At 39.3% G+C, this 72,089-nt stretch overlaps 2 protein-coding genes and 2 pseudogenes across 2 annotated transcripts; 1 reads left to right on the top strand and 3 right to left on the bottom strand.

Annotated features, from left to right (window-relative positions):
• Positions 1-6,499: 6,499 nt before the first annotated feature.
• LOC124930331 lies at positions 6,500-7,895 on the bottom strand. Its single transcript, XM_047470708.1, has 4 exons — positions 7,573-7,895; positions 7,097-7,501; positions 6,593-7,019; positions 6,500-6,508 (listed from the first exon to the last, which is right to left on the bottom strand). The coding sequence occupies exons 1-4, from the start codon at positions 7,893-7,895 to the stop codon at positions 6,500-6,502; spliced, it is 1,164 nt and encodes a 387-aa protein (XP_047326664.1).
• Positions 7,896-17,904: 10,009 nt separating this feature from the next.
• On the bottom strand, positions 17,905-18,451 carry LOC124930245. Its single transcript, XM_047470630.1, has 2 exons — positions 18,133-18,451; positions 17,905-18,014 (listed from the first exon to the last, which is right to left on the bottom strand). The coding sequence occupies exons 1-2, from the start codon at positions 18,449-18,451 to the stop codon at positions 17,905-17,907; spliced, it is 429 nt and encodes a 142-aa protein (XP_047326586.1).
• A 740-nt stretch (positions 18,452-19,191) lies between these two features.
• LOC124930162 lies at positions 19,192-66,865 on the top strand (annotated as a pseudogene).
• Positions 66,866-70,180: 3,315 nt separating this feature from the next.
• On the bottom strand, positions 70,181-70,782 carry LOC124930092 (annotated as a pseudogene).
• Between the last annotated feature and the right edge of the window lie 1,307 nt (positions 70,783-72,089).

The raw sequence follows: 72,089 nt of genomic DNA, 5'->3' as shown, positions 1-72,089 counted from the left end.
GCCTTCGTCATATTCTTCTTCATTCTCACAAATTCACTTTCTCTCTCTACACTTCTAAAATCCTTCGAAGCCGATTTCTTTCATTTTCAGAATCCTCAAAACATGGTTCGTCGTGATGCGGCATTGTTCAAATTATATTCTCAAGTAGATTTTGAGGAGATTCGGCAATATGGAACGACCGAGGCAAAAGAAGTAGCTAACCGGCTGATTGAGACCGGTTTGGAACATCTACTTAACGGTCCTCACATAATATACAAGGAAGCGGTAGAAGAGTTCTTCAAAACCGCAACCATCTCCTACGACAGGATCCTCGCAACGGTGTGCGGTTCTCAAATAGAGATTACCGAGGCAGTAGTGGCCGAGAGTTTGCGTCTCCCAACTACCGGCATGGATGCTATGGCAGAAATGGACGAGGATACATATAGAACAGCCTGCCAACTTCTATCGGCAACCAACGAACCGCTTACTACATCCGGCAAGAAACAAATGCTGAGACCGGAGCTCATTCCGGCATGTGACGTCTTTGCCAGGGCGATCCTGGCAAGGGGAGGAAACTTCAGTAATCTAACCAGGGACAAAATAAAGATGATTTTTCGTCTGATGGATGGAACAGAGACTAACTGGGCAAGGGCGGTGTTCAGCAATCTTATGGCAATGGTGAGACCGGGCTCGGACAGATCTTGGGGATATGCAGTTCAACTCGGCAAAATCTTCTTACATCTGAAGATCAAAGTCGGTCCCGGTGTTGGAATACGAAAAAGCAGCATCATTCGATCAAAGCAATTTCTCCCTCGAAAGCCGTCGGCTTCAAGCTCCACAGATGGCCAAAAGAAGAAAGCCGCAAAGAAAAAGACCCCGGCGAAAGAAAACACCGGAGGAAAGAGGAAGGAAAAGGTAGTTTTCGAAGAACCTCCTCAACAAACAGAGGATGAGGAGTGGGCTGATGAGGAAGCCGAAACAGAAGGAACCGAGTATAGAACGGATCAGGAGGACGATCTCTCGGCTCGGACTCCGACCGATGCCGAACAAAGTTTCAACCCTCAGACCACCGAGGATGGGGAAGGGAATCATGAGGGAGCCGATCAAGAAGGCCTCAGCAGGGAAGAAGCCGATGAGGCCGAAGCCGAAAGACTAGCCCAGAATATCTTTCAGGGCATTATCAAAAGAAACGTGGACGTTATCAGTTTGTACTTGGAATGGCACGATTACCGGTTCAACTCTAAATATAAAGATATCCTACAGGATTTCGATTCGGTAAAATGCATCAACAGATTGGAGGAAGTGGAGGACCATATCTTAAGCCTCACAAAATCCAATACCATTCATGAGGTACAATGCCGAACTGGCCTGCTGATACCGAGAAGTCAGCTTCGACAGATAAGAAAGCGTATCAGAAAGATTAAGGAAGAATATGCCGAAGAGGGATCGGTGTCTACCGTAGCACCGCTAGTAGTAGAAAAGCTCGAAAAAGGCAAATTGGAGTTACACCAAGAGATAGCGCGGTTAGAAGCAATCTGCGTTCAGAAACAAGTTCCGGTGTATACCCCTCCGGTCGTCGAAGATTTTCAAATGGACTGGGCATCCACTTCGAGAGAAGACACCGCGACACCGAGGGACATCGAGACTCCGATGCCAGAAGATGATGAGGTACCGACTCCAAGAACTGTTGATATATCAACTCCGGGAACAATCGAGGTACCGACTCCGGGAACCGTTGAGGCACAAACTTTAGAGGATGTCGAGGTACCAATCCTGGAAAATGCGGCACTGAACTTAGAGGATGCGGTCACATCAGAAGCACCTACTGAGGTTGTTGAAATACTGGACTCCGATGTTGAGAGAGCCGACCCTAATCAGACCGAGCAGTCCGCTCCCACTCCTCCACCGGCAGCCACCGTCTTCGTTCCTCCTAAGGAATGGATTGATGACCTATTTCAAAAATTTGAAGTGGTTGTTTCAAAGCGGATTGAGGACCGACTCCGGCAATTTGAAGCATCAATATCAGAGAAGATTGATGACCGAATAACTGAACACAACGTCTCCAAGCTTCAACCGCTCAAGGATAGATGTGAGACCGCTTTCGATTCGGCCATGCAGTTCGTCGATGTGACAAAGAAAGTTGTGGATCATCATCAAACGCGCCTGGAGCAACTTACCACCGGACTATGGGAAGAGGCCGGTGAGCGAGCAAACTGTGCTCAGCATATTTTAGCTCTGGAGGGTCTCACTTCGGAATTAAAGAAGGATTTCGAACGGGTCGACCCAACAATTGAACGAGTCTCGGCACTGGAAAAGAAGAACGAAGATCTCGAGGCCGAGGTAAAGGCACTCACTGCACAAATGGCCGAGATCCTGAAAGCTAAGGAAGCCGCGGATGCCGCTGCTATAGAGGCCGATGCTCTGGTTGCTAAGAGAGTCCAGGAAAGGCTGGACGCCGAGGTTAGCAGAGACAAAGAGGCGCCACGGGCGACTCAGCTGACCGAAGACGAAATAGAGGCCGAGAGAATACGAAGGGCTGAGATCATGTATCCAGGATATGCTGAGAAATTGGCAAGACAGGTTGCGGCGGATGCCGAACGATTAGAAACGGAGCAACAAAGGCTGACGGGCTTTGCAAAGGAAAATGAGAAAAAGAAGAAGGCAGCCGCTTCCGCTTCAGCGCCAGCAACTTCCGTTTCAGCACCGGCAGCCTCAGCTTCGGCATCAAAGAAAAGAAAGAGGCCGGCTAGTAAGAAAGTTCGAATCCTCGAGACGCTCAACACGATCTCTAAACCAGCTGAAACAGGCCCCCCACAGCAAGAAGACCTAATCGAGGAAGAAGTCGTAGAACAGTTGCGGTCTCGATCAAAAAGGCCACAATCTTCCCAGCCGCAACCGCCACCACCACCAAAGAGAAAGAAGAGCGCCTACGAATTCACGGACTCAGAATAGGGACTCTCCTTCCTTTCTTATTCGTCTTAAGTTTTTAGGCTTTGTCTTTTTCGGTTCGCTATAAATATATATAAAGTTATTTTTGAATACCGGCCTTATTTTGCATTCTTACATAATTTTGATAATTTTAAATAAAATAATCAAAAAGGGAGAAATTGTTAGATAAATTATAGAGATTCTTCCAAAAGCAGAGATTCTTTTAAACCCCTCCCTTAAAATTTTTCGAAAAATTCTCTAAGTCTTTTTCAAAAATCGGCCAAACAAAACAACCGGCCTACGGTTGCACTCTTACATAATTTTGATAATTTTAAATAAAATGATCAAAAAGGGAGAAATTGTTAGATAAATTCATACCGGTTCAAATAAACCTAACTTAAACAAACTTCCTACGCAGGAACAAGGAACCGGACCGGATGAACAAAAGAAAACCAACTGAAGAAACCGAACCGGTCAAGCTACCAAACCGATCAAGAGTATTCGGTACATGACCGAACAGAGGAAGGATCGGCCAAAGCCTAAAAGCCAGATCCATCAAATAGCCGATCAATCCACAAGACCGGAGGAAGCCCGGTCACTTCACCATCAAAAGATATTCGGCCAAGTCAAATGGTCAACCTAGGCCAAGTCAAGAGGCCGACCTGCACAAGAAGACACTTTGGGTATCTGTTGAGAATGATACCAAAGGAACAGACTGAATACTTCAATATCCATGCAAGTCTGAGGAAAGCCTGCAAGCTGCAGGAAACAGTACTACCGGATCCTTCTACTTCGGGATAAGCCAGAAAGGAAATCTTCAAAGTACAGACAACTGTCCAAGCAGACAGTGCCTACATTGAGTAAAAGACAAACCCGGCAGGTTTGCTTTAACAGACCGGCAGGTCTGAAACAGGATGCCAGGTCTGAGATTGACTGTCAGGTCTGAGGAGAAGACCGCAGGTCTGAGACACTGAATCACTGCACCGCTGACCAGCCAATCAGATTCAAGGCTTTGAAATATGACCGTTGGCATATTTCACCTATAAAAGGAGGCAGTTGCAGAAGAGTAAATGCGGGAATTTTGAGCAGTTACCAGAGTTACAAAGTGAGAAAAACATTAAGTGCATTTACTACAAGTGATAACAGTGTGGCATTCTAAGAAAGCCTAAGTGCTAAATTCTGAGTGTGTGTTACAATTTCGGTGTAAATTGTACGGGTGTTATCGAGCAGAAAATAAGTCTCGATCGGATTGTATTTGTATTCCTTAGTGAATATCCTTCTCGCGGTTTCGAGAGGAAGGGGTGACGTAGGAGTTTTATCTCCGAACATCCATAAAATCTGTTGTGTCATTTACTTTCTGTTGGCTTCCTTACATAACCGACTAATCTAACAACATCATTCAGAACCGAATCTACATTAACCACACCAAGCATCCAGATTGCCGAAGCCGACCCACCATCCTTCAAATCTCCATCATCCGAAACCGACTCCGCCTATCATACACGTGTACCGCTTCAACTTGAAAGCAAACCTCTTCCGCGCTTGAACCTAGTTCAAGGGTTTGTGACAGGTTGTGTAGTATTGAAACCCCGGTGTTAATCTCTAACAGGATTAATCACCACCCTACGAGTGAGAACCGCTAACCGGTCCAACCCCCGGTCCACCAGCGGCGACCTAGATCCTAACAGTTTGTAGTAGAGATCATTCATTTCGGTGGGAACTTGAGACATAATATTGATGACTTTTCTCATGTGTAACTAAACACCGGACCAAATCGAAATTTCTAAGTCGTGTTTGACTAAAAAAAAAATTTTTTTCCTACCTAATTTCTCGATGAGTAAATTAAGTAACAACTTTAAAAGAGTCAAAGCTAGTATAATTTTGTTTAAGTCCTATTTGTGCTTTATCATCACACACTTAGGCAAATTCGAGAGAGTCATTTCCTCGTCTCGTTTTACGAGATTCAATATAAATGTAGGCCACAAGACTTAGCAAAACATTGACAAATTAAAATTTAATTATAGTCGCACTCACTATTTTGGTTCTTATCTCATTCGAGATTCGAGAGAAAAGTGAGTTCTAGGGCGTAAATTATCGAGTCTGAACGTTTCGAAAAATGTCGATAAAAAGACATTAGAGTACCAAAGGCTAATGTGCTAATATAAGAACTGGAAATAGTTCGGGACAATGTGCTCTAATTTTTTCCCATTAATCGAATACTTTTGAGAGAAACCAAATAAGGCCAGATGAATCACTAGCAGTGAAAATCTTAAAAAATTATTGTTAAAAAGAGTAGGGTATTAATAACATTTTTTTAACTTTTTTCTCATTAACAAAGTGAAATTTTAAAAAACTTACAAATTAATTTAGAATGTTCAATCAATCATTATATGTACTCATTTTAAACTATCACAATAGATTATCCTTCCGTGAGGGGAAATGAAATTTGAGGAAATGACCTCACTAATAGGGTGAATAGCGGATAGTGTGAGTGCATAATTTAAATAGCGTTGTTGACCCTCTTTTTTTAATGACAATTATACCCTTGCGTAACGCAACTCCAGTTGCGTGACGCAACCGAATTTTTTTTTATTTTTTTTCTATTTTTTTTCGTCTCGCGATTGCGTGACGCAACTGGGGTATTTTCGTTCAAAAAAATTCATAATTAAATTTTTTTGAAAAATAAAAAATAAAATAACTGAGGTTGCGTGACGCAACGGGGGCATTTTCGTCTAAAAACAGTAAAAGGGGTCACTAGCGCTTTTTTTTAACTCTGCACTTTCCGCATTTAAGACATTATTGAGGGTCATCTCCTCAAATTCCCTCCTTGAGGAGAGATTTATGTTTTATTTCGATTTATTTTTTTAATCATTTGTTTATTTTATTTTATTTTATTACAAAATATAAATTTTGATTAGAAAAATGCATTAGCTTCTTTTGAATATGCTACTTTTTATATATTTTTATTATCCTAATTATTTGTTTTATAATATTATGTTAAACATTATGAATCTATGATTAATTATAAAAGTTCATAAAAAAACATTAATCTATCCAAAATAAAAAAAAAGATTTGATTTTCAATATTAACCGTTAATTTATAGTTTAGTTGTTACATACACAATTATATCTCTTTACACACTTAAAGTATTCTCTTGAATATGATTATTAAAACAAAGCTATATATAATGTGCTCTATATAAGAGAACACAATTAATATGGTTTGAATCAAGAAATTCAAGAATAAAGACATTCACACCTCAGAAAGAGGATTTCTCTTATTTATTAGTTTTACTGCCAAGAAATTTCATTTAGCTGGAGCGGAGAAACAACAAACAAGACTATATATTAGTTGTAAGTGAAGATCAAATCTCATTGAAAGATAAAGACAAACATACATCAATTATAAAATATAAATTCATTCATATTTGTATTTTCTATCCCAAATCAAGTCAACCACAGGGAAAAGGAAATTAACCCACTGTTCAACTTTAATTTGACATGTAGAATAATTCTCACATGTCAAAATCAAAAACATCATCAACAACAATGAAACAACCTATAATAGTTTTGGCCATCCATCTGTAATCACTCAAGTACACTGTCAGGAACAAACAATCATAAGAAACAACAAACAGTTCATAATCTTTTCAACTGGGGGATGGAATGTAAGTTAAGATATCACTTTATGTTTCCCAGCTTCAGCTTCTTCTTGTTCTTGCTGCTGTTGAAGGATAAGGCCATCTTGGGTGGCGGCAAGGTCCAGATCCAAACAGCATTCTGGCAGATCATCAGTCCTTTCTCCACCTCTAATTCGCCAACAAGTAACACGATGTGAGAATCTCAACATTTTCTTCTTCAAAACCCAACTAATGGAACCCTTATCTGGGTTCCTCCCATACACAGTCCTGTAACCATCTACTTTCACCAGTGGACTCATGCAAACCCCATCTTCTTCATCATAATCCATCATAACTTCCACCATCTCATATTGATGCCTAACTTCAAAGGGGGTCTCCCTGTTCCATTCCGATGACCAGTTCTTGTATATGGCCCATATATCCCCGCCCCTAGGATAAATTCTAAGGCATCCTCCCCGTTTTATTTTTTCTCTGCTCAATACATGAGAAAAGATGTTCTAAATTTTCCACAATATTTCGTAAAGTCAGATTTTATCCAATTCACTGACCCGAACACCGCGTCAGTTTTGGAGTTCATGTAACTAATTGCAGTTTTAAACGGTGAGACTGAAATCAGACAGTACAGACGTGGCATAGCATCTTTTTCATCATAGAGCGCCCATATCTGCTTCGCCTTGAAGAATTGCTCAGCCCTATCATTGTCAAAATTGTGAAAATCAGAGATAGGAACCTTCATGCGCATTGATGCCCTCCTCCTCACCACTGATTGAAGTCCAACTGTGCCAGAAATTGCGGCAGTACTAGGCTTGTTAGACACCACCACCTCTCCTACTGATTTTCCTGCTGCTGCTGCTTCTTTCTGAGGTAAATTTGCTAGGTTTTTCTTCAGTGCAGCTACTTCAGCATCAGCTTTCCTTATCTCTGGCAACTTCTTTCTTAATTCAGACAATGCCCTATTAATTAATAACTTTTTTGAGTCAAAAATTGACATTGATGGTCCCATATCTGATAGATTATTTAAGACGTTTCTACGCATGTGTCATCAAGACTCTTTCTCCTTGAGGGCTTGCCCAGTTTGGAAGGCTCGTGAAGAGATCTCGTGTTTTTATTGCCATTTCCTATAGGGTGTGCCTCGAGAGGGATGGTTATATTTGTATCAACAACCTCCACTGAAGATCCAGAATACGATTTCCGCTTAGATTTAGATACAGCGACTCCATTTGTGATTGGGATATTTGTAATAGTCCCAAGTTGATTTGCATAGCAGTTTTCAGGAGCAGAAAAATGTTGACAATCAAGAAAAGGATACGAGCCATCTGGAGGTCCTATCCCTTCGTTAATTGCCATGAAAACACCACGACAATTCTTGCAGGATAGTTTTTTTTTTTCACGTACTTCAGGAGATACTTATACCGAACGTTACAAGTAGTGCATTTTGTCCAAAAGGAATCACCCCTTTCATAGATAAAAAGAATTGTCATCAACAAAGCAAATATTTAGAATAATTTCATTAAAAGAAAGAAATGATTTAGAATAAGGCCTTGTATGTTTATGGGTTATTTGGATAACCAATTGACAGGGCCACTCGGGGTACCCTAGGCCGACCTTGTTTGGGAGTATCGTAAGAAAATATATGATAAATGAAAGACAACAAAAACAAGATAGACCAAAATAGGGGCAAAACCCTTTGACCTTGTATTTCTCCAGATATCGTACAAGGTTCGTTCACTTAGGTCGGACAATATATTCCATGCTTCCGAGAGAAGGTTAAATGCCCCCATCTCCCCCAACAGTTTTGTTGCAATAAGGGTTAAGCAGACGATAAATCTCCGTAAACTGTCTGATGAGCCTAGCCATAACGACATATGGTTTTAGACCAAAAATTGCATAGAAATCAGTTTCCCCTTTGAATTTTCTCTCTGATGCAGCATAGACATCAAATGTAGCTTTCATTTCTTTTATACCCTCCAAGCTTGGACAAAGAATTTGAGCTCTCAAAGCATAGCTACTTGCACCATTGTAGTCTTTCTCAACAAATCTTTTCTCAGCCTCCTCCCTTTCTGTCCTGCGAACCGACACAATTTTCCTACACCGGAGTGAGTGTCAGCTTCTTTTTTCCTTCATTTGTTTCTCAATTCATGTCAAAATGCAATTCATGAACCAATTTCGAGCTTCAGCTACAGATAGGCCATTGATTTGATTTAGATTGAAATTCATATAACTTTAATATAGGAAGACGTGATACTTATATATCTAATTAGTTTTCATCGAACTACTGTAGGTTTATTAGCTTAGTTTTGCGTATCTGCTGTGGCCACAGTGTGCAATTCGGATGTTTCATTTTATTTCAAAAGTTTTAATCTGAGTATTGGATTTACAATTTTGTGGATGCTAATCTGAGTATTGGATTTACAATTTTGTGGTTCTTGTTTGATCTATGGAAATTAACGAAGAGGTGGCTCCCAGGGCGAAAGAGAAGGAGGTTCACATGACAGAAGGGGAGGCGGCTAGACTAGGGCGGAAAAGGAGGAGGCTCCTATGGCTGTAGAGGAGGCTTTTATGGCGGAAGAGGAGGCTGCTAGGGAGGTAGAGGTGGCACCTATGGCGGAAGAGGAGGCTGCTAGGGAGGAAAAGGAGGAGGCTCCTATGGTTGTAGAGGAGGCTGCTAGGGAGGTAGAGGTGGCTCCTATGGCGGAAGAGGAGGCTGCTAGGGAGGTAGAGGTAGCACCTATGGCAGAAGAGGAGTCTCCTACAGAAATTAAAGAAATTAAGGAAGAGGTGGTACCAGGGTGATAGAGGAAAAGGCTACAATGGAAGTAGAGGAGGAGGTTTGCAGGGCAGAAAGGGAGGAGGCTCCTATGGCGGTAAAGGAGGTTCGCAGGACAGAAAGGGAGGAGGTTGAGAAAAGATTTGTTGAGAAAGACTACAATGGCACAAGTAGCTATGATTTGAGAGCTCAAATACTTTGTCAAAGTTTGGAGGGTATAAAAGAAATGAAAGCTACATTTGATGTCTATGTTGCATCTGAGACAACATTCAAAGGGGAAACTGAATTCGCAATTTTTGGTCTAAAACTATTTACTGTTAAGGCTAGGCTCATCAAACAGTATACGAAGATGTGTTGTCTATTTAACCCTTATTGCAACAAAACTGTTGGGACAGATGGGGGCATTTAAGCCTCTATCGGAAGCATGGAATATATTGTCTGATCTCAGTGAACGAACCGAGAAGGAGGAGAAGGAGAGGTGGTGGTTTCTAACCAGCCTAGCACTGCCACAATTTCTGGCACAATGAAGCTTCAATCAGTGGTGAGGAGGAGGACATCAATGCGACATGACGGTTCCTGACTCTGATTTTCACAACTTTGACAATGAAAGGTCTGAGAAATGCTTCAAGGCAAAGCAGATATGGGCAATCTACGACGAAGAAGATGGTATGCCACGTCTGTACTGTCTGATTCGTCAAGTGATTTCAGTCTCACCTTTTAAAATTGCAATCAATTACATGAACTCTAAAACTGTTTCGGAGTTTGGGTCGGTGAATTGCATAGAATCTGGCTTCACGAAATCTTGTGGAAATTTTAGGACATCAAACATTGATGTGGTTGAAGAAGTGAACATCTTTTCTCATGTACTGAGCAGAGAAAAAACAACACAGGGAGGATGCCTTAGAATTTATCCTAGGAGCGGAGATAAGGGTTCCATTTGTAGGGTTTTGAAGAAGGAAATGTTGTGATTCTCACATTGTGTTCCTTGTTGGCGAATTAGAGGTGCAGAGAAGACTGATGATCTGCCAGAATGATGTTGGGATCTTGACCCAGCTGCAACCCAAGATGGCCTTATTCTTCAAAAGCAGCAAGAAGAATAAGAAGTAAACTGTTTGTTTTTTCTTATGATTGTTCCTGAGTGTACTTGAGAGATTTACAGATGGATAACCAAAACTATTATAGGTTGGTTGTTTCTTTATTTGAAAACTGTTGATTATTTGTTGTTTTGAGATCAAAGTTTGAAATTAAGCTGCTCTTGAATTATCAATAACCATACCCGGTCCAGGATCTGACTTTCTTCTTGCTGGATTGATTGTCTTATTTTGTTATAAAATAAATAAATAAAATATTTAAATTATAATTTATTAATAATTTTTGGGATAAAGAAATTTGAGTAGATGGTGATTTTAGAAAATAGATACACACTCAGTGTTTAAAACATACTAAAAAAATATGTGTTTAATGTCGACCAATTTTTCGGTGACCGATAATAACGGAATATTATTACATCACAATATGATGGGCAACTCTAAGTCAAATATTAGATCTCTCAATTGTGGTTGTCTTAGTACAAGATTACACTAAAAAAAATAAGATTTAAAAAAATGCTCTTTTCAACTTTAAAAAGTATTAAAATAAGTGTTTATGAACTAACATAGTATTACACAAATAAAATATTTTATTCTTAAGTTGCAAATTTTATAATTTATGTTGTCACTCTTTTATAGATATATTTATAAATAGAAGTATTTTGTTTCAACTTTCAATATATATTATTGAAAAATATTATTAATATTATAATACATATTAAACATTATTTGTATTGCAGATTTTATTTATGATATTGTATTTTATAATTTATTTTATAATAATCATTATAAATATGCTTAATTTTTAAAGTGTCCGGATTGTCGAGTCAAGAACTGTGGTTAATTTGAATATTTATTTGAGAGTAAATGGATACTTGAGTCGGATTGTGGGTGGACTCGCACATAAACTTAAAATGGTTAAAATAAAATTAAAAATGTTATTTGTATGTTTTGAACTTGCAACCTAACCAAATAAGTACAAACTTTTAACCAACTAGGCTAACAACACTTTATATGTAAGATTCAACACCAGATTTGATGAACACGAGACATTTTAACAATAAAAGTTCAAATTTTTAACTAACTAATCTATATATATAATGATGCTTAATTTTTAAAGTGTCTAGATTGCTGGGTCGAGAGCTATGGTTAATTTGGATGATTATTTGAGATTAAATGGATACTTAGGTCGGATTGTCGGTTGACCCGCCCATAAACTTAAAATGGTTAAAAATAGAATTAAAAATGTTATTTGTATGTTTCGAACTTGTAACCTAACAAAACAAATACAACATTTTAACCAACTAAGCTAACAATACTTTATATTTAAAATTTAACACCAAATTTGATGAACGCGAGAGATTTTAACAATAAAAGTTCAAATTTTAACTAACTAATATATAAATATATATATATAATGATGCTTAATTTTTAAAGTGTCCGGATTGCCAGGTCGAGAGCTGTGGTTAATTTGGATATTAATGTAAGAGTAAATTGATATTTGGGTCGGATTGTGGGTTGACCCGTCCAAAAAACTTGAAACGGTTAAAAATAAAATTAAAAATTCTATAGTTATGGTTCGAACTTGCAACCTAACAAAACAAGTACAATTTTTTAATCAAATAGGCTAATAAAACTTTATATTTTAAATTCAACACCAAATTTGATGAACGCGGTAGTTCATCAATAGTTTTTAATTGGTCATAATTCTCTTTTGACACTGCGCTACAGATTTAAATATTATTAGTGAGCAATAATGGAAGAGTTTCATCATATTTATAGAGATAAGGGACATAATTCATATGGATATTGTAAGTCTCGTTTGGGGTATTTTAATGATAGTCTTTACATTTTTTCTTTCACTCGTAGTATGGGTAAGAATTGGACTCTAGAGGTGAAACTAAATGAGTTGAAGAATCAAACTGTATCAATTGTTTTAGAGATCGTTCTGCAATGTGAGAGTAAATGGATACTTGAGTCGAATTGTGGGTTAACCCGCCCTTAAATTTAAAACGGTTAAAAATAAAATGAAAAATGCTATCACATTTTTACCGTAATAACTTTTTCACGGGTTTATTATATTATTACTCGTGCAAATGCACAGAATAAATGTTAGTTTGCTTAATAATGACTTATTTATTAATGACTTGTTTAATATTAATTAATTTATTTTTTCTAACAAAAATTGTATTAACATTTATGTTGATAAAAATATTTTTTAAAAATATTTAAAATTATTATTTCAACATAATTTCATTAATTTATAAATTAAATTTTCTTTTTATATTTTACTGATTTAATTAGCCATATATTCTATAACATTTTTACAATAGTTTCATATATCTTAATAATAAATATAGTAATTTCAAATGTACATATTTTATAATACATAACAATTATATATTTTAAATATTCACAATTAATTTACAAATTTATCTTGCAAGACCACTTGCAATTAATAGGTATTTTTTAAAAATAATTTATACATTTAATTTACTTGCTATATATTTTTTCATATATATAAAATTATATCTTAAATTTATATATAAAATAACATGATTTGAAATAACTTTACAATGTATATTTAAGTTTTTTTTTCAATTAGTTTATTAATAGTATTTGGTAAGTAATAGAAAATATGTATTTTTTAAATTTAGATTAATGGATGATTTCTCGGGACATAATCAGGTCCTGATGGCGCCTGAAAACAAGGAGAAAACTACTTTCATCACAGAGGTCGGTATCTTTTGAAATCGAGTGATGCCCTTTGGACTGAAGAATAATGGAGCTACGTATCAGAAAGCAACCATAAGTCACAACTATTCTCCACGACATAATCCACAAGAAAGTCAAGGTCTACGTTCATGATATCATCGTCAAATCAAATAATCGAGCTGAACATATCACGAACATGGAGAAATTCCTTTACAGGATTTGGAAATACCATCTCTGTTTAAATCAAATGAAGTGCACCTTCGGTGTCACTACTAGTAAGATGATAATATTTCTGATTACTCAAAAAGGAATAGAAGTCAACTTTAGCAAGATTGCGGCCTTCACAGCCATGACATCACCCCGAAATGAGCGAGAGGTTCGAAGATTTTTGGATAAAATTCAAAATATTAGTCGCTACATTAGTAAACTCACTTACACTTGCGATCATCTCTTCAAGCATCTTAAGAAGGGTCAAAAGTTGTCTGGAGTGATACTCATTAACATGTCCTCGAGAAGGTGAAGGCATATTTGCAATCCCTTTTTATCCTCATGTCTTTGAGGCCAGGAGTTTCTTTAATTCTTCACTTCACTATCACTAAGTTATTTCCATAAAACCTACCTGGCTAGAATGATAATAATATGAAAAAAAATATACACAGTTTACGGTCGTTAGGTCCCTCCATCAACCGAATAACTCAATAGCGGTGGTATTTCTCCCCGTCGTTATTGACATTCGCATGCAAACTATTTTGAGTTACTCGGGGCTGTACATAGACCCTCCCTTGAAGGTGTCGATGCCTCTATTAATATAAGTAACATTCGTCATAATGACTATAACATAAGTTTATTAAATATCAAATACGAGTCATATACCTTGTTTGAAAGTACGAGTTATAACCACTCTCATAGTAATAACTTCAATCCAATTTAAATAGTTCTTAGTGAAAATCAAATGTTTAAAATAAAACTCTTTTTATTGGAGCTATACTAATAAATCATTTTAATAGTTTGTTATTAACATTTGATAAAACAATATACTTAAAAGTATCAAATTCTTGAAAATATTATTGAATTATCCTATTCTTTAAATAAAAGAAGAAGAAAAACCATTAGCCTCAATAATGACAAAAAAGTGTGTTGTCCCACATTGTTAGATGAAGTGAAAACAGGGATTCAATATTATTATAAGAGGGGAGTTGGTGATTAAAGGAAATTACTAAGTCAAGCATTGAACACAAAGAAGCAGACGATACATCTCCGTAAACTTTCTGACAAGCCTAGCCGCAGATTGGTTTTATACCAAAAAGGGAAACTGATTTCTATGCAATTTTTGGTCTAAAACCATCTTCCGGTATGGCTAGGCTCATCAGAAAGGTTATGGAGATGTATCGTCTGATCAACCCTTATTGCAACAAAACTGTTGGGGGCAGATGGGGCATTTATTCTCTCGTAAGCATGGAATACATTGTCCAACCTAAGTGATCGAACCTCATACGATAATCAGGAGAAATACTAGGTATGTGCATTTGCATTCTCAGTTTTGCCAAGCAAATCTTTGTTTTGATAATGACAATTATTCTAAGTCTTATTATAATTCTTTGTTTGGTTAATCACAATGAGACCTTTTGTGATACAAGGTCAAAGGATTTTACCCTATTTTGGTCTATCTTTTTTTTGTTGTCTTTCATTTATCATATATTTTCTTACCGATACTCCCAAATAAGGTCGGCCTAGGGTACCCCGAGTGACCATGTCAATTGGTTAACCAAATAACCCATAAACATACAAGGCCTTATTCTAAATAATTTCTTTATTTTAATGAAATTATTCTAAATATTTGCTTTGTTGATGACAATTCTTTTTTATCTATGAAAGGGGTGATTCCTTTTGGACAAAATGCACCGCTTGTAACGTTCAGTATGAGTATCTCCTATCTCCTGAAGTACGTGAACAAAAAACTATCCTGCAAGAATTGTCGTGGTGTTTTCATGGCAATTAACGAAGGGATAGGACCTCCAGATGGCTCGTATCCTTTTCGTGATTGTCAACATTTTCCTGCTCCTGAAAACGGTTATGCAGATCAACTTGGGACTATTACAAATATCCCAACCATGCACAAATGGAGTCGTTGTATCTAAATCTAAGCAGAAATCGTATTCTGAATCTTCAGTGGAGGTTGTTGATACAAATATAACCATCCCTCCCGAGGCACACCCTTTAGGGAATGGAAATAAAAGCACGAGATCTCTTCACGAGCCTTCCAAACTGGGCAAGCCCTCAAGGAGAAAGAGTCTGGATGACACAGGCGTAGAAACGCCTTCAAATAATCTATCAGATATGGGACCATCAGTGTCAATTTTTGACTCAGAAAAGTTATTAATTAATAGGGCATTGTCTGAATTAAGAAAGAAGTTGCCAGAGATAAGGAAAGCTGACGCTGAAGTACCTGCACTGAAGAAAACCTAGCAAATTTACCTCAGAAAGCAGCAGCAGCAGAATCATCAGGAGGAGAGGTGGTGGTGTCTAACAAACCTAGTACACAAGACGATTCCTAACTCTGATTTTCACAATTTCAGCACAGTTGGGCTTCAATCAGTGGTGAGGAGGAGGGCATCAGTGCACAAGACGATTCCTAACTCTGATTTTCACAATTTTGACAATGATAGGTCTGAGCAATGTTTTAAGGAGAAGCAGATATGGGCGATCTACGAAGAAGAAGAAGAAAGCTGAAGCTGGAAAAAAGTGATATCATAACTTACACCCCACCCCCCAATAGTAGATTATAAACTGTTTTTTTTTTTCTTATGATTGTTCCTTATTGTGTACTTGAGAGATTTATAGATGGATGGCCAAAACTTTTATAGGTTGGTTGTTTCTTTGTCTAAAAACTGTTGTTTCTTTATTGTTGCTGGTGTTTTTAATTTTGGCATGTGAGAATTATTTTACATGTCAAATTAAATTTGACTGGATAGATAGAAAATGAAAATATGAATGAATTTATATTTTATAATTGAAGTATATTTCTTTAGTTTTCAAATGAGATCTCATTTGATCTTCAGCTTTCTAATATAGTGTTGGGATTCTTTGAAACAAGAAACGAATGAGATCAAGGCTTGACACTAGCTTGATTGGGTGAGCTTGTATATAATGGTGCAACCTCTTCTCTACCCAGGCTAGTGCCCAACAAACCTTCTCCACAAAAGAGTAATTTAACTCATAATCGGTGGTCATCATTTTGCTGATGAATGGCGCAACCTCTTCATTACCTAGGCTAGTGCCCAATAGACCTTCTCCACAGAAGAGTCATTTAACTCATAATCGGTCATCATTTTGCTGATGTAGTAGATTGCCACGTCTTCTTTGATTTCATTCTCCTAGACTAGAATGCTCCCCATGGATGACTTAGTGATAGTGAAGTGAAGAATCAAAGAAATTCCTGGCCTTAAAGACATGAGGATAGGAAGGGATTACAAATACGCCTTCACTTTCTCGAGGACATGTTAATGAGTATCACTCCAAACAACTTTTGACCCTTCTTAAGATGCTTTAAGAGATGATCGCAAGTGTAAGTGAGATTACTAATGTAGCGACTAATATATTGAATTTTGTCCAAAAATCTTCGAACCTCTCGCTCATTTTGGGGTGATGTCATGGCTGTGAAGGCCGCAATTTTGCTAGAGTCGACTTCTATTCCTCTTTGAGTAATCAGAAATATTATCATCTTACCAGTAGTGACACCGAAGGTGCACTTCATTTGATTTAAACAGAGATGGTATTTCCAAATCCTCTAAAGGAATTTCTCCAAGTTCGTGATATGTTTAGCTCGATTCTTGGATTTGACAATGATATCATCAATATAGACCTTGACTTTCTTGTGGATTATGTCGTGGAGAATAGTTGTGAATTATGGTTGCTTTCTGATACGTAGCTCCATTGTTCTTCAGTCCAAAGGGCATCACTTGATTGCAAAAGACACCAACCTCTATGATGAAATTAGTTTTCTCCTTGTTTTCAGGCGCCATCAGGACCTGATTATATCCCGAGAAACCATCCATTAATCTAAATTTAAAAAATACATATTTTCTATTACTAACAAATACTATTAATAAACTAATTGAAAAAAAAAACTTAAATATACATTGTAAAGTTATTGCAAATCATGTTATTAAATGGCTAAAATTATTGTTAAAATTTAAGATATAAATTATATATATATGACAAAATATATAGCAAGTAAATTAAATGTATAAATTATTTAAAAAAATACCTATTAATTGCAAATGGTCTTGCAAGATAAGTTTGTAAATTAATTGTGAATATTTAAAATATATAATTGTTATGTATTATAAAATATGTTCATTTGAAATTACTATATTTATTATTAAGATATATGAAACTATTGTAAAAATGTTGTAGAATATATGGTTAATTAAATCAGTAAAATATAAAAAGAAAAATTAATTTATAAATTAATGAAATCATGTTGAAATAATAATTTTAAATATTTTTAAGAAATATTTTTACCAACATAAATGTTAATACAATTTTTGTTAGAAAAAATAAATTAATTAATATTAAACAAAAAATTAACCCACTGTTCAACTTTAATTTGACATGTAGAATAATTCTCACATGTCAAAATCAAAAACATCATCAACAACAATGAAACAACCTATAATAGTTTTGGCCATCCATTTGTAATCAATCAAGTACACAGTCAGGAACAAACAATCATAAGAAACAATAAACAGTTCATAATCTTTTCAATTGGGGGATGGAATGTAAGTTAAGATATCACTTTATGTTTCCCAGCTTCAGCTTCTTCTTGTTCTTGCTGCTGTTGAAGGATCCAGATCCCAACAGCATTCTGGCAGATCATCAGTCCTTTCTCCACCTCTAATTCGCCAACAAGGAACACGATGTGAGAATCTCAACATTTCCTTCTTCAAAACCCAACAAATGGAACCCTATCTAGGTTCCTCCCATACACAGTCCTGTAACCATCTACTTTCACCTGTGGACTCATGCACTCCATCTTCTTCATCATAATCCATCATAACTTCCACCATCTCATATTGATGCCTAACTTCAGAGGGGGTCTCTCTGTTCCATTCCGATGACCAGTTCTTATATATGGCCCATATATCTCCGCCCCTAGGATATATTCTAAGGCATCCTCCCCGTTTTATTTTTTCTCTGCACAATACATGACAAAAGATGTCCACTTCTTCAACCACATCAATGTTTGTTGTCCTAAAATTTCCACAAGATTTCGTAAAGCCAGATTCTATCCAATTCACTGATCCGAACTCCGCATCAGTTTTGGAGTTCATATAACTGATTGCAACTTTAAACGGTGAGACTGAAATCACTTGGAGGTAGAGGTGGCACCTATGGAGGAAGAGGAGGTTGCTAGGGAGGTAGAGGTGGCACCTATGGCGGAAGAGAGACTCCTACAGAAATTAAGGAAATTAAGGAAGAGGTGGCTACCAGGGCGATAGAGGAAGAGGCTACAATGGCAGTAGAGGAGGAGGTTTGCAGGGCAGAAAGGGAGGAGGCTTCTATGGCGGTAAGGAGGTTCGCAGGACAGAAAGGGAGGAGGCTGAGAAAAGATTTGTTGAGAAAGACTACAATGGCGCAAGTAGTTATGCTTTGAGAGCTCAAATTCTTTGTCCAAGCTTGGAGGCTATAAAAGAAATGAAAACTACATTTGATGTGTATGTTGCATCTAAGACAAAATTCAAAGGGGAAATTGATTTCTATGCAATTTTTGGTCTTCAACTATCTGCCGTTAAGGCTAGGCTCATCAAACAGTATAAGGAGATGTGTTGTGTACTTAACTCTTATTGCAACAAAACTGTTGGGGCAGATAGGGCATTTAAGCTTCTATCGGAAGCATGGAATATATTGTCTGACCTCAGTGAACGAACCGAGAAGGAGAAGAAGGAGGAGAAGGAGGAGAAGGAGAGGTGGTGGTTTCTAACTAGCCTAGTACTGCCACAATTTCTGGCACAGTGGAGCTTCAATCAGTGGTGAGGAGGAGGATATTAATGCGACATGACAGTTCCTGACTCTGATTTTCACAACTTTGACAATGAAAGGTCTGAAGAATGCTTCAAGGAAAAGCAGATATGGGCAATTTACGACGAAGAAGATGGTATGCCACGACTGTACTGTCTGATTCGTCAAGTGAATTCAGTCTCACCTTTTAAAATTGCAATCAGTTACATGAACTCTAAAACTGTTTTAGAGTTTGGGTCGGTGAATTGGATAGAATCTGGCTTTACGAAATCTTGTGAAAATTTTAGGACATCAAACATTGATGTGGTTGAAGAAGTGAACATCTTTTATCATGTACTGAGCAGAGAAAAAACAACACGGGGAGGATGCCTTAGAATTTATCTTAGGAGCGAAGTTGAGAACGGTAATTGTAATATTCCTTCCATAAGCTTCTAAGGCCTACCTACCTTCTGATACTTCCTATGATCAGGACCCGCCCGGACATTGTGTTTTAAATTAAGTCTCAAACTCAGAAACAAATATTCCTCACATTCTCTATTCTATTTTCCAAATAAGGGTTGAAAAATAGATGATTCATTCTCCTGCAAAATTCAACCAGAACTGTTGTAAAGAATCATCCTTTACTCTTTTTCAATGCTAGGACAAAAGGATATTACATAATTCTGGGCCATGTTTGATGAAAGGTTATTTGGAAATAATACAAATATTTCCCACCATGAATTAATTCATTCAAATAATCAACCAAATACTTTATTTTTATAATATTTTAAACATTTAACCCAAATGACATAAGTTAAGAAGGTTTGAAAGACATCCTTATAATCACCTCCGGAAATAGGGTCTTCCCCATTCGAATCTTCATTCTCAAAACCCCATGTTGCAAAATCTTCAATTCCAGTATCATCCAACTCAGCATTATCATTAATGTTGTAAGTTTCATGAAATTCTTCATTTACACTATCAACTGAAGTAAACATAATGGGTGACCTTTGACTACTTACATCAAATAGATTCACTATGTGCTTGAGTGAGGGAGAAATCTCCTCCGACATGCCTATGGAATTCACCATCCTGTCAATGCAATCTATATGGATCATAACAAGAAAATTTTCACAAAGAGATGTAGGAGTAAAGGATAACAACACACTGTAATTGTTAGCATACCAATATCCAGTCAAGTTTGTCCTTTATACTAAACAACTTATATTTATTTTATATTTCATTTCAGGTCCTATAAAATGAGAATAGATCTCTAGGTTATAGGAAAGAAATGAATAGTGTGGATACTCTCCTCCCTACAAAGTTCCCTTTTATGTTTCTTATTGAAACAAAGTCATAATCACCATGAAATCAAAACCAACATACCTTTGGCGAAAGAATGATCAATACTATCAAATTTCTTTACATTGAGGGACTCAAATGACAATTCAAGTGTTGATGAAGGCGATACCTGCAAATGCATTCACCCTTAGTTTTGAAATCATCATTTTATAAAACAATTATTATTACTGAATACTAACCTTCTAGTCTGACTCTTTCTTAGAATTATTGGAGAATAAGATTAGGAGAAGTTATTGGAGAAAACCTACAGCCACATGGATAAATGATTGTATCGTTAACTAATGTGGGCATTTTAAAACTATTCGTTCAAAATATAATCCTTCTGTTAAACAATCTACCTTGATATAAACCCTGATAACATTATATGGAAAAACATAATCTACTAATGGTGCGACAACAACTGTCCATCTAATCCAACAGACACAAGTTACATTTTAAAACTATTCGTTCAAAATATAATCCTTCTGTTAAACAATCTACCTTGATATAAACCCTGATAACATTATATGGAAAAACATAATCTACTAATGGTGCGACAACAACTGTCCATCTAATCCAACAGACACAAGTTATATTTATCCATTGGTTAAAAACTAACTTTTTTAACAATACTATGTAACCCAGTTATGTTATAGGAATTTCCATTAATAAAATATAAGCATAATGACAAAACATAATCTACTAATGGTGCGACAACAACTGTCCATCTGATCCAATAGACACAAGTTATATTTATCCATTGGTTAAAAACTAACTTTTTTAACAATACTATGTAACCCCAGTTATGTTATAGGCCTTTCCATTGATATAATATAAGCACCAGTGGTAGAATAGTTTCCAAACATTCCATTCACTTTAGTGACTAATACTCATTTTCTGTACCCTGTATAAAACTGATTTTATAAGTTTATACATATCAAACAAAAAAATACTCAATAAAGACAAGAAAGTACATTGACATGTGATAGAAAATTAAAGGAATCCAATTAGGAACAACCAAAGAAGCCTTGATCGGGCATAACGATTGGGGAATTCATAACACCCTTCCTAATAAAACCTATATTAAATGTCACCATAAACAGGTAAAATTACAAGGAATTCATCCACCTCTTCCTTTCTTGAGATGATTCTCAATACCACTATACCAGCAAATACCAAATTCATATATATCCAAATTCGTCAAACATGTGCATACAACAAAAAATAAATCATTTCTTGTAGAGACGAACAATGTTAGGAGATCCTCGAAAAAAATATGTATTCTTAGACGCTAATCTAATACCATACTTCTTTTGTTTGCTGTCTGATTATAAACAACCTCTGTCTCAGTTTAATTGAAAGACAGATATACTATTTTGTATGATTTATAAGGCAAATGCAGAATCCAAACACACGATAATGGACATTGCTTCAGCCCTAATTTGTTGGGATTCAAATTAGTTCAAGTTGTATTCATGTAGCTAAATCAGAATTATGTGACCACTTTCATCATCACACTTTTATGCAGGCACGAATATTATTACACAAACAAAAAAATCAAGGGAAAACATATTATGACTTGGGAAATTAAAGGTTGCGAGCTAATCATCTGGATTTTATACAAATTATATACATGTGAGTGCGCTTGTAAGTTGGTATTAGATTAGCGTCTAAGAATACATATTTTTTTCGTATTAGACTGAGGTTGTAAATTATATACATGTGAGTGCGCTTATAAATTATATACATGTGAGTGCGCTTATATATTCATCTTTCAATTAAACTGAGACAGAGGTTGTTTATAATCAGACAACAAACAATAGTCCTGGTATTAGATTAGCGTCTAAGAATACATATCTTTTTCGAGGATCTCTTAACATTGTTCGTCTCTACAAGAAATGATTTATTCTTTGTTGTATGCACATGTTTGACGAATTTGGATATATATGAATTTGGTATTTGCTGGTACAGTGGTATTGAGAATCATCACAATCACAAGAAAGGAAGAGGTGGATGAATTCCTTGTAATTTTACTTGTTTATGGTGACATTTAATATAGGTTTTATTAGGAAGGGTGTTATGAATTCCCCAATCGTTATGCCCGATCAAGGATTCTTTGGTTGTTCCTAATTGGATTCCTTTAATTTTCTATCACTTGTCAATGTACTTTCTTGTCTTTATTGAGTATTTTTTTTGTTTGATATGTATAAATTTATAAAATCAGTTTTATACAGGGTACAGAAAACGAGTACTAGTCACCAAAGTGAATGGAATGTTTGGAAACTATTCTATCACTGGTGCTTATATTATATCAATGGAAAGGCCTATAACATAACTGGGGTTACATAGTATTGTTAAAAAAGTTAGTTTTTAACCAATGGATAAATATAACTTGTGTCTGTTGGATCAGATGGACAGTTGTTGTCGCACTATTAGTAGATTATGTTTTTCCATTATGCTTATATTATATCAATGGAAAGGCCTATAACATAACTGGGGTTACATAGTATTGTTAAAAAAGTTAGTTTTTAACCAATGGATAAATATAACTTGTGTCTGTTGGATCAGATGGACAGTTGTTGTAGCACCATTAGTAGATTATGTTTTGTCATATAATGTTATCAGGGTATCAAGGTAGATTGTTTAACAGAAGGATTATATTTTGAACGAATAGTTTTAAAATGCCCACATTATTTAACGATACAATCATTTACCCATGTGGGTGTAGGTTTTCTAAAATAACTTCTCCTAATCTTATTCTCCAATAATTCTAAGAAAGAGTCAGACTAGAAGGTTAGTATTCAGTAATAATAATTGTTTCACAAAATGATGATTTCAAAACTAAGGGTGAATGCATTTACAGGTATCGCCTTCATCAACACTTTAATAGTCATTTGAGTCCCTCAATGTGAAGAAATTTGATAGTATTGATCTTTCTTTTGCCAAAGGTATGTTGGTTTTGATTTCATGGTGATTATGACTTTGTTTCAATGGGAAATATAAAAGGGAAATTTGTAGGGAGGAGAATATAGATTTCCACACTATTCATTTCTTGTTTATAACCTAGGGATCTATTCTCATTTTATAGGACCTGAAATGAAATATAAAATAAATATAAGTTTTTTAGTATAAAGGACAAACTTGATTGGATATTGGTATGCTAACAATTACAATGTGTTTTTATCCTTTACTCTTACATCTCTTTGTGAAATTTTTCTTGTTATGATCCATATAGATTGCATTGACAGGATGGTGAATTCCATAGGCATGTCGGAGGAGATTTCTCCCTCACTCAAGCACATAGTGAATCTATTTGATGAAAGTAGTCAAAGGTCACCCATTATGTTTACTTCAGTTGATAGTGTAAATGAAGAATTTCATGAAACTTACAACATTAATGATAATGCTGAGTTGGATGATACTGGAATTGAAGATTTTGCAACATGGGGTTTCGAGAATGAAGATCCGAATGGGGAAGACCCTATTTCCGGAGGTGATTATGAGGTTGTCTTTCAAACCTTCTTAACTTATGTCATTTGGGTTAAATGTTTAAAATATTATAAAAATAAAGTATTTGGTTGATTATTTGAATGAATTTATTCATGGTGGGAAATATATGTATTATTTCAGAAAATACATATCATGAGTACAACATTGTTTTTTTTATTTATATTTAAGCACGTATTCTATGGCATTGTTTTTGGATCCCTAGTTTTCATATTATGGGCATTTTTGCAAATGCATTTAAAAAAAACATTTCAACGTGATTGCAAAGGTCAAGTTTCTAAAAACAAGGGATTTAAGTGTTCACTCTGTTCGAGAAAATCTTTGACAATCATGGCATAACGTGAAATGAAGAATTTTTTTAGAAAGAAAATAAAAATAAATCAAACACACGACATTTTCTCCATTTCAAACATAATATTTCTTGAGCGTATCAAGATTAAAAGGGGATGAGCATTCATCGCCATCGAGATAAGTGAAACGCACAACTCCTCTTGAAAAGATATGTTTGATGACAAAAGGTCCCTCCCATGGCTGTTGGAACTTCCCTCTAGGATCCTACAACTTTCAGGTCTTCTTGAAAACAAGATCTCCGACAACAAGATGTCTAGGCTTGACCTTCTTGTTGAACTCCCTCGCCATGCGTCTCAGAAGAGTCATTTAACTCATAATCGATCATCCTTTTTATGATGTAGTAGATTGGCACATCTTCTTTGATTTTATTCTCCTGGGCTAGAATGCTCTCTATGGATGACTCAGTGATAGTGAAGTGAAGAATCAAAGAACTCTTGGCCTCAGAGACATGAGGATAGGAAGGGATTGCAAATACGCCTTCACCTTCTCGAGGACATGTTAATGAGTATCACTCCAGACAACTTTTGACCCTTCTTCAAAAGCTTGAAGAGAGAATCACAATTGGAAGTGAGCTTACTAATGTAGCGACTAATATATTGAATTTTGTCCAAAAATTCCCGAACCTCCCGCTCATTTCAGGGTGCTGGCATGGCTTTGATGGCCGCAATCTTGCTAGAGTCGAGTAGGAACTCAAATTTTTCAAGTACATATTGTGGCACCGTTTAGGGTATTTCTGGGTGAACAGTTCCGGTAGGATGATCACCATTTTCGAGAAAATAAAGAATGGTCTATAAATATGATGGAATTATTCTATCATTGCTCACTAATAATAGTGAAATTAATAGCGCAAAATCAAAAGAGAATTGTAACCAATTAAACATACTTTGGAGCAATACTTTTATGCGGTGATAATGATTTAATAACTATCTTTGTAGTTCCAGAATATTTCAGTTTATGCTCGAAGTGTCTATCTAAGCGAATATAGATAAAAAATAGTTCAAGGAATGTATAACTAAATAAATGGACTTATTCATCTTTTGACATAGACTTGCGACATTTGTTATGTCAATGACACTACTTCGTTTTGTTTTGTCTAGTCACTTCTGTTAGATAAAATTAGACCGGTTAAATAGAACTTAACAAAAACAAACTTCCTGTGCAGGAACGGTTAAATAATCAGGATCGGTCAAGTAATCCAACCGATCAAGCAACCCAACTGGCCAAGAATCTAACCAATCAGGAAAACAAGACAGGTTAGAAGATAAGGCAAAAGATGTAACCAAAACCGAACAAACCTGAAGCTATGAAAAACCTAAAGTCATCCGGTTAACTCAAACAACCGGTAGACATTCTAAACCGAAATACATCAATCCAGAAAACTAATGAAGAAGCTACTTAGAGAAAGAAGCCAAGAACAACAAACTAAGTACAATCTACAAATCGGTGCAAACAAACACTTTGAGTATCTGCGGAAGATGATACCAAAGAGACAGACTGTAACATTTCCCTATCCATACAAGTCTGAGGATACTCTACAGGATGCAGAAAACCGCCTGAAGAAGATCTTTCCATTCTGGGATAAGTCAGAGGCACAACATTCCAGGTGCCGACAACTGTCCAACCGATAATGCTACATTAAGTAAAAGACAAACCTAGCCGGTTTGACCTACGCACTAGAAGCCTAAACCGCCAGGTCTAAATCACTGAACCTCTTCTTAACCAATCAGATTCAAGGAAAAGAAATGTGACCGTTGGCACATTTCACCTATAAAAGAAGGAGCTGAAGAGGAGTAAATGCAGTTACAAGTTACAAGAGAAAACATTTAAGAGCTACACCAACCCATGTTATAAGTGGTCTTTATCTCTCTAAATTAAAAGAACTTAAGTGTGCATTTGAAGTGAGATTACAATTTCGGTGAGAATTGTACGAGTGTTATCGAGCAGCAAATAAGTCTCGATCGGATTGTGCGTATGTATTCCTTAGTGAATATCCTTCTCGCGGTTTCGAGAAGAAGGGGTAACGTAGGAGTTTTATCTCCGAACATCCATAAAAACCTGTCTTGCTCTTTACTTTCTGCCGGATTTACATTCTAACCGATCCATACTAACTAACCCATACCACCCTAACCGATTTACATCACTTTTATCAATTTACTAAGCCTCAAACCGACCTCCTAATCTCCAAACCGACTTTATTCAAATCTGGTCCTACTCATCCCGTGTGCGTGTTACTTCAGTCTGAAACAAACCACTTCCGCACTTGAACTCGGTTCAAGGGTTTGTGACAGCCTGTGTAGTATTGAAACTCGATGTTAATCTTTAACCGGATTAAACGCCAACCTTTGAGTGCAAACCTGCCAGACCCCAGTCCGCCATCCGCGACCTAAATCCTAACAATTGGTATCAGAGCAGTTAGTTTCAATACTCAAGAAAGCATGACTCTCGATAAGCCTTCAATGCTAGAAGGTGATGATTTCGTCAACTGGAAGGCACGCATGCACCTGCACTTAATCACCATGGATGACGAGATGCAGTTCATCTTGACTGAAGGACCGATAAATATTGATAAAGATAGGGAGGAATGGATAAAAGAAGATAGGAGAAGAAATAATCTGGACAACCATGCTAGAAACCACATCATCAACGATTTGGACAGGAATACCTTCTATAAGCATATGAGTTTGAAATGAGATCTAGGATTGAAGATGAAGTCTCAGCTTCAACCTCTACAAAGGCCTTATTCACATCCATGGAACCGGTTGCTCCAGCACCGATCAGAACCGCTGAACAGTTCACCGAGGATGTTATTGCAATGCTTGCACAGAAGTTTTGCAGATTCATGAAGAGAAGCCAACCGACAAACAATAACTACGGTGATAAATCTAATGTTAGATGCTATAATTGCAATTGTTTGGGATATTTCAGGTGGGAATGCAGAAAACCAAGACGGGATGACCGGAAACCGGATGATCAAAACCACCGAAATAACTACCAACAAACCGGTGAAGGAAAAGAAATTCAAAAAGAACTGATAGCCGATGATGGAGGAACTTTATGGGCTCACAGTGATAGTGATAATGAACTCACATGTCTCATGGCAAATGAGGAATAGGTATTTGACTCTCCCTGTGAAGAATTTACTAAAGACGAGGAACACGTATTTGACTCTCCCTGTGAATTTACTAAAGAAATCACTAATTAACCGCATCGGGACCAATGACTGAAAACCGACCGGTTTGAATATAATATATTTTGGATTATTTGGTCTCCTAACAAAAGCAGAACAACTGTCTGTGTTTAGATGTATCTGTTTTGAAAAGATACTTTTTCTAAGCAAAATAGTCATACCTTAAAAGACGTTAAGATATGATATCTCTCACCGTCAAGGCCTATGACTCACACCTTAGGTTGTAGACATACTTAATTCATGCAAATCCTTTTATCCTATGGTCAATTGACTACATTAACTACTACCTACTGGATAATACTATCATCCTTCAACTAATATATAAGTTAGATGAATATCAACCAAATATCCACAAAGATCAAAAATCATCTCACTAAGACAAAAATATCTCAGTTCCAAAACATTCTCCAAGTTGATTTTGATTCCACTCAATGGACAGAGCATTATGAGACTTTTAAAATGATCAAGTCTCTTGAAAACATCAGTCTAAAACCCTTCTTAGATGACAAACATGTCATCTTCCCTGAAACCGTTCAGGAATTCTTCCACAACACAAGGGTTTTCCGCGGTACTCCATACTTTGATACCCTCATTCAATCTAGGGTTGGAGGAACCGTGTTTGATTTTTCTGAGTGTGACTTTGCTAGATGTTTCGACCTTCCAAAGCAAGGTCTCACCGATCTGAATGTTCCGTCCGAACTAAAATCCGAAATATCTCTGAACTTCTCTCGATCGAACCATCCGGTCAATGACCACGGAGCTCGGTCATCATTGAGGGCTGAATACCAGATTCTCAATGACATCATCGGTCGAGCCATTCTGGGAAAGGATGTCAAGAACACCTACTGCACCACCGTCTTCAACATGATGACCGCTATCACAACCGATACCCCGGTCAACTGGTCCAGGGTGTTGTTCGACATCCTAATCTGGATGATCACCACTCGTCATACCGGTTTCATTCCCCAGATCAGCTCCCTACTCATGGAACTCGGAGTTCCGCTATGTCCGGGCGAGGGGCTGAACCAGTCCCAAGTTGTGACCAGGGAAATCGCCGACTCCTTCTATGAGCGGTTCGAGAAGGCCTGGAAGAAGAAGAACCGACATCTCAACTCCTCCGGAAATTAAGTCACTCCTTCTTACAACCGATCATTTTGTTGTATGTACTGGTTGTATTGTCATCCTACTCCATTATGATCTTTTCGGTTAATCTATGTGTTTCCTTCGGTTTGTTGTAACTCCACTTTCATTAATGAAAAGTAACTTTTGAATTCCAACTACATGGGAAACTACACAAACCTAGTTACTTCCCAACTAGATTCCCCACCTCGAGCTCCGCAACCAGTCAAAAATAACTCCTTCCCAAGGAGTTTTGGAAACAAAAATATTCCCAACATTAATAAGACAAAACAGAATATTAGTATTAAATGATCCTATTTTCCCTCCAATTTCAAATATATATAAGGAACCTCCCTCTATCATTCCACATACCTCCAAACAACTTATAATTTCTTAAGCTCTCTCTCTTAGCAAGATTTGAAAGAATGTCTAACCGTATCCTAAGGAATTATCTATGCATTGATTTCGACTCCGTCCTCAACGTGGAGGATGTTGAAGTGAGGGAAATCCTCTTTGAATCCCTCAACGATACCAGCCTTCGTGATTTTCTCGAAGAATCTGGACCCATGTTCATTCCAGAAGTGATGGAATTCTTCAACAATGCAGCCATGTTCGGCGATGCCATTACTTCCGTCGTGAAAAACCACATTTTTGTTCTTCATGAAAGTGGATTCTCCCGGATGTTTAATCTGCCCACTGAAGGGTTCTCCGATTTCCCATCTTAGGTGGGGAGTGCAGTAGTTGACTATGCCGAAATGTTCTCCGGAACCGAAGTATCGATGGAGAACTACGGTCTGAAAACCCGCCTCGCCCGTCACATCCAACTCCTTCACGAGATTGTCAATCGATTGATCATCTATCAATCTCCGAACCAGAACTACTCTAAGAAGGTCTTCGACATGATGACCTACATCGTCAGCGACACCCCCATCAACTGGTCATCGGTCATCTTCAATAATTTGAAGACCATGGTCGAGACAAAGAAAGGTTTCGACTATGCTCCCCATATAAGTCGACTTCTTCGTACACACCATCCAAATCTTGGACCGGGTACCCCAATGAACCCTCGAATGTCCTCAACGAGGAAATGGCGATTGAAAAACTCACTAAAATGTCTGTTATGTAATTTTCATTTCCTTTTTGCGTATCTCAAACCGATCTCTGTATCGGTATCAATTATGTCTTTCAATCATACGGTCAGTTAAATTATTATGTTCGAAAATCGGCTCAAGCTCACAAAGTTAAAATATCGGTTTAAATGTTCAACCGGTTAAAATCGCTAACCGCTTCATCACCGGTTAAATAACCGCCTCATAAATAAAACGGTTACACTAAAACTGTTAGGATCTAGGTGGTCGCTGGAGGACCGGGGTTGGACCGGTTTAGCGGGTTTCACTCAAAGGGTGGTGATTAATCCTGTTAGAGATTAATACCGGAGTTTCAATACTACACAAACTGTCACTAACCCTTGAACTAGGTTCAAGCGCGGAAGAGGTTTGTTTCAGGTTGAAGCAGCACACTTGTGTGATAGGCGGAACCGGTTTTGGATGATATAGGTTTGAAAATTGATGGGTCGGTTTTTGTAACCTGATGGTTCGGTTTGGATAGAGTCAAGTAGGTTAGAACGGTGCAGGTAAGTTAGTATAGGTCGGTTAGAAAGTAGAGCCGGCAGAAAAGAAATAACAAGACAGGTTTTTATGGATGTTCGGAGATAAAGCTCCTACGTCACCCCTTCCTCTCAAAACCGCGAGAAGGATATTCACTAAGGAATACAAATACAATCCGATCGAGACTTATTTCCTACTCGATAACACCCTTACAATTTACACCGAAATTGTAAAATACACTCTTCAACTTTAGCACTTATGCTTTCTAGAGAGAGAACACACTCTTATTACTTGTAAGTTAATAACTCGCTGTGTCACTTGTGTCCCGTATGTTGTCCCACATTTACTCTTCTTCATCTGCTCCTTTTATAGGTGAAATATGCTAACGGTCATATTTCACTTCCTTGAATCTGATTGGCTGAGCAGAGGTTCAGTGATTCAGACCCTGCGGTCATCTTTTCAGACCTGGCGGTCATCTGTTCAGACCTGGCGGTCAACTGTTCAGACCTGGCGGTCAACTCTGCAGACTTTGCAGTCTGTTCTTCCGGTGTGTAAGACATACCAACTAGGTTTTTCTTTTAGTCAATGTGATAACTGTTGGTTAGACAGTTGTCTGTACTTGGAAGATTGCCTCTGATTTATCCTGAGAGTGGAAAGATCCTGTAGGACTGTCTTCTGCAGCCTGCAGACTTTCCTCAGACTTGTATGAATATGGACATGTTCAGTCTGTTCCTTTGGTATCATTCTCAACAGATACCCAAAGTAGCTTCTTGTGCTGGTCGGTCATTTGACTTTTCACCGGATGCCTTCCGGTGTAATTGGTTTAACCGGACATCTTCCGGTTACTCCTTTGATCGGTTGTCTGGTGTTTCCGGTTTTTGGCTTTGGCCGATCCTTTCTTTGTGCGGTCATGTTCCGAATGTTCCTGGTCGGTTTACTGTCTTGACCGGTTAATCTTCTTAGCCAGTTCGGTTCCTTGTTCTTGCATGGAAGGTTTATTTATGTTAAGTTATGTGAGCCGGTCTAATTTTATCTAACAATTTCTCCCTTTTTGATTATTTTATTTAAAATTATCAAAACTATGTAAGTTTACAAACGTAGGCCGGTTCTTTGTTTTGACCGGATTTTTGAAACTGACTTGGGAGAATTTTTCGAAAATTTTGTAAAAATTTTGAGAAAAAATTTGGTAGGTTTATTATCTTTTATCTTATCAATTTCTCGCTTTTGATTATTTTATTTAAAATTATCAAAACTATGTAAAGATGCAAGTATAGGCCGGTTTCAAAAATAGCTTTATATATATAGAGAAATAACCGAAAATAGACACATAAATAAACATAGTTTAAGGAAAGTGAGCCCCTATTCTGAGTCGGAGAAGTTGAAGCTGGTCATCATATCCTTGGTCCGTTTTCTCTTAACCGGTTGCTCCGGTCTTGAGGATGAGCCTCCAGCTTGCGGTTGACCAACCGTGCTGACTGGAATCGTTTCGGAGACTCGCTGTCTCGTAAAACGCTCCACCAGATGCTCTTCATCTTCATCTTCGGATTGCGGTGGAGTATTGACATTTGTTTCGGTGATCCTCTCCAACAATTTTCTTGCCGAAACCTTCCTCTTTCGTTTCACCGGAGCCGAAGAGGAGGATGCTGCCTTTTTCTTCTTCTTGTGAGCGGTTGCAAATTCTTCGAGCCCTTGTTTTTGTGCATTGAACCGCTCTGCCTCTTTGGCCGCTTGAACCGCTATGGACTTTGCAAGGTCCGGATACTTAGCCGCTGTGATTCGTTCCCGCTCGGCTATTTCTTCTTCAGATAGTCGCGGAGGCTCCTTTTCTCTTCGCGCTTCTTCGTTCAGCGCATCCTGGACTTCCTTAGCCGCTCGGGCGTTTGCCTCCACAACCACTAGATCCGCATTCAACTTGGCCTTGAGTAATTCATCTACTTGTGCGGTGAGCGCCTTGAGATCGGCTTCAAGTCTGTCGTTGCGGTTTTCAAGGCTCGCATTTTTGTCTTCCAGATCTGTGACCCTCCATCCTAGGTCCTCATCTACCTCTGTGAATCCTTGATCGGTTTCCCTTTCAAGCCGATCCAAGTCATCTGCTATCTTTGAGGTCTTTTCTTCCAAGGCCTTGGTTTGTTGAAGTTGATTGTTGCGCAAAACCGCTTCGTCCCGATAGTCAGCTTCGATGGCTGTGATCCGGTCATCTGCCTTTACGAGATCATTCCTCGTCTTGTTGGCGAACCGGAGTGCCAGGCTCACGGTTTTCTTGATTTTCTCCTCCAATGGGTGAACCGTTGAGTCTGAAAACACTTGAATAAGGGACTTAACCCTTTCTTCTGTAATGTCCGGTTCGGAAACCCTAGGTTGCTCGGTGAAAGGAGCCTCTATCCTTTCGTCGGCTTCATTTGTCACCTAATCCTCCAGAGGAGGCGTTGCACCATGATTCTGATCGTCATTGGTCGCAGGGGCTGGAGAGTGCGGTTTTTCTCGCTGTTTGACTACCGCCTCAAGCCGCTCTATTTCTTCAGCGAATTCTCCTTTCGCTATCTCAAGCCTTTCTAACACCAAGAACTGTAAGTTAGCCTCCGGTGTTCCCTCGACGTACATTTCCTTAAGCTTACGATTCATGACGTTATCTTTTGTAGCCGAGCTTGCGGCCTCACGTTGGCGCATCGGTCCAAGGCTTCGTTAAGAGTTTCGGCATTTGTGAGGCTCATGATTGTTTCCTCTATCTCCTTCAGCCTTCTGAAACATTGTTCGTCGGTTAAGCCCGGTAATATGTTTTTGAAAAGTTTGTTGAATCGGTACTCGTGCCATTCCCGGTATAATGCGCCAACCGCTTGAACTTGTAGTTCAATGTCCTCCAAGATCTAGCGTGCTATAATATTGGCCTTCTTCTGGTCGTCTTCAGGGTTAGCCTCCTCCTCCTCACTACTGTCTCCACCGGCCTCGGCGTGCTCAGGACTTGCCGCACCGGTGTTATCAGGACTTGCACCCGAGTCTTCTTCCTCATTTGGTCCTTCTCTATCGGAAGGATTTTCCCCAGTTTTCTGTGACTCGGTTCGGTCTGTTAGGATCGGGGACGCCCTTGGAGGACCGGGGTGTTTTCCGATTTCAAGGTAAGGGTGGCCTCTTACACAACACACAACTTGGTGATAGTCCGGTTAGAGACTAAAACCGTTCTCAGCACTGCACAACCTGTCACAAACTCTTGAACCGGGTTCAAGGGCGGAAATGTCTGTTTCAGGTTGAAGCAACGTTTGCGACTTTAGATGATGTTTAAGAAGGAGTCGGTTTAATGGAGGTGAGTGACCGGTTTTAGAAGAATGATTAGTTTGCGGTTTACGTTTAGAAAGAGGGAAATGAAAGCGAATGAAAGAACACGAGACAAGGAAATTTGTTTATGGATGTTCGGAGTAAACCCTCCTACGTCACCCCTTCTTCTCAGGTTATGAGAATGATCTCCACTAACTCTTTAGAGTTACAATTACACTTCCGGTCGAGCCCAACTTCGCTACTCGCCGGTTACACCAAACTCACCCTTTGATGTAATACAACTACTCAATACAAACACACACAAAGAACTTCCGGTTTTAGGCACACCGGCTTTAGAATACAGGACTTTATCTCTCTAGAATTTAATGCTTTATGACTTTTTGAATTTATGATGCTCACAACTACAAGTACCGAACTGCGTTGAATGAAGACGATCCGTCTTCCTTTTATAGCTGAAAGTAGCCAACGGTTACTTTCTTCTCTCTCTTCTGGATTGGTTGATCGTCATCACGCCTGTTTGCAGAAAGGTTGCTTGCACGCTTCAACTTCCTCAACACCTGTCATTCATGCAGGTGACTCTGAGCATATGATGACATAGGCGGTTTTCAGATTGATACACGTGTTTAACATCCGCCTCCGGTTGTCAGCATCGGATCAGCAAAGCATCATTGCTTTCCTCGCATGCTTCTGATCGGATCCGATCTTCTTTTATTCTTTCAAGACACGTTTCTTCCGTCATGGTACGTCACTCTTGAGATTTGAATCTTCTGACTTTTGATCTGTACTTTCCGATTTCTGTGTCTTGTGCATTATGATCCGGTTGGAGTGTAATCTTTTGTTCTTCGTTAACCGGTTGCTTGAGATAGTGAAGCCGGTTCCTGTGATCTTTTGACTTGATCACTTGAGGCTGGTTTCTTTGAAGTAGTAGCAACCGTTTATTGATGCAAGATTTCCGGTTCCGGTTTGTTAAGTACCTGCACATGAAATTTAACTTCTGTTTAGTTTGTCTGGCCGGTTCCAAAATTAATCTACTTAATTTTTCTATCACGGTCAGACATGGAAGCCGATTCTTCCTCATCCGAGAATACTATCTTCTCCTTGTCCTTGCTTCCGGATTTTTCTTGTGCTGGGGCCGGTTTTTTGGCGGCAGATTTCTTCTTTTGGCCACCTGTGGAACCGGGGGCCGACTGCTTCCTCTCCGGGAAATGTTTGGATCTTATTAACCTACTCGATGGGATAATGACACCAGGACCGGTGTTGATGTGATGATGGAGCAGGATTTTTCCAAGAGGGATGGCGTATCCCCATGACCATGCGGAGTCCGGATTCACCATGTCTTTCAAGTTGTGGAATATTTCTTTCGCCCAGTTGACCTTCGTACCTTGTATCAAACCGACTAGCATCTCGATCTTGGCCTTGGTGAGGCTGTTGTCATTTTCACCTCTTGCCTGAACCGACTTTGTGAAGATGTCACAAAGCGGTATGTACTCCGGTCGCAGTGTCGCTTTCTTACCGGATACTTTCACCAGTTCCTTGGTTGCTGAGAGAATCTGGCAGGCTGCCTCGAACGTTGTTGGTTCTAGATCCAACAAGGCATCTTGGCCGTCTGTTGGAAGGCGTAGGCTCTCCGCAACCGATTCTTCGGTTATCTCGAATTCAGTACCGCTAACAGTCGCGGTGATCTTGTCGCCAGATAGAGTTGCGGTGTTGAAGAATTCTTCAACCGCTTCTCTGTATAGAATAAATGGACCGCCGAGAAAATACTCAAGTCCGGCTTCGGTTACCCGTTTAATGACTTCCTTTGCTGCAGGCGTGCCCTTTTGTCGGATTTCCTCGAAATCCACCTGAGTCATGTGTTTGAACAAAGCCGAGCCTCGACCCATCTTAGATGATTGAGAGGTTTTGAAGAACAAGAGTAAATGACCGCTAAGAGAATTTGAGAGCTTAGAGAGAGAAAGCTGTTTCGCGCAAGAATGAAATGAAATGTCCAAGAGCCCTTTTTATAGGTGCGGTTCGGAAACCCGACCGTCCCATCAACTTTTGGCGGGAGTTTTCCCTCCAAGCCGAAACGGCGGCAAACCGTGGGCGGGAAGCCAAAAGGCGGTAATCGAAACGGCTGGAATCAGATGGCGGTAATTTTAGAGGTGCGAATCAAGGGGCGGGAAGCCAAAAAGGCGGCAAACTACAGGCGCCAAATGAGCGGTAATTTTGAACGGAAGCTCTTTGGGCGGGAAATTTCCCTCCAAAGTTTTCGATTTCGACTTTGATGATGCTGCGGTGTTTTTCTTTTAACCGGAGAGTTTGGTTATCGAAATTTAACCGGTTATTGAATAAACATAATTTTTGCAATCTTTTGAGTTTAAGCGGTTTTCTTTGATACCGGATATGAGCGCGGTTACTTTGCAATGTTAACCGGTTACTTAGATTCTGATTATTTTGTTGACCCCGGTTATTTTAGACTTGAAATAGAATTTCATTGAAAGAACAAAAAATACAAGATAGAAACCGATAAAAGAATCGGTTGGAAAATGGAAATACATAAGAAATAAGGCTAACTTATGTAATAACGACCTTAGAGAACCTATCTTCCATCCCATCCATGTCAAGAATGTTTGAAGAGGATACCGGTGTGCCCGGTCCAAATTCAGGGCGGTATTTGAGAATAAGCCGGCTGATGTGAGGAGCATAACCGAGACCTTTCTTGGTTAGCACCATGTTCTTCAGGTTCTGAAAAATGACCGTTGACCAATTGATGGCCGTGTTGCTAACAATATGGGTCATTATGTTGTATGTGTTCTTAGAGTAGCGCTGGTTTGGGGACTGACAGATAATGGAGCGAGTCACAATCTCTAGAAGGAGTTGAATGTGATGAGCAAGGCGGGTTTTTAACCCATCTTTTTCCACTGGAACATCGGTTCCAGAGAAGAACAGTGCGTGGTCGGCTGCGGCACTTCCCACCAGGGTTGGGAAGTTAGAAAACCCTTCTGTGGGCAAGTTGAACATGGAGGCAAATTCGGCTTCATCAAGCTAGAAAGTGTGGTCTCTCACCGTAGAGACGATATAGTTGCCCTGATGCAAGCGCTTCGAAAGAAGGTCTTAACATCCTCAATCAGAATGGGACCGAATTCTTCGAGAAATGTTTGAAGGCCGATGTTAGTGAGAGCTTCAAACATGACCTCTTTTGTTTCTCCGTCCCAATGTTCCATACATGAGTCGAAGTCGATGCTCAAGAAATTTCCTAAGGTTCGGCTTGGCATGGTTAGAGCTTTTGCGAAAAGAGAGAGGGAGAGCTCAAGAGATTTCAAGAGAGTTTTTGTGTTTAGGATGTGTTGAGTTGATTAGAGGATAGCCCTTTATATAGGATCGGTTTTGGAGGAAAAATATTAGCATTGAATATCAGTGTTGTCTCATTAAGGAAGAGAATATTTATGTTTCCAAAACGCATTGGGAAAGAGTTACTTTTAATTAATCGCGGAGCTCGAGGTGGGATTTGGTTGAAAAGTAACCAAGTTAGTTGGGTATTGATTACTCAGGTGGTTGGGGGTTACTGCATTAATTAAATATTACTTTTCATTAATAACCCATTGAAGAGTAACCGATACACACCGAGGATGACTTAGACTAAAACCGCAAATAACATAGATAAAACCGAATGATCATAAAGATGTTGAACAAAGATACACCCGGTGCGTGCAGCAAAATGACCGGGTGTAGAAAGGAGTGACTTAATAACCGTTGGATGTGACCGCACCGTTGGGGTTGTTGCGACGGTTCCTCCTCTTCCAATCCTTCTCGAACCGATCATAGAAGGAGTCGGTTACTTCCTTAGTTAGCACTTAAGCTTGATTCAGACCTTCGCCTGGACAGGTCGGTACGCCAAGCTCAAGAAGCAGACAGCTCAACTGGGGAACGAGGCCGACTATTCGAACGCTAATCATCCAGATTAGAACGTCGAACAGTACTCTTGACCAGTTAACCGGTGTCCCGGTGGTTATGGCAGCCATCATGTTAAAAGAAGCGGTACAGTAGGTATTCGTCACATCTCTTCCTAAGATGCTTCGACCTATCACGTCATTGAGGAGCTGATATTCAGCCCTCAATAATGACTTTGTGCCATGGTCATCGACCGGTTGGTTAGACCGGGCAAAGGTTAGAGAGATCTCGGTCTTTAAGTCGGCCGGAACGTTAAGATCTGTTAAACCTTGCTTTGGCAAGCCAAAGCACCTCCCAAAGTCATTCTCCATAAAGTCGAATACTATACCGCCCACCTTTGACTGGATATGGGTGTCAAAGTGCGGTGTGCCTTTGAAGACCCTTGCGTTGTACAGGAACTCTAGAACAAATTCTAGATAGATGACATGCTTGTCATCCAGGAAGTATTAAAGACCTGTGTCTTCAAGAGATTTGATCATTTTGAACACATCGTAGTGTTCAGTGCTCTTCGCAGATTTGAAGTCTACTTGGAAGATATTTGGAAACTGAGACATTTTTGTCTTAGTGATGGAATGAGTTATGACTTGTGATTGTTTTGATTAAGGTTTGTTCATCTTATATACTAGTGGAGAGAGAACCCTATTATCCAGGTATCACAGGTGATAATGTCTATTATCCAGAGGGGAAAAGGCTTTGCATAAAATAAGCATGTCTACAGCCTAAGGGTGTTGGTCATAGACCTGGACCATGAAAGATATCGAATCTTCACGTCTTTTTAGGTGTGACCAGTTTACTTTGAAAAGGAAATGTTTAAGAACAGATAAGCTTAAACATAGATAAATATTCCACTTTTGTTTGAAGTTCAAATAATCTAAGATAACCTATTTCCGAACCGGTCAGTCATCAGTTGTTCATCCCGATGCGGTTATTTGGTGCAAACACTAAATAACCGGTCGGTTTACTCTGTCTGATAGACCAGTCAGTTCTTCCATAGATACCTTGAAGATTTGAAATCCAACAGTTTAGGAGGAACTACCGGTTTTCTCTGTCCGAACCGAATTCCTTTAAGCATCCTTAGGAAGTATCTGACTAATATCGGTTAAACCGAGAGTAAGTCTAAATTGAGAGAACTTAGCTTCCTGTAGAGGCTTGGTGAAGATATCGGCTACTTGTTGATCTGTCGGTACGTATTCCAGCCGGATATGCTTCAGCATGACATGTTCCCGAATGAAATGGTGCTTTATGTCAATGTGCTTGGTTCTAGAGTGTAGAACCGGATTGTAGGTGATTGCTATGGCACTTGTGTTATCATAAAAGATCGGAGACTCTTCGGCTATGACACCGAAGTCCATCAGTTGTTGTTGGATCCAAAGGAGTTGTGAGCAACAGCTTCCGGCCGCCAGGTATTCAGCTTCTGCGGTGGATGTGGCCACCGATGTTTGTTTCTTGCTATGCCATGAAACAAGCCGGTCACCTAGGAATTGACATGTTCCGCTGGTGCTTTTTCTATCAATCTTGCAACCTGCGTAGTCTGCATCTGAATAGCTCGTTAGATTAAAGGATGAATCCTTTGGATACCACAGACCGACGTCAGGAGTTCCCTTTAGGTATTTTAATATTCTCTTTGCGGCTGTGTAGTGGGATTTTTTTGGATTAGCTTGAAACCTTCCACACACACCGACTGCAAATAGAATATCCGGTCTACTTGCTGTCAGGTATAGGAGAGAACCGATGATGCCCCGGTAAGCTATCTGGTCTACCGATTGACCCTCATCATCCTTGTCCAGTTTAACCGATGAGCTCATTGGAGTAGCCGCTGAGGAGCATGTGTCCATCCCAAACTTCTTTAGAAGCTCCTTGGTGTACTTAGGTTGGCTAATGAACGTTCCTTCTTCGAGTTGTTTAACCTGAAGACCTAGGAAGAAACTTAATTCTCCCATTATACTCATTTCAAACTTGTTAGTCATCAGGGTTGAAAATTTGTCACATAACTTAGGGTCGGTTGAACCGAAAATGATATCATCTACATAGATTTGAACAAGTAAGATATGCCCCTTTTTCTCAAACTTGAAAAGTGTTTTATCCACCGAACCGATGGTGAAGTCATGTTCTAACAAAAATGCGGTTAGTGTGTCATACCAGGCTCTAGGTGCTTGCTTTAGACCGTATAAAGCTTTATTTAACCGGTATACATGGTTTGGGAATTCAGTACTTTTGAAACCGGGTGGTTGTTCAACATACACCTCTTCACGTAGGTCACCATTCAAAAATGCACTTTTGACATCCATTTGAAAAACTTTAAAGTTTTTGAAAGCAGCAAAGGCTAGAAAAATCCTAATAGCTTCAATCCTAGCTACAGGGGCAAATGATTCTTCAAAATCAATGCCTTCTTCCTGTTTGTAACCTTGTGCCATTAATCTGGCTTTGTTCCTTGTGACCAAACCGTCTTCATTGAGTTTATTTCTAAATACCCATCGTCTTCATTATTACCCATTTAGTCATGGACAAACCGCCTGAAAACCGGAGCTTCATCCTCACCATCAGAATGGATATTGGTATTTTCCAATCTGTTGTGCAGATCAAAGCATGATGTAGTATTACTTTCAACTGATTCAACGAAAACCACGTGAAGTGATTCCTCCATGGTTAAAGTTCTATTGTTATACACTCTATATGCTTTACTCACTGCTGAGTAACCTAGCATGATCCCAGTATCGATTTTCGCATCAAAAGTAGATAAATAGGTTTTTCCATTTATATGAATGTAGCATTTACAACCGAAAATCTTAAGGTATTTAAGGTTGGAAACTCTATTAAAGTAAACCTCATACGGTGTTTTGTTGTGAAATTTGTTAATTAGAGACCGGTTTTGTGTATAGCATGCAGTGTTGATAGTCTCAGCCCAGAATTTCTGAGCAATGCCCGAATCGGCTATCATGGACCGTGCGGCTTCCTTGAGAGTCCGGTTTCTTCTCTCGGCCAGGCCATTTTGTTGAGGAGTCCTAGCACTAGACAACTCGTGTCTAATACCGGATTCATCAAGAAATGCGGTTAAAGTACTATTGGTAAATTCGGTACCTCTATCACTTCTAATGCTATTAATGCGAGTTGATTTTTCATTTTGTAAACGTTTAAGTAATGTGATCAAATTTTCTGCGGTTTCACGTTTGGATGGTAAGAATATTACTCATGTAAATCTAGAGTAATCATCAATAACTACCATGGTGTACAACATACCTCCTAGGCTAATGACCTGAATCGGTCCAAATAAATCCATGTGTAAGAGATCTAAGCATCGGCTAGATTGAATGTTTCCTTTACTCTTAAAGGTTGACTTAGTTTGTTTACCCATTTGACATGCTGAACAAACCTTATCCTTGTTAAATACTATGTCAGAAATACCTTCAACTAGCTTTTTACCGCGAATGTAGTTTAATGTTTTCATGTTTAGATGGTTTAGTCTCTTATGCCATAACCAGGTTTGATCGGTCTTAGCTATCATGCATACAAGATATTCTACCTTAGTTTTCCAGTCTATCTTGTAAATATTTCCTAGCCTATTTCCGGTTAGTAGTATGGTACCTTGAGAGTTCTTAACTAAGCATGCATGTTTAAGAAATTCTACCGTGTATCCAGCATCACACATTTGACTAATGCTTAGCAAGTTAAAACGTAGGTTTTCTACTAAGAGCACATTATCAATTGTCAAGTTACCATGGACAATCTTACCCTTGCCCATAGTTCTACCTTTTGAGTTGTCACCGAAGGTAATTAGAGCACCGGTTTCTATTCTGATGTCGGTTAGCAGGTTGTTGTTCCCGGTCATATGCCTGGAGCAACGGCTATCCAAGTACCATTCAGAGTTTCCTAGCCACTTCTTTAAATCCTGTAAAATGTACATATTTACAACTACTTGGTACCCACATTCACTTGGGTCCACATGCGATTAGTCCCTTGGGTATCCAAACCTTGACAAACCGGACAGCCTTCTTTGCTAAGGTTTTAGCCGTTCTTTTGGCACTCGGTTTTGGGTATCTCGGTTTTTCTACGAAAGTCTTAAATGAGGGTGTTTTGTGGTTTGTCCTATGCGGTTGAGGATTGGTTCTCCTATTTTTGAGCAGGTCGTCTTTTCTTTTCTCAGGGTCTAGCCACTTCTCAGAGTCGGTTGGACCAACATAATTGTAGTTTAGTTTTTCTTCCGTATAATATGCGGTCAATTCTTCTTCAGCGGTCAAGGAGCTTCTAATGAATCTTATAAGAGGAAGGTTACTCCTTGTAAACTTTACTTTCTCTACGGGCTTTTGGTCTTTAGATCTATCCTTTGTATATCCTAAGCCGAACATGCAAAAAGGATGTCTGTAATGACTACACATTTTCTTTACCATGTCACTAGATCTCTTATATGCGGCAATCTTATACTGGAGTCGAGCATTTTCTTCTTCGGTCAGTTCTCTAGCTGGTTCACTAGACTGTTCGGTCTTAAGTGGTGGTTCAGGTTCTAACTCGGTTTCTATGCTAGGGATTTCATCAGGTTCTATGACCTCTGGTTCGGTTATAACGGGTACTTCTGGTTCTGTCGGAATGGGTACTATAGGGTCGGTTCTAAAGTTGAGTTGCTTAGGTAACATGGCTAGTAGGTTCTTATACTCTTCTACCATATCATTTAATGCACTGTATAACTCATCTTTAGTAAATTCTTCACAAGGAGAGTCAAATACTTGTTCCTCATTTGCCATGAGGCATGTGAGTTCATCATCACTGTCACTGTGAGCCCATAAGCTTCCTTCATCATCGGCTATCAGTGCTTTCTGAACCTCACTTCCTTCACCGGTTTCTTGATAGTTATTTCGGTTATTTTGGTAGTCCGGTTTCCGGTCATCCCTCCTCGGTTTTCTGCATTCCCACTTGAAATGTCCCAAACAGTTGTAGTTCTAACACCTTACATTGGATTTATCACCATAGTTGTAGTTTGTTGGTTGACTTCTCTTCATGAACCTCCCAAACTTCTGTGCAAGCATTCCATGGCATCCTCTGTGAACTGTTCGGCGGTTCTGATCGGTGCAGGTGCTGGTGCAAGTGCAGGTGCAGCCGGTTCTGTGGATGTGATCAGTGCTCTGTTTGAGGTTGAGGCAGAGACTTCTTCTTCAGTCCTAGATCTCATTTCGAACTCATACGCCTTAAGATCTTCGAATATATCGTGTAGCTTCATCTTACCTAGGCAGTTTGATTCCATCATCACCATTGTCTTTATGTCCCATGCACTTGGAAGAGATCTTAGAGCTTTCATGATGACCTCCTTGTTGTCATACCTCTTGCCAAGAGTTGCTAGCTCATCTAACACACCAGTGAACCGGTCACTATATTCTCTCATTATTTCTCCCGGTTTCATTTTAATGCTTTCAAACTTCTAAGTAGCTACCATTACCTTGTTTTCCTTGGTTCTTTCATTTCCCTCAAAGATCTGAATAACCGTATCCCATGTTTCCTTTGCGGTTTTGCAGTCTCTGATCTCGTAGTATGTGTTTCTATCCACACTGTTAGAGATCCGGTTTCTAGCATGGTTGTCTAGGTTATTTCTTCTCTTATCTTCAGCTGTCCATTCCTTTCTGTCCTTATCAATTATAATCGGTCCTTCGACCAGAATGGACTCCATCTCATCATCCAAGGTGATTAAGTGTAGGTGCATGCGTGCCTTCCAGTTGAAAAAATCATTACCTTCTAGCATTGGAGGTCTATCGAACGACATGCTTGCTTGAGTATTGAAACTAACCGCTCTGATACCAATTGTTAGGATCTAGGTGGTCGCTGGAGGACCGGGGTTGGACCAGTTTAGCGGGTTTCACTCAAAGGGTGGTGATTAATCCTGTTAGAGATTAACACCGGGGTTTCAATACTACACAAACTATCACAAACCCTTAAACTAGGTTCAAGCACAGAAGAGGTTTGTTTCAAGTTGAAGCAGCACACTTGTGTGATAGGCGGAACCGGTTTTGGATGATATAGATTTGAAAATTAATGGGTTGGTTTTTGTAACCTGATGGTTCGGTTTGGATAGAGTCAAGTAGGTTAGAACGGTGCAGATAAGTTAGTATAGGTCGGTTAGAAAGTAGAGCTGACAGAAAAGAAATAGCAAGACCGGTTTTTATGGATGTTCGGAGATAAAGCTCCTACGTCACCCCTTCCTCTAGAAACCGCGAGAAGGATATTCACTAAGGAATACAAATACAATCCGATCGAGACTTATTTCCTGCTCGATAACACCCTTACAATTTACACCGAAATTGTAAAATACACTCTTCAACTTTAGCACTTATGCTTTCTAGAGAGAGAACACACTCTTATTACTTGTAAGTTAATAGCTCGCTGTGTCACTTGTGTCCCGTATGTTGTCCCACATTTACTCTTCTTCATCTGCTCCTTTTATAGGTGAAATATACTAACGGTCATATTTCACTTCCTTGAATCTGATTGGCTGAGCAGATGTTCAGTGATTCAGACCCTGCGGTTATCTTTTCAGACCTGGCGGTCATCTGTTCAGACCTGGCGGTCAACTGTTTAGACCTGGCGGTCAACTTTGCAGACTTTGCAGTCTGTTCTTCCGGTGTGTAAGACAAACCTGCTAGGTTTGTCTTTTACTCATTGTCGTAACTATTGGTTAGACAGTTGTCTGTACTTGGAAGATTGCCTCTGGTTTATCCTGAGAGTGGAAAGATCCTGTAGGACTGTCTTCTGCAGCCTGCAGACTTTCCTCAGACTTGTAATAATATGGACATGTTCAGTCTGTTCCTTTGGTATCATTCTCAATAGATACCCAAAGTAGCTTCTTGTGCTGGTCGGTCATTTGACTTTTCACCGGATGCCTTCCGGTGTAATTGGTTTAACCGGACATCTTCTGGTTATTCCTTTGATCGACTGTCTGGTGTTTCCGGTTTTTGGCTTTGGCCGATCCTTTCTTTGTGCGGTCATGTTCCGAATGTTCCTGGTCAGTTTACTGTCTTGACCGGTTAATCTTCTTAGTCGGTTCGGTTCCTTGTTCCTGTATGAAAGGTTTATTTATGTTAAGTTCTGTGAGCCGGTCTAATTTTATCTAACAAAAACACCGCTCTCTTAATCAATGGTTACAAAAATAACCGCATTCCCGCTTAATCTTGTCGCTCAAAGTTTCCCGCCCATCGCTTGCCGCCCAATGATATTTTGGAGGGAAATCTCCCGCCTAATCCTGATGTGACGGTCCGCGGCGGTTGGAATTCCATCCCGCGACTATAAATACGTTCCTTAGCCATTTTATTTCATTCTTCCGCGAAACTGCTTTCTCTCTCTAGCTCTCGAATCTCTCAAGCTTTCAAACTCTCAATCTCTCTGTCTCTCAAACTCACAATGGGTCGCGAATTTGTGCTTTTTACCCACATCTTCCAAGTCGATTTCGAAGAAATTCGAGCAAATGGATCGGCGGAAGCTAAACGAGTGTTAACTCAAATCTCTGAGTCCAGTCTTGAACACTTCTTGAATGGACCGTTCATTCTGTATCAAGAAGCGGTCAATGAATTCTTTCAAACCGCCGTACACAGCGAAGGAACCATAACCGCAATAATCGGCGGAAAACTGTTCAAACTCACAATGGAGTCGGTTGCTGAGGTTCTCCACTTACCAGCGGAGGGGAGCGACTTCTCGGTGCCTACGGACGAGGATACATTACAAGCGGTTTGCCGGGATGTTTCGGATACCGATGTACCGATAGCAGTATCCGGTAAGAAAAACTCCCTCAAACCGGAATTTACACCGCTCTGCGAGATTCTATCAAAGTCAGTTAAAGGACGGAGAGGAAACTATGATAGCCTCACATGATTGAAGATCGATATGATTGTCGGTTTAGTCAACGACACTAAAATCAATTGGGCCAAGTTAATCTTCTCTAACCTACGTGAGATGGTGGATCCATCATCCAAACGGTCGTGGGGTTACGCCGTTCCACTCGGCAAACTGATGCGCCATTTCAACGCTGAAATCGGCCCAGGAATTTTCATCTCCCCCAGCAAAATCATAAAATCCCATCACTTTTTGAAACCGGAGGATAAACCGGGCAAGACAAAGGTCTCCGCCTGCAAAGGGAAATCTAATCCTAAGAAGAAGAAGGCTCCGGCAGGTGAATAGTCCGGAAGCAAGGCAGCCTCGCAACCGACCAGGTCGGCTAGTATTCAGACCGACACACTTAATCCAGAAAACTCGGCTTCAAGCTCTAGCCGGACTCTCTCACACAACACTGAGGTGGATCGGTCTGGCAAAGGGAAAGAGAAGGTGGTCGAAGAACAATCGGCCAGAAATGATGATATTGATACCGGTTCGGGCAGGCAACCGGAAAGAAATGAATCCTCGGATGAACACATTCGGCAACTGGGAAAGGATCTCGTCTCCAAAATATTGGATCAACTCCACGTTCAGGCTCACGCTGCAAGCGACGTCTATTTTCAATGGGCTCTGATTCGGCACGAAACCCTCTTTACTAACATGTTACCGGAGCATCCCGATGACCGAAGGTATGAGAAGATGATTGACATGGAAGCGGCGGTGCTCAAACTTACAAGAGCCAAGGACGTGGTGACCGCTCTTCGAAGAGGAAGGATGGTCGAACCGCATGCACGGTTGATAGAGCTTTCTGACCATATCCTTCATCTTTGTGAAAAATATGTCCCTGGGATGGAGGATTCCACGTTCGAGGCTTAGTGCTGGACATGCTAACGGTTAAAGAACAAGAACTAACCGATGAGCTGGCACGGTTAGAATCGGAACCCGCTCACAAAGAGGCGTCACTTTTCTCCAGATCTCATCTTGAGGATGATGGAGGTCCGAATCCGAACGAGGCCGAGCATACCTCCCCTCCACCGGATCCCATAATCAACAGCACCAAAATCGAAATGGGTACACCGTCCACTGATCGGCTAGGATCTCCGCAAACCGACAATGCATCGGTGCCGGCTGTAACAGAGGGTAGAGTCAAGGACATTATCGAGGAATTTGTCAATGAATCCATCCTGCCGTGGAAAAAGAAAATAAACGAAACCGCACCAAAATCTATCGAGTTAATTGAATCTACCGATAAACAACTGGAAGCCACGGTTAAACGGATTACGTCCGTTGAGGAAAAATACGGTCTTACCGATCTTCTGTTCGGCGAAACAACTGACAAAACTAAGACATTAGAGGCCGTAACTAAGAAGTTGGAGACCGATATTGCTCATACCAACCAACAGGTCGGTTTGGTAAATCTCCCCCTAATAACAACAGATCAAAGGCTGAATACTATTGAAGGGAATCAGTCTCAGTCCGGTGTCCCTTAGATTTTGATATGCCTCTGGACTTGCTATGGCCTCTTGATTGTTGTCGGTATTCAGATTTTCCCCTGTTCTCTATGACAAGGGCCTGTGCACTATTTGTATTAGTTGACTTCTTTCTTGTCTCCTCATTAAACAAGCTTCTAGTAACTATACTCATAGTAAGAACACCATTCGGAGCTGCATTATTGACTGTCACAACCAATGTCTCCCAACTGTCGGGCAATGATCCCAAGAGCAATAAAGCTTGCAACTCATCTTCTAAGGTCATCTCTATCACTGACAATTGATTAATCAAGCTCTAGAACTCATTTAAATTCTCAGCAATACCAGCACCTTCTCTGAATTTCAGATTTACTAACTTTCGAATCAGAAACGCTTTGTTACCTGCTGTTTTCTGCTCATACAATGACTCCAACTTCTTCCACAACTCATGTGCACTCTTCTCACTTGCTACATGGTGGTACACGCTATCATCAAGCCACTGTCTAATTGTGCCGACTGCTTTCCAGTTCAATTTTATCCAATCACTGTCAGACATATCTTTTGACTTCGCACTATCTCCTTCAACCGGCTCATACAAGTCTTTACAGTAAAGGATATCCTCCATCTTGGATTTCCAAATCTGCCAGTTATTATTTGTCAACCTGATCATTGTGCTATTGCCTTCCATCTCAACCTACAAAAGTACTCTTCAAAATAAACCTAACAACTCTGATACCACTTGTTGGGAATTTTGAAATGAAGATTACTTTTATACTGTAATCTAGCAATGTGAGATGGGTAAATGCACAGGTTATCCAAGTCTAAAACAGAAGATCAAACACAGAACAAAACAACACCAGATTTACGTGGAAAACCCTCTCAACCTGGAGGGTAAAAAACCACGGGGCCAACCAGCAAATTTCACTATAAGCAAGAAACAGATACAAATGTTCTTCTCAACTTTAAACCCAAAGTTGAGGCATACAAACAGAGAAAACCAATTTCATTTAGACTCAAGCTAGTCTAGATATAAGACAACAAGAAATTGGAACCTGAATGTGAAAATGTAAGAGATCTACTACCTCCTTATCTTCTTCTTCCTCTATTTCTTCTCCTCTGTTTCTTCTCTTCTTTACAGAATGGCTTCTCTCTCTAGAAGTGATAGAATGAGCAGCATTCTTAGATTTTGCTTGTTTTATTAAATTCCTAATTGGGCTGGACCCAAAGGCCCAACATGTTTGTGTGGTTTTCTTCAAGATTGAGAGCACATTCTTGTTAGAAGCCTCGACCGCTTCATTAGTTTGCGGTTGGTATGTTGACGACTTGTGATGCTTAATCTTGAACTCTTTCAAGAGTCTGATCACCTTGCCTTAAAAATGAAGTCTGTTATCATAAATCATCAAATGGAGAACCCCATATCGACTGATTATATTGATGCGAATAAACTTTGCCATATGAGAGGATTTGAGGACTTTGAACGAAGAAGCATCAACCCACTTGGTGAAATAATTGATAGCAACTAGAATGAACTCATGACTATTGAAAGCGTAGGGGTGAATTTTTCCGATGATATTGATTCCCCATGTGGAGAATGGCCATGGAGAGGTCATGTTATAGAGAAAAGAGGCAAAAGTGTGTTTCAGATTGGCATAAATCTTTCATTGATGACATTTCTTGATAAACGCAATACAATCTTGTTCTAAATTTTGATAAAATTATCATAGCCAAATGATTTTTTAGCAATGGACATGTCATTCATATGAGAACCGCAATTCCCAACATGCACTTCTTCCCAAGCATATTTTGTCCATCGAAAAATCTTCGATAGAGAGAACTTTCCACAACCACATAACTAGTGGAAAACTGACAAAGGGCACAACGCTCCCTTTTCAATATAAGTTTGGATGGGCTCAAAACAAGGTTTACTTGAAACATCAGCATTATACTAGCTTCACATAAATTCAATTGTATCTTTGTAGTATCTTGAGTGGCTTGATCTTGATTCCATCTGGTTTTTTAGTCATTGCCGCAAGTGCAGTAAGGGCATCAGCAAATCGATTTTGACTCCTTGGAGCATGAATGAAAGTGACACTCTCAAACTTGGCTATCAATCGCATAAGGAACGAGTGATAAGGTTGATTATCGACTTTAACTTGCCAATCTCCACTAGCTTGTGAGATTACGAGGTTTGAGTTCCTGATAAATTCCAATCTACAAACTCCTTTCTCCTCATCTAACTTAATTCAAATAATGCAGGTTTCATACTCAGCTTCGTTGTTGGTGACACTATAACCCAATTTAACAGAAGTAGGGTTATACGTGCTAGAAGGATCAATCAAAAGAATACTAATATCGTAGCCATGCTTGCCGGACGCACCATCGAACATCAGCCTCTATGCTTCAAATTGAATGGTCATAATCTCGTCATCTGGGAAAATCATCTCTTCGTCGTCATCTTCAACAGTAATTGGCTGATCATCTAGGAAATCAGCTAACACACTACCCTTGACTAATTTCTGAACGGTATATGAGATATCATATTCTGAAATCCTCATCATCCATTTGGTCAGACACGCCAAAAGAATGATTCTTTGAAACAAGAAACGAATGAGATCAAGTCTTGACACTAGCTTGATTGAGTGAGCTTGCATATAATGGTATAACCTCTTTGTTACCCAAGCTAGTGCCCAACAGACCTTCTCCACGGAATAGTAATTTAACTAATAATCAATGATCCTTTTACTGATGTAGTAGATTACCACCACTTATTTGATTTGATGTAGTAGATTACCACCACTTATTTGATTTCATTCTCCTGGACTAGCATTCTCCCCATGGATGAGTCGGTGATAGTGAGGTGAAGAATCAAAGGAACTCCTAACCTCATAGACATAAGGATAGGAAGGGATTACAAATACGCCTTCACCTTCTCGAAGATATGTTAATAAGTATCACTCCAAACAACTTTTGATCCTTCTTCAAAGCTTGAAGAGAGGATCGCAAGTGCATGTGAGCTTACTAATGTAGCGACTAATTTATTGGATTTTGTCCAAAAATTCACGAACCTTCGCTCATTTCGGGGTGTTGGCATGGCTGTGATGGCCGCATTCTTGCTAGAGTCGACTTCTATTCCTATTTGAGTAATCATAAATCCCATCATCTTACTAGTAGTGACACCGAAGGTGCACTTCATTGGATTTAAACGGAGATGGTATTTCCGAATCCTCTGAAGGAATTTCTCCAAGTTCGCGATATGTTCAACTCGATTCTTAGATTTGACGATGATATCATCAACGTAGACCTTGACTTCCTTGTGGATCAAGTTGTGGAGAATAGTTGCGACTTGTGGTTGCTTTCTGATACGTAGCTCCATTGTTCTTCAGTTCAAAAGACATCACTCGATTGCAAAAGGTACCGACCTCTGTGATGAGAGTAGTTTTTTCCTTGTTTTCAGGCGCCATCAGGACCTGATTATATCCCGAGAAACCCTCCATTAATCTAAATTTTAAAAAATACATATTTGTTATTACTAAACAAATACTATTAATAAACTAATTGAAAAAAAAACTTAAATATACATTGTAAAGTTATTGCAAATCATGTTATTAAATGGCTAAAATTATTGTTAAAATATAAGATATAAATTTTATATATATGACAAAATATATATCAAGTAAATTAAATATATAAATTATTTAAAAAATACCTATTAATTGCAAATGGTCTTGCAAGATAAGTTTGTAAATTAAGTGTGAATATTTAAAATATATAATTGTTATGTATTGTAAAATATGTTCATTTAAAATTACTATATTTATTATTAAGATATATGAAATTATTGCAAAAATGTTGTAGAATATATGGCTAATTAAATTAATAAAATATAAAAAACATTAATTGATAAATTATTAAAATCATGTTGTAATAATAATTTTAAATATTTTTAAGAAATATTTTTACCAACATAAATGTTAATACAATTTTTGTTAAAAAAAATGAATAAGTCATTATTAAGCAAATTCTTAATAAATTATATTATAATAATTATTATAAAATAAATTATAAAATAAAAAATCATAAATAAAATCTACAATGCAAATAATGTGGTAATATATATTATAATGTTAGATAAAATTAGACCGGTTCACAGAACTTAACATAAATAAACCTTCCATGCAGGAACAAAGGAACCGGACCGGTCAAACAAATGAACCGGTTAAGAAGATTAACCGGTCAAGATAGTAAACCGACCAAGAACATTCGGAACATGACCGCACAAAGAAAGGATCGGCTAGAACTAAAAACCAGAAACACCAGACAGCCGATCAGCTAGAAGGCAAAGGAATAACCGAAAGATGTCCGGTTAAACCAATTACACCAGAAGCCATCCTGTGAAAAGTCAAATGACCGACCAGCACAAGAAGTCACTTTGGGTATCTGTTGAGAATGATACCAAAGGAACAGACTGAACATTTCCATATTCATACAAGTCTGAGGAAAGTATGCAGGCTGTAGAAGATAGTCCTACAGGATCTTTCCACTTTCAGGATAAATCAGAGGCAATCTTCCAAGTACAGACAATTGTCTAACCAACAGTTACCTAGCAGGTTTGTCTTACACACCGGAAGAACAGACTGCAAAGTCTGCAGAGTTGACCGCCAGGTCTGAACAGATGACCGCAGGGTCTGAATCACTGAACCTCTGCTCAGCCAATCAGATTCAAGGAAGTGAAATATGACCGTTGACATATTTCACCTATAAAAGGAGCAGCTGAAGAAGAGTAAATGCGGGACACAAGTGACACAGCGAGCAATTAATTTACAAGTGATAAGATTGTGTTCTCTCTCTAAAAAAAGCCTAAGTGCTAAAGTTGAAGTGTGTATTTTACAATTTCGGTGTAAATTGTAAGTGGGTTATCGAGCAGGAAATAAGTCTTGATCGGATTGTATTTGTATTCCTTAGTGAATATCCTTCTCGCGGTTTCGAGAGGAAGGGGTGACGTAGGAGTTTTATCTCCGAACATCCATAAAAACCTGTCTTGTTATTTACTTTCTGCTGGTTTTACACTCTAACCGTTCTATTCTAACCGACCTACACTATCTAAACCGAATCACCAAGGTACAAAAACCGACCCATTAATTTTCAAACCTATATCATCCAGAACCGGTTCTGCCTATCTCGTGAGTGTGCCGCTTCAAACTGAAACAAACCTTTTCCGCGCTTGAACCTAGTTCAAGGGTTTGTGACAGTTTGTGTAGTATTGAAACCCCGATGTTAATCTTTAACCGGATTAATCACCACCCTTTGAGTGAGACGCGCTAACCGGCCCAACCCCGGTCCTCCAGCGGCGACCTAGATCCTAACAATTGGTATCAGAGCAGTTAGTTTCAATACTCAAGCATGTCGTTCGATAGGTCCCCAATGCTAGAAGGTGATGACTTTGCCAACTGGAAGACACGCATGCACCTGCACCTAATCACCTTGGATGATGAGATGGAGTCCATTCTGGCCGAAGGACCGATTATCATTGATAAGGATAGAAAGGAATGGACAGCTGAAGATGGGAGAAGAAATAACCTGGACAACCATGCTAGAAACCGAATCTCCAACAGTGTGGACAGAAACACATACTGCAAGATCAGAGACTGCAAAACCGCAAAGGAAACATGGGATACGGTTATTCAGATCTATGAGGGAAATGAAAGAACCAAGGAAAACAAGGTAATGGTAGCTACTCAGAAGTTTGAAAGCATCAAGATGAAACCGGGAGAAACAATGAGAGAATACAGTGACCGGTTCACTGGTGTGTTAGATGAGCTAGCAACTCTTGGCAAGAGGTATGACAACAAGGAGGTCATCATGAAAGCTTTAAGATCTCTTCCAAGTGCGTGGGATATAAAGACAATGGTGATGAGGGAATCAAACAACCTAAGTAAGATGAAGCTACACGATGTATTCGAAGATCTTAAGGCATATGAGTTGGAAATGAGATCTAGGACTGAAGAAGAAGTCTCAGCCTCAACCTCAACTAGAGCACTGATCACGTCCACAGAACCGGCTGCACTTGCACCTGCCCCTGCACCGATCAGAACCGCCGAACAGTTCACCGAGGATGCCATGGCAATGCTTACACAGAAGTTTGGGAGGTTTATGAAAAGAAGCCAACCAACAAACTACAACTATGGTGATAAATCCAATGTAAGGTGTTATAACTGTAACTGTTTGGGACATTTTAAGTGGGAATGCAGAAAACCGAGGAGGGATGACCGGAAACCGGATTACCAAAATAACCGAAATAACTATCAACAAACCGGTGAAGGAAGTGAAGTTCAAAAAGCACTGATAACCGATGATGGAGGAAGTCTATGGGCTCACAGTGACAGTGATGATGAACTCACATGCCTCATGGCAAATGAGGAACATGTATTTGACTCTCCCTTTGAAGAATTTACTAAAGATGAGTTATATAATGCATTTAATGGTATGGTAGAAGAGTATAAGAACCTGTTAGCCTTATTACCTAAGCAACTCAAATTTAGAACCGACCCCATAGTACCCATATAGACCGAACCGGAAAAACCTGTCCTAACCGAACCAAAGGTCACGAAATTTGACAAAATTCCTACCTTAGAAACCGAGTTAGCACCGGAACCATTACTCAAGATCGAATCGTCTAGTGAACTAGTTCGAGAATTAACCGAGGAGGAAAATGCCCGACTCCAGTATAAGATGGCCGCATATAAAAGATTTAGTGATATGGTGAATAAGATGTGTAGTTATAAGAGACACCCTACTTGCATGTTCGGTTTAGGATACATAGACGATAGATCCAAAAACCATAAACTCGTAGAAAGAGTAAGGTTCTCAAAGAACGAGCTTCCCATCATAAGATTTGTTAGAAGCTCCTTAACCGCTGAAGAGGAATTGACCGTATACTATACGGAAGAAAAACTAACCTATGTAGGTCCAACTGCCTCTGAGAAATGGCTTGACCCTGAGAAAAGAAAAGCCGACCTGCTCAAGAATAGGGGAGCCAATCATCGACCGCGTAGGACAAATTACAAATCACCCTCGTTTAAGGCTTTCGCAGGAGAACCGAAGTATCCAAAACCGAGTGCCAAAAGGACGGTTAAGACCTTAGCAAAGAAAGTCGTCCGATTTGTCAAAGTTTGGATGCCCAAGGGACTAATCGCATGTGGACCCAAGTGAATGTGGGTACCAAATAGTTGTAAATATGTACATTTTGCAGGACATAAAGAAGCGGCTAGGAAACTCTGAATGGTACTTGTATAGTGGTTGCTCCAGGCATATGACCAGGAACAACAACCTGCAAACCGACATCAGAATAAAAACCGATGCACTAATCACTTTCGGTGACAACTCAAAAGGTAGAACTGTGGGCAAGGGTAAGATTGTCCATGGTAATCTAACAATTGATAATGTGCTATTAGTAGAAAACCTACGTTTTAACTTGTTAAGCATTAGTCAAATGTGTGATGCTGGATACACGGTAGAATTTCTTAAACATGCATGCTTAGTTAAGAACTCTCAAGGTACCATACTACTAACCGGAAATAGGCTAGGAAATATCTACAAGGTAGACTGGAAAACTAAGGTAGAATATCCTGTATGCATGATAGCTAAGACTGATCAAACTTGGTTATGGCATAAGAGACTAAATCATCTAAACATGAAAACCTTAAACTACATTCGCGGTAAAAAGCTAGTTGAAGGTATTCCTGACATAGTGTTTAATAAGGATAAGGTTTGTTCAGCATGTCAAATGGGTAAACAGACTAAGTCAACCTTTAAGAGTAAAGGAAACATTCAATCTAGTCGGTGCTTAGATCTCCTTCACATGGACTTATTTGGACCGATTCAGGTCATTAGCCTAGGTGGTATGCTTTACACCATGGTAGTTATTGATGATTACTCTAGATTTACATGGGTAATATTCTTACTATCCAAACGTGAAACCGCAGCCAAATTGATCACACTACTTAAACGTTTGCAAAATGAAAAATCAACTCGCATTAATAGCATTAGAAGTGATAGAGGTACCGAATTTACCAATAGTACTTTAACCGCATTTCTTGATGAATCCGGTATTAGACACTAGTTGTCCAGTGCTAGGACTCCTCAACAAAATGACCTGGCCGAGAGAAAAAACCGAACTCTCAAGGAAGTCGCACGGTCCATGATAGCCGATTCGGGCATCGCTCAGAAATTTTGGGCTGAGGCTATCAACACTGCATGTTATACACAAAACCGGTCTCTAATTAACAAGTTTCACAACAATACACCGTATGAAGTATACTTTAACAGGGTTCCCAATCTTAAGTACCTTAAGATTTTCGTATGTAAATGATATATTCATATAAATGGAAAAACCTATTTATCTGCTTTTGATGCGAAAATCGATACTGGGATCATGTTAGGTTACTTAGTAGTGAGTAAAGCATATAGAGTGTATAACAATAGAACTTTAACCATGGAGGAATCACTTCACGTGGTTTTCGATGAATCGGTTGAAAGTAATACTGCATCATGCTTTGATCTACACAACAGATTGGAAAATACCAATATCCATTCTGATAGTGAAGATGAAACTCCGGTTTTCAGGCGGTTTGTCCATGACCAAATGGGTAATAATGAAACCCAACCGGATCAAGTTGTTCCACAACAGGAAGCTGACACTTCGGTCCAAACCGAGGAAATCGGTCGGTCTGACAATCCTGTTCAGCCTACCGATATGTCTAGCCTTGATCAAGCAAACGGTAATTTGGTAGACACCTCTGAACCAAATTTCAAAAGGAAGACCAAACATCCTCCTGAGCAAATTATAGGTGACCCTTCGGAACCTGTTCGAACTAGGTGTCAAATTCTGGAGGAATATTTTAATTCCGCTTTTATATCCCAGATTGAGCCGAAAAGAATAGATGAAGCATTGTCAGATCTGGATTGGATCTTGGGAATGCAAGAATAGCTAAACCAGTTCGAGAGTAATAAAGTATAGTACCTAGTCCCTAGACCGAAAGATCAACCGGTCATAGGAACAAGATGGGTATTTAGAAATAAACTCAATGAAGACGGTTTGGTCACGAGGAACAAAGCCAGATTAGTGGCACAAGGTTACAAACAGGAAGAAGGCATTGATTTTGAAGAATCATTTGCACCTGTAGCTAGGATTGAAGCTATTAGGATTTTTCTAGCCTTTGCTGCATTTAAAAACTTTAAGGTTTTTCAGATGGATGTTAAAAGTGCATTTTTGAATGGTGACCTACGTGAGGAGGTGTATGTTGAACAACCACCCGGTTTCAAAAGTGCTGAATTTCCAAACCATGTATACCGGTTAAATAAAGCTTTATACGGTCTAAAGCAAGCACCTAGAGCCTGGTATGACACACTAACCGCATTCTTGTTAAAACATGACTTCACCATCGGCTCAGTGGATAAAACATTATTTAAATTTGAGAAGAAGGAACATATCCTACTTGTTCAAATCTATGTGGATGATATCATTTTCGGATGAACCGATCCTAAGCTATGTGATAAATTCTCAACCCTGATGACTAACAAGTTTGAAATGAGTATGATGGGAGAATTAAGTTTCTTCCTAGGTCTTCAGGTTAAACAACTCGAAGAAGGAACTTTTATTAGCCAACCTAAGTACACCAAGGAGCTTCTAAAGAAGTTTGGGATGGACACATGCTCCTCAGCGGCTACTCCAATGAGCTCATCGGTTAAACTGGACAAGGATGATGAGGGTCAATCGGTAGACCAGATAGCCTACCGGGGCATCATCGGTTCTCTCCTATACCTAACAGCAAGTAGACCGGATATTCTATTTGCAGTTGGTGTGTGGGAGATTTCAAGCCAATCCAAAACAATCCCACTACACAACCGCAAAAAGGATCTTGAAATATCTAAAGGGAACACCTGATGTCGGCCTGTGGTATCCAAAGGACTCATCCTTCAACCTAATGAGCTATTCAGATGCAGACTACGCAGGTTGCAAGATTGATAGAAAAAGCACCAGCGGAACATGTCAATTTCTAGGTGACCGGCTTGTTTCATGGCACAGCAAGAAACAAACGTCAGTGGCCACATCCACCGCAGAAGCTGAATACTTGGCGGTCGGAAGCTGTTGTTCACAACTCCTTTGGATCCAACAACAACTGATGGACTTCGGTGTAATAGCCGAAGAGTCTCTGATCTTCTGTGACAACACAAGTGCCATAGCAATCACTTACAATCCGGTTCTACACTCCAAAACCAAGCACATTGATATAAGGCACCACTTCATTCGGGAACATGTCATGCTGAAGCATATCCGGCTGGAATACGTATCGACAGATCAACAAGTAGCCGATATCTTCACCAAGCCTCTATAGGAAGCTAAGTTCTCTCAATTTAGACTTACTCTCGGTTTAACCGATATTAGTCAGATCCTTCCTAAGAATGCTTAAAGGAATTCAGTTCGGACAGACAAAACCGGTAGTTCCTCCTAAACTGTTGAACTTCAAATTCTCAAGGTACCTATAGAAGAACCGCCTGGTCTATCAGACAGAGTAAACCGGCCGGTTATTTAGTGCATGCACCGAATAACCGCACCGGGACGAACAACTGATAACTGACCGGTTCGGAAATAGGTTATCTTAGATTATTTGAACTTCAAACAAAAGTGGAATAATTATCTATGTTTAAACTTATCTGTCCTGAAACATTTTTTTTTCAAAGTAAAATGGTCACACCTAAAAAGACGTGAAGATTTGATATCTTTCATGGTCCAGGTTTATGACCAACACCCCTAGTTTGTAGACATGCTTATTTTATGCAAAACCTGTTACCCTCTGGTTAATAGACATTATCATCTGTGATACCTGGATAATAGGGTTCTCTCTCTACTAGTATATAAGATGAACAAACCTTAATCAAAACAATCACAAGTCATAACTCATTCCCTCACTAAGACAAAAATGTCTTAGTTTCCAAACATCTTCCAAGTAGACTTCAAATCTGCGAAGAGCACTTAACACTATGATGTGTTCAAAATGATCAAATCTCTTGAAGACACATGTCTTCAATACTTCCTTGATGACAAGCATGTCATCTATCCAGAATCTATTCTAGAGTTCCTGTACAGCGCAATGGTTTTCAAAGGCACACCGCACTTTGACACCCATATCCAGTCGAAGGTGGGCGGTATAGTATTCGACTTCACGGAGAATGACTTTGGGAGGTGCTTTGGCTTGCCAAAGCAAGGTTTAATAGATCTTAACGTTCCGGCCGACTTAAAGGCTGAGATCTCTCTAACTTTTGCCCGGTCTAACCAACCTGTCGATGACCATGGCACAAAATCATTATTGAGGGCTGAATATCAGCTCCTCAATGACGTGATAGGTCGAAGCATCTTAGGAAGAGATGTGCGAATACCTACTTTACCGCTTCCTTTAACATGATGGCTGCCATCACCACCGGGACACCGGTTAACTGGTCAAGAGTACTGTTCGACGTTCTAATCTGGATGATTAGCGTTCGAATAGTCGGCCTCGTTCCCCAGCTGAGCTGTCTGCTTCTTGAGCTTGGCGTACCGACCTGTCCAGGCGAAGGTCTGAATCAAGCTCAAGTGCTAACCAAGGAAGTAACCGACTCCTTCTATGAGCGGTTCGAGAAGGATTAGAAGAGGAGGAACCGTCGCAACAACCCCAACGGTGCGGTCACATCCAGCGGTTATTAAGTCACTCCTTCCTACACCCGGTCATTTTGCTGCACGCACCGGGTGTATCTTTGTTCAACATCCTTATGATCATTTCGGTTTTATCTATGTTCTCTTCGGTTTTAGTCTAAGTCATCTTCGATGTGTATCGGTTACTTTTCAATGGGTTATTAATGAAAAGTAATATTTAATTAATGTAGTAACCCCCAACCACCTGAGCAATCAATACCCAACTAACTTGGTTACTTTTCAACCAAATCCCACCTCGAGCTCCGCAATTAATTAAAAGTAACTCCTTCCCAATGCGTTTTGGAAACATAAATATTCTCTTCCTTAATGAGACAAAACTGACATTCAATGCTAATATTTTCCCTCCAAAACCGAACCTATATAAAGGGCTATCCTCTAATCAACCCAACACATCCTAAACACAAAACTCTTTTGAAGTCTCTTGAACTCTCTTGAACTCTCCATCTCTCTTAGCAAAAGTCAGAATCATGCCAAGCCGAACCTTAGGAAACTTCTTGAGCATCGACTTCGAATCGTGTATGGAACATGAGGACGTCGAAACAAAAGAGATCATGTTTTAATCTCTTATTGACAACGGTCTTCGAACATTTCTCGAAGAATCCGGTCCCATACTGATTGAGGATGTTAAGACCTTCTATAGAAGCGCTTGCATCAGAGGCAACTACATCGTCTCCACGGTGAGAGACCACACTTTCTGGCTTGATGAAGCCGAATTTGCCTCCATGTTCAACTTGCCCACAGAAGGGTTTTCTGACTTCCCAACCCAGGTGGGAAGTACTGCAGCCGACCACGCACAGTTCTTCTCTGGAACCGATGTTCCGGTGGAAAACCATGGGTTAAAAACCCGTCTTGCTCATCACATCCAACTCCTTCTTGAGATTGTGACTCGCTCTATCATCTGTCAATCCCCAGATCAGCGCTACTCCAAGAGAACCTACGACATAATGACCCATATCGTTAGCAATACGACCATCAATTGGTCAACGGTCATTTTTCAGAACCTGAAGAACATGGTGCTAACCAAGAAAGGTCTCGGTTATACTCCTCACATCAGCCGGCTTATTCTCAAATAGCGCCCAGAATTTGGACCGGGCACACCGGCATCTCCTTCGAACATTCTTGACATTGATGGGGTGGAAGATAGGTTCTCTAGGGTAATTATTACATAAGTTAGCCTTATTTCTTATGTATTTCCATTCTCAAACCGATTCATTTATCGATTTCGGTTTCTATCTTGTACTTTTTCATTCAATGAAATTCTATTTCAAGTCTAAATAACCGGGTGAACACAATAAACATTCATCTAAGTAACCGGATAATATTGTCAAATAACCGCGCTCTTATCCGGTCTCAAAGAAAACCGCTCAAACTCAAAAGATTGCAAAAAAAAATTCTGCTTTCCGGTTAAAATAAAAATACCGCAGCGTCATCAAAGTAGAAATCGAAAATTTTGGAGGGAAATATCCCGCTCAAAACTCCCGCTCAAACTTCCCACCTCCAGCCTTACCGCCCATTGAATTGGCGCCTTCTCGATTCCCGCCGCTTGAATTGCCGCCCTTTGGTCTCCCGCCCGCGGTTTGCCGCCTCTTCGGCTTGGAGGGAAAACTCCCGCCAAGAGTTGATGGGACGGTTGGGTTTCCAAACCGCGCCTATATAAGGAGTCCTTGGGTATTTCATTTCACTCCTACGCGAATCAGCTTTCTCTCTCTAAGCTCTCAAAATCTCTCAGCATTCTCTTGTCTTCTCAAACCCTATCAATCATCTAAAATGGGTCGAGGCTCGGCTTTGTTCAAACACATGATTCAGATGGATTTCGACGAAATCCGACAAAAGGGCACGCTTGCAGCAAAGGAAGTTATTAAACGGGTAACCAAAGCCGGACTTGATTACTTTCTCGGCGGTCCCTTTATTCTATGTAAAGAAGCGGTTGAAGAATTCTTCAACACCGCAACTCTATCTGGCGACAAGATCACCGCGACTGTTAGCGGTACTGAATTCGAGATAACCGAAGAATCGGTTGCGGAGAGCCTACGCCTTCCAACAGACGGCCGAGATGCCTTGTTGGATCTAGAACCAACAACGTTCGAGGCAGCCTGTCAGATTCTCTCAGCAACCAAGGAACCGGTGAAATATCCGGTAAGAAAGCGACACTACGACCGGAGTACATACCGCTTTGTGACATCTTCACAAAGCCGGTTCAGGCGAAAGGTGGAAATTACAACAGCCTCACCAAGGCCAAGATCGAGATGCTAGTCGGTTTGATAGAAGGTACGAAAGTCAACTGGGCGAAGGAAATATTCCACAACTTGAAAGACTTGGTGAATCCGGACTCCACCCGGTCATGGGGATATGCCAACCCTCTTGGAAAAATCTTGCTCCATCATCACATCAATATCGGTCCTGGTGTTATTATCCCATCAAGAAGGTTAATAAGATCCAAACATTTCCTGGAGAGGAAGCAGCCAGCCCCCGGTTCCACAGGTGGCCGAAAGAAGAAACCTGCCGCCAAGAAACCGGCCCCAGCAAAAGAAAAGTCCGGAAGCAAGGACAAGGAGAAGATAGTATTCAAGGATGAGGAAGAATCGGCTTTCATGTCTGACCGAACCGAGTCAGAGAAAACCGATGAGCATCCTTCCGATAGAGAAGGACCGAATGAAGAAGAACATTCGGGTACAAGTCTTAACAACACCGGTGCGGCAGGAAGTCTTGAGAACGCCGAGGCCGGAACAAACGGCAGTGAGGAGGAGGAGGCTTCCCCTGATAACGACCAGATGAAGGCCGACATTATAGCGCGCCGGATCCTGGAGGACATTGAACTGCGAGTTCAAGCGGTTGGCGCATTATACCGGGAATGGCACAAGTACCGATACGAAAAACTTTTCAAACACATGTTACCGGGCCTAACCGACGAACAATGCTTCAGAAGGCTAAAGGAGATGGAGGAAACAGTCATGAGCCTCACAAACGCCGAAACTCCTAGTCAAGCCATGGACCGATGCACAATTGTGAGACCGCGCGCTCGGCTACAAAAGCTAACCGGACGTATCCGGAAGCTTAAGGAAAGGTACGTTGAGGGAATACCGGAGGCTAACTTATAGCTCTTGGTGTTAGAAAGGCTTGAGATAGCGAAAGGAGAATTCGCTGAAGAAATTGATCGGCTTGAGGCGGTGTTCAGACAGCGAGAAATACCGCACTCTCCAGCCCCTGCGACCGATGACGATCAGAATCATGGTGCAACACCTCCTCTGGAGGATCCGGTGACAAATGAATCCGACGAAAGGATAGAGGCTCCTTTCACCGAGCAACCTGGGGTTTCCAAATCGGGCATTACAGAAGAAAGGGTTAAGTCCTTTATTCAAGAGTTTGCAGACTCAACGGTTCACCCATTAGAGGAGAAAATCAAGAAAACCGTGTGCCTGGCACTCCGGTTTGCCGACAAGACGAGGGATGATATTGTAAAGGCAGAAGACCGGATCACAGCCATCGAAGCTGACTACCGGGACGAAACGGTTTTGCATAACAATCATCTTCGGCGAACCGAGGACTTGGAAGAAAAGACCTCAAAGATAGCAGATGACTTGGATCGGCTTGAAAGGGCAACCGATCAAGGATTCACAGAAGTAGATGAGGACCTAGGATGGAGGGTCACCGATCTGGAAAACAAGAATGCGAGCCTTGTAGACCGCAACGACAAGCTCGAAGCCGACCTCAAGGCGCTCACCGCACAAGTAGATGAATTGCTCAAGGCCAAGATGAATGCGGATATAGCGGTTGAGGAAGCAAACGCCCGAGCGGCTAAGGAAGTCCAAGATGCGCTGGACGAAGAAGCACAGAGAGCAAAGGAGCCACCGCGACTATCTGAAGAGGAAATAGACGAGCGGGAACGAATCACAGCGGCTAAGTATCCGGACCTTGCAAAGTCCATAGCGGTTCAAGCGGTCAAAGATGCAGAGCGGTTAAATGCACAAAAACAAGGGCTCGAAGAATTTGCAACCGCTCACAAGAAGAAGAAAAAGGCAGCTTCCTCCTCTTCAGCTCCGGTGAAACAAAAGAGGAAAGTTTCGGAAAGAAAATTGTTGGAGAGGATCACCGAAACAAATGTCAATACTCCACCGCAATCCGAAGATGAAGATGAAGAGCATCTGGCGGAGCGTTCTACGAGACAGCGAGTCTCCGATACGGTTCCAGTCAACACGGTTGGTCAACCGCAAGCTGGAGGTTCATCCTCAAGACCGGATCAACCGGTTAAGAGAAAACGGACCAAGGATATGATGGCCTGCTTCAATTTCTCCGACTCAGAATAGGGGCTCACTTTTCTTAAACTATGTTTACCTCAGTATCTATATAATATTTTCGGTTATTTCTATATATATATAAAGCTATTTTTGAAACCGGCCTACACTTGCATCTCTAAATGGTTTTGATAATTTTAAATAAAATAATCAAAAAGGGAGAAATTGATAAGATAAAAGATAATAAACCTTCCAAAAATTTTCTCAAAATTTTCCAAATTTTTCGAAAAATTCTCCCAAGTCAGTTTCAAAAATCCGGTCAAACAAAGAACCGGCCTACGTTTGCAAACTTACATGGTTTTGATAATTTTAAATAAAATAATCAAAAGGGAGAAATTGTTAGATAAAATTAGACCGGTTCACAGAACTTAACATAAATAAACCTTCCATGCAGGAACAAAGGAACCGGACCGGTCAAACAAATGAACCGGTTAAGAAGATTAACCGGTCAAGATAGTAAACTGACCAGGAACATTCGGAACATGACCGCACAAAGAAAGGATCGGCCAGAACTAAAAACCGGAAACACTAGACAGCCGATCAGCTAGAAGGCAAAGGAATAACCGGAAGATGTCCGGTTAAACCAATTACAGCGGAAGCCATCCGGTGAAAAGTCAAATGACCGACCAACACAAGAAGTCACTTTGGGTATCTGTTGAGAATGATACCAAAGGAACAGACTGAACATTTCCATATTCATACAAGTCTGAAGAAAGTATGCAGGCTGCAGAAGACAGTCCTACAGGATCTTTCTACTTTCAGGATAAATCAGAGGCAATCTTCCAAGTACAGACAACTGTCTAACCAACAGTTACCACATTGAGTAAAAGACAAACCTAGCAGGTTTGTCTTACACACCGAAAGAACAGACTGCAAAGTCTGCAGAGTTGACCGCCAGGTCTGAACAGATGACCGCAGGGTCTGAATCACTGAACCTCTGCTCAGCCAATCAGATTCAAGGAAGTGAAATATGACCGTTGGCATATTTCACCTATAAAAGGAGCAGCTGAAGAAGAGTAAATGCGGGACACAAGTGACATAGCGAGCAATTAATTTACAAGTGATAAGATTGTGTTCTCTCTCTAGAAAAAGCCTAAGTGCTAAAGTTGAAGTGTGTATTTTACAATTTCGGTGTAAATTGTATGTGGGTTATCGAGCAGGAAATAAGTCTCGATCGGATTGTATTTGTATTCCTTAGTGAATATCCTTCTCGCGGTTTCGAGAGGAAGGGGTGACGTAGGAGTTTTATCTCCGAACATCCATAAAAACTTGTCTTGTTATTTACTTTCTGTTGGTTTTACACTCTAACCGTTCTATTCTAACCGACCTACTCTATTCTAACCGAGCTACACTATCTAAACCGAATCACCAAGGTACAAAAACCGACCCATCAATTTTCAAACCTATATCATCCAGAACCGGTTCCGCCTATCTCGTGAGTGTGCCGCTTCAAACTGAAACAAACCTCTTCCGCGCTTGAACCTAGTTCAAGGGTTTGTGACAGTTTGTGTAGTATTGAAACCCCGGTGTTAATCTTTAACCGGATTAATCACCACCTTTTGAGTGAGACGCGCTAACCGGCCCAACCACAGTCCTCCAGCGGCGACCTAAATCCTAACATATAATATTCATAATATTTTTCAATAATATATGTTGAAAGTTGAAACAAAATATTTTTACTTATAAATATATTTATAAAAAAGAGTTACAACATAAATTATAAATTTTGTAACTTAAGAATAACATATTTGATTTGTGTAATACTAAATTAGTTCATAATTACTTATTTTAATACTTTTTCATTTGAAAAGAGCATTTTTGAAAACATCCTATTTTTGTAGTGTAATCTTGTACTAAGACAATCACAATTGAGATTTGAGAGATCTAATATTTGACTTAGAGTTGTTCATCATATTGTGATGTAATACTATTACATTATTATCACCGAAAAATTGGTCGGCATTAAACACATATTCTTTTAGTATGTTTTAAACACTAAGTCTATACCTATTTTTTTAAAACACGATATACTCAAATTTCTTTATCAAAAAATTTATTAACAAATTATAATTTAAATATTTTATTTATTTATTTTATAACAAAAGAAGACGATCAATCCAGCAAGAAGAAAGTCAGATCCTGGACCGGGTATGGCTGTTGATAATTCAAGAGCAGCTTAATTTCAATCTTTGATCTCAAAACAACTCAGTCAGAAACAACAAATAAACAACAGTTTTCAAATAAAGAAACAACCAACCTATAATAGTTTTGGCTATTCATCTGTAAATCTCTCAAGTACACTCAGGAACAATCATAAGAAAAAACAAACAGTTTATAATCTACTATTTGGGGGTGGGGTGTAAGTTAAGATATCACTTTAAGTTTTCTAGTTTCAGCTTCAGCTTCTTCTTCTTGCTGCTTTTGAAGAATAAGGCCATCTTGGGTTGCGGCTGGGTCAAGATCCCAACAGCATTCTGGAAGATCATCAGTCTTCTCTGCACCTCTAATTCGCCAGCAAGGAACACAATGTGAGAATCTCAACATTTACTTCTTCAAAACCCTACAAATGGAACCCTCATCTGGGTTACTCCCATTCACAGTCCTGTAACCATCTACATTCACCGGTGGACTCATGCAAACCCCATCTTCTTCGTCATAATCCATCATAATTTCCATCATCTCATATTGATGCCTAACCTCAGAGGGGGTCTCCCTGTTCCATTCCGATGACCAGTTCTTGTATATGGCCCATATATCTCCGCTCCTAGGATAAATTCTAAGGCATCTTCCCCGTGTTGAGAAAGACTACAATGGAGCATGTACCTATGCTTTGAGAGCTCAGATGCTTTGTCCCAGCTTAGAGGGTATAAAAGAAATGAAAGCTACATTTGATGTCTATGCTACATCTGAGACAAAATTCAAAGGGGAAACTGATTTCTATGCAATTTTTGTCTAAAATCATCTGCCATTAAAACTAGGCTCATCAAACAGTTTACGTATATGTGTGGTCTACTTAACCCTTATTACAATAAAACTGTTGAGGGCAGATGGGGGCATTTAAGCTTCTATCAAAACATGGAATATATTGTCTTTCCTCAGTAAACGAACCGAGGAGGAGGAGGAGGAGAGGTGGTGGTTTCTAACCAGCCTAGCACTGCCACAATTTTTGGCACAGTGGAGCTTCAATCAGTGGTGAGGAGGAGGGAATCAATGCCCATGAAGGTTCCTATCTCTGATTTTCACAATTTTGACAATGATAGGTCTAAGCAATGCTTTAAGGCGAAGCTGATATGGGCGATCTACGATGAAGAAGATGCTATGCCACGTCTGTACTGTCTGATTGATCAAGTGATTTCAGTCTCACCGAATCAATGCCCATGAAGGTTCCTATCTCTGATTTTCACAATTTTGACAATGATAGGTCTAAGCAATGCTTTAAGGTGAAGCTGATATGGGCGATCTACGATGAAGAAGATGCTATGCCACGTCTGTACTGTCTGATTGATCAAGTGATTTCAGTCTCACCGTTTAAAGTTGCAATCAGTTACATGAACTCCAAAACTGATGTGGAGTTCGGGTCATTGAATTGGATAGAATCTGGCTTTACGAAATATTGTGGAAAATTTAGGACATCAAACATTGATGTGGTTGAAGAAGTGAACATCTTTTCTCATGTATTGAGCAGAGAAAAAATAAAACGGGGAGGTATGGGCCATATACAAGAACTGGTCATTGGAATGGAACAGGGAGACCCCCTCTGAAGTTAGGCATCAATATGAGATGGTGGAAGTTATGATGGATTATGATGAATAAGATGGGGTTTGCATGAGTCCGCTGGTGAAAGTAAATGGTTACAGGACTGTGTATGGGAGGAACCCAGATAAGGGTTCCATTTGTTGGGTTTTGAAGAAGGAAATGTTGAGATTCTCACATCGTGTTCCTTGTTGGCGAATTAGAGGTGGAGAAAGGACTGATGATCTGCCAGAATGCTGTTGGGATCTGGACCCTGGATCTGGACCCTGCCGCCACCTAAGATGGCCTTATCCTTCAACAGCAGCAAGAACAAGAAGAAGCTGAAGCTGGGAAACATAAAGTGATATCTTAACTTACATTCCATCCCCCCAATTGAAAAGATTATGAACTGTTTGTTGTTTCTTATGATTGTTTGTTCCTGACTGTGTACTTGATATCTCTATTTTTTATGGTGGATAATTTGGTTAGAGAGAAATCGTAGATCTTTCAACAATCTTAAATGACCGTTGCGGATCCAACACAATGCTATCATTCTAACATTATATGATGTTCGATGTGGGAAGCCGATAGATTCAGTTGGAGAGCTCATTTCCTTTTTGGAAGATCTCCGCACATGTTAATTTTGTAATATTTGTGTGATTATTTTTATAAATTTAATGTTTTTGTCGTTATGTGTAAACGACTATCCATTCATAATATTATTGCATTAATCATTTAAAAAAAGCATCATAGAGTTTTATTTCAGGGGTGGGAAAGTTTAAAAGCGAGAGAACTTGGATATCAATCCTCCATTAAAGCTTCAACCAACATTAAAAATTTCAAAAAAATAAAATTCTTCATTTTTATAAATTAAAATATGAATTCTTTGAAAAGCTAACTCATATTTTTGCAATCTTTACAGGTTCCTACCCTTTCTTATTCACAACTCACAAGTGCGTTTGAATTTCTCTAAAATTCAGTATTTTTTTATATCGCAAAATGACGAACCCAGACGCATGCCTTAAGAATATATGAGTACAATAATTAAATCTAGTTTAGGAAATAAGCTAGAGCCTTAGACATGTGGATATGATTTGAATAAATTATCAAATAAAAGTATAAAAATCATATTTTCAAAAAATGACAAAACGTTTGTAGTAGAGATCATTCATTTCGGTGGGCACTTGAGACATAATATTGATGACTTTTCTCACGTGTAACCAAACACCGGACCAAATCGAAATTTCTAAGTCGTGTTTGACTAAAAAAAAATATTTTTCCTGCCTAATTTCTCGATGAGTAAATTAAGTAACAACTTTAAAAGAGTCAATGCTAGTATAATTTTGTTGAAGTCCTATTTGTGGTTTATCATCACACACTTAGGCAAATTCGAGAGAGTCATTTCCTCGTCTCGTTTTACGAGATTCAATATAAATGTAGGCCACAAGACTTAGCAAAACATTGACAAATTAAAATTTAATTATAGTCGTACTCACTATTTTGGTTCTTATCTCATTCGAGATTCGAGAGAAAAGTGAGTTTTAGGACGTAAATTATCGAGTCTGAACGTTTCAAAAAATGTCGATAAAAAGACATTAGAGTACCAAAGGCTAATGTGCTAATATAAGAACTGGAAATAGTTCGAGACAATGTGCTCTAATTTTTTCCCAATAATCGAATACTTTTGAGAGAAACCAAACAAGGCCAGATGAATCACTAGCAGTGATAATCTTAAAAAATTATTGTTAAAAAGAGTAGGGGTATTAATAACATTTTTTTAACTTTTTTCTCATTAACAAAGTGAAGTTTTTAAAAAACTTACAAATTAATTTAGAATGTTCAATCAAGTACTCATTTTAAACTATCACAATAGATTATCCTTCCGTGAGGAGAAATGAAATTTGAGGAAATGACCTCACTGATAGGGTGAATAGCGGATAGTGTGAGTGCATAATTTAAATAGCGTTGTTGACCCTCTTTTTTTAATGACAATTATACCCTTGCGTAACGCAACTCCAGTTGCGTGACGCAACCGAATTTTTTTTTATTTTTTTTCTATTTTTTTTCGTCTCGCGATTGCGTGACGCAACTAGGGTATATTTTCGTCCAAAAAAATTCATAATTAAAATTTTTTGCAGTGTTCTAAATGGCGGTCGAGGCGGCCGCCTAGGCGGCACCTAGGCGGTAGGCGGTCCAACACCGCTCCGCCTATACATGAGGCGGTCAGATTATTTAATTATTTATTATTTTTAATTAATTAATTACTAATATTAATATATGTATATATATATATTTAATAAAAAAAACTCTTTATCACCCACTATTTATTTAAATTTTGAAATAATTCTTTACATTCCAATTCATTTATCTTCTTATTTTCTGTTTCTTATCCCATTCACCTCCTTGATCATCTACATCTTCTTATATCATCTAATCATCTATCTCTTCTTCAGCTCGTCTACATACTTATTTTTGTTAAATGTTACTATATTAGAGAATATTAATTTGACTTTTTAGTAAAATGATAATTATAGAACATCTTTATTTTATTTATATTCAACCGCCTAGGCACCGCCTAGGCACCGCTTAGGCACCGCCTAGGCAGTAGGCAATCACTTACCGCTCCGCCACCGCCTATCGCCGTTTAGAACACTGAGTTTTTGAAAAATAAAAAAATAAAATAACTGAGGTTGCGTGACGCAACGAGGGCATTTTCGTCTAAAAACAGTAAAAGGGGTCACTAGCGCTTTTTTTTTTTTAACTCTGCACTTTCCGTATTTAAGACATTATTGAGGGTAATCTCCTCAAAATCCCCCCTTGAGGAGAGATTTATGTTTTATTTCGATTTATTTTTTAATTCATTTGTTTATTTTATTTTATTTTATTACAAAATATAATTTTTGATTAGAAAAGTGCATTAGCTTCTTTTGAATATTTTACTTTTTATATATTTTTATTATCCTAATTATTTGTTTTATAATATTATGTTAAACATTATGAATTTATGATTAATTATAAAAGTTCATAAAAAAACATTATTGTTCCAACATAAAAAAAAAAAAAGATTTGATTTTCAATATTAACCGTTAATTTATAGTTTAGTTGTTACATACACAATTATATCTCTTTACACTTAAAGTATTCTCTTGAATATGATTATTAAAACAAAGCTATATATAATGTGCTCTATATAAGAGAACACAATTAATATGGTTTGAATCAAGAAATTCAAGAATAAAGACATTCACACCTCAGAAAGAGGATTTGTCTTATTTATTAGTTTTACTGCCAAGAAATTTCATTTAGCTGGAGCGGAGCAACAACAAACAAGACTATATATTATTTGTAAGTGAAGATCAAATCTCATTGAAAGAGACAAACATACATCAATTATAAAATATAAATTCATTCATATTTGTATTTTCTATCCCAAATCAAGTCAACTACAGGGAAAAGGAAATTAACCCACTGTTCAACTTTAATTTGACATGTAGAATAATTCTCACATGTCAAAATCAAAAACATCATCAACAACAATGAAACAACCTATAATAGTTTTGGCCATCCATCTGTAATCACTCAAGTACACTGTCAGGAACAAACAATCATAAGAAACAACAAACAGTTCATAATCTTTTCAATTGGGGGATGGAATGTAAGTTAAGATATCACTTTATGTTTCCCAGCTTCAGCTTCTTCTTGTTCTTGCTGCTGTTGAAGGATAAGGCCATCTTGGGTGGCGGCAGGGTCCAGATCCCAACAGCATTCTGGCAGATCATCAGTCCTTTCTCCACCTCTAATTCGCCAACAAGGAACACGATGTGAGAATCTCAACATTTCCTTCTTCAAAACCCAACTAATGGAACCCTTATCTGGGTTCCTCCCATACACAGTCCTGTAACCATCTACTTTCACCAGTGGACTCATGCAAACCCCATCTTCTTCATCATAATCCATCATAACTTCCACCATCTCATATTGATGCCTAACTTCAAAGGGGGTCTCCCTGTTCTATTCCGATGACCAGTTCTTGTATATGGCCCATATATCCCCGCCCCTAGGATAAATTCTAAGGCATCCTCCCCGTTTTATTTTTTCTCTGCTCAATACATGAGAAAAGATGTTCTAAATTTTCCACAATATTTCGTAAAGCCAGATTTTATCCAATTCACTGACCCGAACTCCGCATCAGTTTTGGAGTTCATGTAACTAATTGCAGTTTTAAACGGTGAGACTGAAATCAGACAGTACAGACGTGGCATAGCATCTTTTTCATCATAGAGCGCCCATATCTGCTTCGCCTTGAAGCATTGCTCAGCCCTATCATTGTCAAAATTGTGAAAATCAGAGATAGGAACCTTCATGCGCATTGATGCCCTCCTCCTCACCACTGATTGAAGTCCAACTGTGCCAAAAATTGCGGCAGTACTAGGCTTGTTAGACACCACCACCTCTCCTACTGATTTTCCTGCTGCTGCTTCTTTCTGAGGTAAATTTGCTAGGTTTTTCTTCAGTGCAGCTACTTCAGCATCAGCTTTCCTTATCTCTGGCAACTTCTTTCTTAATTCAGACAATGCCCTATTAATTGATAACTTTTTTGAGTCAAAAATTGACAATGATGGTCATCAAGACTCTTTATCAAGACTCTTTCTCCTTGAGGGCTTGCCCAGTTTGGAAGGCTCGTGAAGAGATCTCGTGTTTTTATTGCCATTCCCTATAGGGTGTGCCTCGAGAGGGATGGTTATATTTGTATCAACAACCTCCACTGAAGATCCAGAATACGATTTCCGCTTAGATTTAGATACAGCGACTCCATTTGTGGTTGGGATATTTGTAATAGTCCCAAGTTGATTTGCATAGCAGTTTTCAGGAGCAGGAAAATGTTGACAATCAAGAAAAGGATACGAGCCATCTGGAGGTCCTATCCCTTCATTAATTGCCATGAAAACACCACGACAATTCTTGCAGGATAGTTTTTTTTTCACGTACTTCAGGAGATACTTATACCGAACGTTACAAGTTGTGCATTTTGTCCAAAAGGAATCACCCCTTTCATAGAAAAAAAGACTTAATTAATTGTCATCAACAAAGCAAATATTTAGAATAATTTCATTAAAAGAAAGAAATGATTTAGAATAAGGCCTTGTATGTTTATGGGTTATTTGGATAACCAATTGACAGGGCCACTCGGGGTACCCTAGGCCGACCTTGTTTGGGAGTATCGTAAGAAAATATATGATAAATGAAAGACAAAAAAAAAAAAACCAAAATAGGGGCAAAACCCTTTGACCTTGTATTTCTCCAGATATCGTACAAGGTTCGTTCACTTAGGTCGGACAATATATTCCATGCTTCCGAGAGAAGGTTAAATGCCCCATCTGCCCCAACAGTTTTGTTGCAATAAGGGCCCCAACAGTTTTGTTGCAATAAGGGTTAAGCAGACGATAGATCTCCGTAAACTGTCTGATGAGCCTAGCCATAACGACATATGGTTTTAGACCAAAAATTGCATAGAAATCAGTTTCCCTTTGAATTTTGTCTCAGATGCAGCATAGACATCAAATATAGC

The sequence above is a fragment of the Impatiens glandulifera genome, chromosome 1, assembly GCF_907164915.1.
Source record: "Impatiens glandulifera chromosome 1, dImpGla2.1, whole genome shotgun sequence".
Lineage (NCBI taxonomy): Eukaryota > Viridiplantae > Streptophyta > Magnoliopsida > Ericales > Balsaminaceae > Impatiens > Impatiens glandulifera.
Note: the sequence above shows the minus strand (reverse complement) of the source record. Positions and strands in the feature narration are given on the sequence as shown.

What these genes read in the sequence shown, in the direction of transcription:
- LOC124930245 (XM_047470630.1), bottom strand. Translation starts at nt 18,451, where the DNA reads ATGAACTCCAAAACTGATGCGGAGTTCGGATCAGTGAATTGGATAGAA. An exon ending in TGGAGTGCATGAGTCCACAG is followed by an intron (nt 18,015 to 18,132) that starts GTGAAAGTAGAT and finishes TTGGCGAATTAG; the next exon opens with AGGTGGAGAAAGGACTGATG.
- LOC124930331 (XM_047470708.1), bottom strand. Translation starts at nt 7,895, where the DNA reads ATGGCAATTAACGAAGGGATAGGACCTCCAGATGGCTCGTATCCTTTT. An exon ending in GATGACACATGCGTAGAAAC is followed by an intron (nt 7,502 to 7,572) that starts GTCTTAAATAAT and finishes ATTAATTAATAG; the next exon opens with GGCATTGTCTGAATTAAGAA. An exon ending in AAAACTGACGCGGTGTTCGG is followed by an intron (nt 7,020 to 7,096) that starts GTCAGTGAATTG and finishes TGTATTGAGCAG; the next exon opens with AGAAAAAATAAAACGGGGAG.